Below are 72,089 nucleotides of genomic sequence, written 5' to 3'. Positions count from 1 at the left end.
CATCTCGCAAAAATCATGCAACGAGCCATGTCAACGAAAGCTCCGGTGACACTAGATTCGTGAGTATATATAACCTGGAGCCTAGGAACACTGGAAATCGAGGAGATCACCTCGATTTACGGGATCATTTAAACCATAATCGGGGACGTGATAATCCTCTGAATCCAGATCTGAGAGATCATCTCAACGGGCGCAAACATCCTATGCCGAGGCGGGGAACTGGAGTTGTAATCAACGATAACCAGTTCCCCCCATTTCAGGCCAGACCTCCCATAGATCTAGTCCAAGAAAGGATCAAACAGTTGGAAAGAGCATTCAGGCTCTTGCAGAATGAACGAAGCCGAGAACGGGATGAAGAGTTCAATGAGGAACTCGAACCCTTTGCCCCACATATCTCTAACACCCTGTTTCCTCAAGGATTTAGAATTCCTCATGTCCCGCCATTCGATGGAAATTCAGATCCATACAACCACTTAAGCACGTTCAACACAATTATGCAAGCCAGTAATGTGGGCTACGAGCTCAGGTGTATGCTGTTCCCAACTTCTCTCACGGGACCAGCAAAAAATTGGTTTGAATAATAATAAAATACATTTGATTTCTTCTTGCGATCAACTATCGAGAGAGTTCAAGAAACAATTCAAAGCCATGGTCGTCATCAGGCCCGAGGCTTCTGCCTTGACCAATGTCCGACAGCAGCCAAATGAGTCACTAAAAGGTTATCTCACAAGGTTTAACTTGGAAGTCGCTCGGGCTCGAGATGTCGACGACAATGGCCATTTAATGGCCGTTCGAGCCGGAGTAATGCCTGAGAGTCCTCTCTGGGAAGACTTACAAAGAAAACCTGTAAGGTCCTTAACCAAGTTCAATCGAAGAGACCAGAGGTTTGTTAATGTAGAGGAGGTGAGGTCAGCATTGAATATGTCCTCTCAGCCCGCAACTACAACAACAAACACTAACTCTGCCTCAACCTTGGCGGATCCTACGATTTCCAAACCCCCCAGGGACAACCCTTCCAAGAGAAAGAAAAATGAAGGGAATAACCCCGAGGCGGATGGGGGAAAGAAGAAGAAATGGGACAGATACTTCTCCGTATACAAGGTGTATACCGAGCTTAATGAGTTTCGAGAGAAAATCTACCTGGCTAATGAAAACCAGGTCCCATTCAGACGACTTGATCCCATGAGGAACCAAAAAGTGAAAAGAGACTCTAGCAAGTATTGTAGATTCCACAGAGATATCAGGCATACAACCGATGAGTGTAGACAGCTAAAGGATGAGATCGAAGGGATGATCTCGAGGGGGTATTTCGAACAATACGTAAGGAACCGAAACCCCATTTAAGCTTCCACCAGCCAGAGGGTGGCAGCTACACCACCTGCCCAGAACAGTAACTCCCGAGCTCGAGAGGATGAACGACCCCCTCCGATTGATGAAGAAGATGTTGTAACCATCTCGGGGGGCCCCATATTACAGGATCGGGCAGGAACGCCCAGAAAAGATATGTGAATGAGTTAAAAAACTGGTGACAGATCTCCCTATGAACCCGAACCTAGGGCTCCAAAACAACAAAGGGTTGAAAATCAACCCATAAATTTCACTGAAGACGACGCCTCTCACATACAGTTCCTTCATAATGACCCTTTGGTCATCACCCTTCAGCTCGCGAACAAGAGGGTGCACGGAGTCCAAGTTGACAACGGAAGCTCAGTGAATATCCTCTATAAGGCTACTTTAGAAAAGATGGGACTCGCGCTTCGCGACCTAAAATCATGTGCAACTATGTTGTACGAATTTTCAGGAGAAGTGATTGCCTGCATGGGATCCATCAAACTCCCTGTAACCTTGGGAGACTACCCAGTCTCTATAACCAAGATGATGGAGTTCGTCGTTGTGGATCTCCCATCAGCCTATAACGTACTGCTCGGGAGACCCGCCCTAGTAGGGCTGGGGGCAGTTTCGTCCGTTAGGCATCTAGCCATCAAGTTCCCGAATTCTAATGGCATCGAGACTCTAAAAGGGGACTAGCTCGCAGGGAGGGAATGCTACAACATTTCTATTAGAGGGAAAAAGCAAACAAGTGCACAAACACTTGTTGTGATTCAGAATAAGGATGGGACAATCTTCGAAATATACAAAGAAATCGACCCTAGAGTAGAGGAGAGGGCTGACCTTGAGCCATTGGAAGAGCTTGAAGAGGTTAAGCTCGAAGAAGCTGACCCTCCAAAGACTGTGAAGGTGGGAAGAAGCCTTCCTGAAAAAGTAAAATAACAATTAATTTGCTTCCTAAGGAGAAACCAGGATGTTTTCGCTTGGTCACATTCGGACATGGTAGGGATAAGCCCGAATGTAATGAGCCACGTGCTCAATATCGACAAAATCTTCCCCCCGAAGCAACAAAAATGAAGACTCCTCGACGATGATAGAAAGAAAGCCTTGAAGGAAGATGTTGACAGGTTAAAGGAAAATCGGTCCATACGAGATGCCTTCTATCCTGATTGGATCGCCAATCCGGTATTGGTCCCAAAACCTAATGGAACGTGGCAAACTTGCATCGATTACTCTAATCTTAACAAGGCATGCCCAAAAGATTGCTTTCCCCTACCTCAGATTGATCAGCTCGTAGATGCCACAGCTGGGCACGGACTCATGTCATTCATGGACGCTTATTCTGGATATAACTAGATTTCCACACGTGCACCCGACCAAGAACATACAAGCTTTGTAATTGATAAAGGGTTATACTGTTACAATGTTATGCCCTTCGGGCTAAAAAATGCTGGAGCGACGTACCAAAGGCTTGTGAATAGGATGTTCTCTGAGTAGATAGGCAATAACATTGAAGTGTATGTTGATGATATGTTAGGCAAATCTAAACATAACGATAACCATGTGGACGACCTCGAAGAATGCTTTGCTGTACTACGGAAATACAACATGAAACTCAACCCCCAAAAATGCTCTTTTGGAGTATCGTCGGGGAAATTTCTAGGCTTCATAGTGAACGCGCGAGGAATAGAGGTTAATCCTGACAAGATCTAGGCGTTAATTGACATGCCCTCACCTCGAAAGCATAAAGATGTCCAGAGCTTAACTGGACGGATGTCGGCGTTAAGTAGGTTTGTTTCTAAATCTACAGACCGATGTCTTCCATTTTTAAACCTTTTGATAGGAGGCAAGAAATTCGAATGGACAGAGGAATGCGAGCTCGCATTCCAGGACCTAAAGAAACACCTAGCGGAACCTCCGATCTTGTCAAAACCTATCACAGGAGAAGTCTTATACTTGTATCTCGCTACGACCGAGCACACCATTAGTGTTGTGCTCGTCCGAGAAGACCAGAAGGTACAAAAACCAGTGTACTATGTCAACAAGAGGTTACTAGGGGCAGAATCGAGATACCCAATAATGGAAAAACTGGCTCTTAGCTTGATCCACTCATCTCGAAAGCTCCGACTTTACTTCCAAGCACACCCCATCCATGTGCTGACTAACCAACCACTACGGCAAGTCTTGTCCAAACCAGAGGCCTCAGGCAGATTGTTAAAATGGGTTGTTGAGCTCGGGCAATTCGAGATCACGTATCATCCAAGAATGACCATAAAAGGGCAAGCCCTGGTAGACTTCATTGTGGAATGTACGGGAATGTCAGATGACGAAGTTGTAACCCTAGTCCGCGAGCTGTAGAAACTTTACGTCGATGTATCTTCCAATGAAAATGGATCGGGGGCAGGGATTATATTGATCACTCCAACTGGAAGTCGATTTCACTCTGCCTTGAGGTTCAGCTTTGAAGCATCTAACAATGAGGCTGAGTACGAAGCTCTATTGGCAGGACTCCGAATAGCCAAAGAGCTCAAGGCCAAAGCAATACTTTGCTACAGTGATTCGCAGCTGGTGGTTAACCAAATCCTAGGGGAATATCAGGTTCGTGGCACAAAGATGGCCACATATTTGGAAAAAGAAAAAGCAGCGTTCGAGCATTTCGAGTTCTATACGATAAATCAGGTTCCCCGAGAGCAAAACTCAAATACGGACGCCTTAGCCAGACTCGCCACATCCAACGAGTTCGACGCCCTAAATGTAGTGCCTATTGAGCACCTGTCGACTCCCAGTATTAGTGAGCCTGAACAGGAAGATGTATGCATGATAGGCTCTGAACCAACCTGGATGACCCCAATAGTTGATTACCTCGAAACCGGCATTCCCCTAGCAGAACGGAACAAGGCTCAGAAACTGTTGTATCAGATTCCCAGATACACTATTGTGGAAGGAAGGTTATATCGGAGAGGGTATTCTATGCCATTACTCCGATGTGTGACTCCACCTGAGGCCAAGAAAATCCTAGAAGAAATTCATGAAGGATTTTGTGGAGACCACACTAGGGGGCATAGCCTATCAAAGAAAATTATAAGACAAGGATACTTTTGGCCCACTATTAAAGTAGACGCATTCGAGTATGTCAAGAAATGTGATAAATGCCAATGATTCGCTATAATTCCGCGAGCTCCTCCATCCGAGCTAAGTATGATGACCTCCCCATGGCCATTTGCGGTGTGGGGAATCAATCTTAGTTGCCAACCGGAAAAGGTGGAGTTAAGTATGCGATGGTCGCGGCCGATTATTTTACAAAATGGACCGAGGCCGAACCTCTAGCAACGATTACCTCGAAAAAAGTCTGTGACTTTGTGGTAAAAAAACACCATCTGCCGATACGGAATGCCAAGGAAAATAGTATCTGATAACAGTACTCAATTCGACAGTGAATTATTCACCCACTTTTGTGAAAAAAAATGGTATAATAAAATGCTTCTCCTCCGTTGCCCATCCCCAAGCAAATGGCCAAGTCGAAGCAGTAAATAAGACTCTCAAGAGTTCTATGAAAAAGAAGTTGGAAGAAGCTAAGGGAAAATGGCCTGAGGAGTTGCCCCAAGTTTTGTGGGCATATCGAACTACAGCTCACACTTCAACAGGACATACCCCTTTTTCTCTGGCATATGGATGCGAGGCCATGTTACCAATCGAGGTCGAAATACCCACTATTCGAAGGCATGCTTATGATCAAGCCTCGGACCAATCCCAGCTCGAAGTAAGTCTGGACCTGATCAAAGAAAGGCGAGATGAAGCTCAACTGAAAAATGCAGCATATCAACAATGAGCTACCCGGTATTTCAATAAAAAGGTTCGGGACAGGAAGTTTGGATTGGGAGACTTAGTGTTAAGACGTGTGTTCCTAGCTACGAGGGACCGGACTGCTGGCGTACTTGGGCCTAATTGGGAAGGACCTTACCAAATCGAGTCAGTTATCCGACCTAGCGTCTATAAATTGGCGAGATTAAACGGAGAATTGGTACCACGAGCTTGGAATGGCGAACATCTACGATTTTGATTAAAAGTCATTTTTGTTTCAATATGTTGTATTTTTTGCAAACTCTCTTAATTTAATAACCTATGATCTCACTCATAGGATATTAAGGGGGCATCAATGGTATATATACCATAAGTTTGAAAAAATAAATAACTCCAATATAGCATACACAAAAACTAACAAATGTCTAGTCCGTTAACCCGGCATAGAAGTTAAAAGTGTATTCTCGAAATAAGTGTCTGGATATAACCAGATGCGCGAGCTAAGATAATTTGGACAAAACCAGATTATTAAAAAAATAAGTGTCTGGATATAACCAGATACGCGAGCTAAGATAATTTGGACGAAACCAGATTATTAAAAAATAAGTGTCTGGATATAACCAGATGCACGAGCTAAGATAATTTGGACGTAACCAGATTATTAAAACATAAGTGTCTGGATATAACCAGACGCGCGAGCTAAGATAATTTGGACGAAACCAGATTATTAAAAATAAAGTGTCTAGATATAACCAGATGCGCGAGCTAAGATAATTTGGACGAAACCATATTATGAAAAATAAAGTGTCTAGATTCGATTAGATACGCGAACTAGTGTGATCTGGATATAACTAGATCAAAAATATATGTGTATGGGTTACGAACCAAACACGACCTAAATAGGTTTGGAACAAACCGGCTAAAATTGATCGACGCGAGTGGGAAAAAGATAAACCTACTACAAGCTAAGTCGAAACCGAGGCTGGAGTATTTTGCAACAAAAGTCTCGACCTCATAACCTCAAGGAACTGTCCGAGGAAGAGGAAAAGTGACTATAAAAAGCAAGATACAACTAAACTACTTAGCTTGCATATCACTTAAGTACTTCCAAGTGCGTGGTAAAAGTAAGATCCGACCTAGACAAATAACGAGATTGGATATGGATATATCAAGCAAACTATGCACGAAGCCATCGAAACTCGAGCTTAAATCCAACATATGTTTGTATGAATAAACTAACATAAAGGGAAAAATATAATATAAATTGCTTAAAATATTTTGATCTATGAAATGTAAAGCAAAAATATTAAAGTAAAATCGAACATGGTATTAAAAATATCAAATGTAAATAGCTCTTTTACGAGCTGTAAATTGTTTTCACCCCAAGGGCATGAAAAAGAAAGACCCTAAACTATTACAAAAATTCTTTAATGGGACGCAGCCCATGATCGAGATCTAGGAAGCAGAAGCATCCCCCTTGACAGCACTTGGCCCCTCCTTAGCCTTCTCAGCCTCCTCTGGTGCAACTTCCTCAGCCTCTAGCCGAGCTTGCCATTTGACCAGAAGCTCATCCTTAAAGATGCCCAAGAAACTCGTATCGAAATCAGCGTTGTTGGCCCAAATCCTGTACATGGCCATGTCAATGGCCCGATCCTTCCTCTGCTTAAATTCTTCGATGAGGCGAGCCTTTTCACCCTCCATTATATCGAAGGTGGCCTTTTTCTCCTCCTTGAGCTTGGCATTCAGATTTTCAAGCTCTTCAGCTCTAGAGCTCTTCTCTTTGAGCTCGGCGTTCAACCTCTCAAGCCCCTCGACCCTGGAGTTTTTCTTTTTGAGCTCAGCCTCTAGCTTCGATTTTACAGCCTTGAACTTGTTAGCAAGCTTGAGCTGGAGATCCTTCGACTCCTGAGCATAGGACATGCTCGCATGGACCTCGTTGTTCAGCTTGTAATTTAGTTGAGCAACTGCAGCGAGAGCCTAACACATAAACAAATCAAGTTAGAACACACTCTAAGTAAAATTACAATAAATAACGAAGTAAGAGAAATTACCGAGGAGATGAGCTCGGTACTCTTGTCGTAAAGGACATTGGAGTCTCGAGCGTTGACCAGGAATTGCCATTGAGGAGCCCCAAGATTGCTGAAGATTTGGCCCACTCGAGATAGGAAATCCGAGCCTAGAGTGGCCCCATGAGTCCCAACATTGGTGTCGATAACATACTCATCGGAATGAGTTGAAATTAACAGCAGGCGTTCTCGAGTGGAAACCAACTTCTTCGGAGCTGGGGAAATCGTTGGAAGGATCTGGAGAGCAAGAGGCAGAGGAGCAGCTACTGCAGGAATGTCGACCTGGGGATTGGAGGTCGCGACTGGGCTCGGAACAAGAGGAGCTAGAGGAGGAGGAGTCACATCGGTCCTTTTAGGGACTTTGGCGGGCCGACCGATTTTTTGTGAGGCCCTCGGGCGTTTGCTCTGCTTGGCTCCCAAACAGCTATTGAGCATATTCTCGAGGTCAGAATCCATAGTGCCTGCACAATCAAAGCACATTAGAAAATGAGCTTAAAAATGCTAAAGTAGGCGTAAGGCAGACAGTTAAAGAAAATAAAGACAAGTGACAAGAAAACTAACTGGAACTCTCCCCTGAGCTCGTGCTCGGCGACCAGGTAATTCCCCTATCTTCAGAGGAGGCTGGGGTAGTCCCTTCCCTATACGTGTAAGTCAACCTCGAAAGTTCCCTATAGTCATTTTTCCCATATTGAACGGCTACCCCATCCCAAACTTCATTCAGGCTATACATGGTTTGGTATTTCCCCAGCCAGCTATCAAACCTATGGACCCTATCATCTACCCAAGACCATACATAAAAGTTATCCCTATAATCTGGGAATAAGATCAGGGTGTCGAGTCTATGTTTAAGAAGGGAAGGAGACCACAAGGCCGGGCTGAGAATGGCCTTACCTCTGTCACTCGAGCTCGAGGCCTTGTCGTTGGCGTCATTCCTCGAACACGGACTCCTGCGACGGCGAGCTGGAGATCGTGCTTTTGAGCTTCACCTCGGAGGAAGCTTATCAGTGGGGAGTGGCACATGCTCCCACTGGGTGTACTTTCGGTAGGCGGTATCGTCTGTTGTGGTCCTGTTCCAGAAGACCACAGGCTTGAAGCTTATCTTCATGAAGAAGATAAGACAGGGAGTGCCTACCGTATGGATGCGGGAGCAAGGTTTCTTTGTGCACCTTCATTGCGTCCGTAGGAGTAGGGCGATGATAGTTGGCTGAAGATTCGAATAGATTATGATTAGTTCGAGCCTAAATGAAAGACGAGCATGAAAGGAAAGGGGATCGTATTCTTACGGATTCATCTTAATGAATAAAATTTTGAAGGAGTCAGGTCGTCTGTCCAAAAGAACGCCAACTAGAAGTTAGGAGGATGGTTAGGCATGTCCTCGAAGATCTTCCTCACCTTGGGATAGCTCGATTGATAGTAGAAACCATCTCCTCCCCGAACTCAGGAGGGATTGCTTTTCAGACGAAAGAGATACAGGATCTCTCTTGGCGAAGGTCCTTCCCACTTCAGTTTGTGGTATAGCAACCTTAGGGCTAACAAGACCCTGTATGAGTTGGTCTAGAGCTGCAAGGACGCGAGCCCAACAAAATCCAGAAAGTCCTTAAAAAGGGACTTCAAGGGCAATAAGGCCCCTGCCTTCATATGCTCGTGGCTCCAAGCCGCGAGCTTTAGCTTATTGTCGGGACGACCGTCTCCCAGGGCGTAGCAGCTTCGTTTGTTTGAGGCAAGAGCTCGACACCTTAGAGAGCCTGACAATCCTAGGTCGTGATGAGCGAGGATGTTGGTGATTTGTCCTAACGAAGAAATCGAGCTTCAATAATGCTCGGCCTCGAAGAATTCCCCCCTCGAGGTCGGAATGGTAGTCGGCTGTGAGGTGGATGGACGACTTGATGATTCTTCCATCAGTGAGAATTTGAGATCACTCGGCTTGAAGGCAACCATTACTTTGAGCTTGGGATCGAGAGGGATCGGTCTAAGCTCGGGATCCGGATCTGGATAGATCGCAAACCGAAGTTTTTTCCTTTTCCTCTCTTCAACCTCATCAATTTGACGCTAGAAGTGAGCTCGGATATCTTCTTGCTCACACCGCACTTTATGCTCGTGAATTAGCCGCTGATTTCGAGTAAATGGTGATTCAGGGCTTGGAGTTGTTGGAGAATAGGGAGTTGCGAGCACTAACCCCCACCGTTTCTCAAAATTCTACGACATCTAGCAAGAAAGAAAGGGGTGAGGGCCAGGCATACAAGAGATAAAAGATCAAATTCAAGATAGTTCGAGCTCGAATGCTCGAAACCATGGAATAAGCTCGATCGAAAGAACGGGATCGAACTCGGAAGAAACCTGAGCTGTTGAAAGAGTCAGGTTTCGAGCGTGTATTTAACGCGAAGGGGGGAAAGTGGATTTATTTTAAAGAATCCCAGATTTTTAGGGAAAAAGTTGGCGGTTACTCAAAATGATGACAATTTTGGAAAACGTGCAATTTAAAAACCCTAATTCCATACCCCAATTCTTGGTTTACACGATACGATACCCGTAATTTAAATAACAACAGTAGAGAAAGCCATATTTGCATCCTCTACATAAAGTCTGGGTTTGAAGCAAATAATATCATAAGTACCTAAAATCTACATAGTACCAGCTAAGAACATCCTAGTGCAAAACTGATAAATGTACCTACAGTGCCACAACAATACAAATGTGCACGAAGAAAAAAATATGTATAAGCATATGATATCAAGAACAGAGGCTTACACACTGAAGCTTACAAATACAATGAAATCGACGACCGGAGGAGCGGTTACAAGGATGAGCTCACGGAATCGAACAAGCTAGGATTGTTTTGCTTTCTCAGTTTAGAGAACATGCAAAGACAAGACAATACGAAGGCTCTGTTTTTTTTTTCTTTTTCTCTTTGAAAGCTTGAAGACGGAGGTGAAGAAGGAGAAGATGAGAGGCTATTTATATGTAAATCCCAAAAGGAGACCAAAGGTCTGGCTAATTTGAGCCATTGATCAAATTTCGTATCTAATCTGACGGTCAGGTCAAATGAAGTGATGGCGGCAGACGAATAGACGTGGGTATGGTACCAGAGCACTTAATTACTCTGATTAATCAATCCCTGGCTGACACATATCCACACTCGAGTACATTTAATGGTACAGTTTCTGAAAAGGGCAATTCAAAAGTTTCCTTCTCATAGGATTCGAACTGATACTTTTGAGGGGGCAAAATGTTACACCCAAATTTCGAACATGAGAAGTTATGACCCTGAAATCTAGGCTTGTTAGGTGTAAGCTCAAAATGTGCACGGTCGTCATATGATCCTTCAGTCAGACCGCTTTGTTGTAATGTAGAGTCCAAGAACTTTACTTAGCTAATTGTTAGTAGTATTATAGTATGTTTAGTGTTATCTTTGTTACTATGGATTTTTGGTTCAGACCGGGAATTATTTGGACACTCGTAGTAGTACTTATAGATTTTCTAAGTTTAACCTATAGTTTAAGAATATTAAGTATAACCTAAGGTTTGATTAATGTGACTGATATTAAGGATTATATTATTATATTATAAGGTTTAGACATCAACCAATAGGATTTTAAGCACATGTTATGAATGGTAATTAAGGATTAAGTATTTTTGAGGATTAAATTAAATAAGGGTAAAATTTGAATGTTATAGGGTCAGTCAGCAGCCTTGAGTACGTTGAGGGCTTAGTCAAGGCTGTTTAATCCATTCAAACTTAGCTAAAAATGTGTAAATTCGTGTTTAAATATTCAGCGTATGCCGATATATCGCAGCTATAGGGGGCGATATGTCGCAGCACGTAGATACGGAAAACACGAATCGATGCACGGTCGCCTCGGGAACAAAGGTCCAGGCGATATATCGCCTATAGGGGGCGATATATCGCCTCCACCAGCATGAATTCAAATACTTTTGAATTCTTTTCCCTTCAGCCATTCAAACTCCTTCAACAGTCCAGCATCTTTTGAACGAGTCTTCAGCCTCTGCTGAACGATTATTCAAATGATTTTCACTTAAAAAGCCATTATTTTTATTCAAGTAAAATCAAGATATTTTCATTCCCAAACTCTATAAATAGGACCTAGTACCCAGCCATTATTCACCATTTGCTCTAAGTTCAGAGGCTGCTAGTGTTAAGTGAGTGTGAGAGTGTAAACACTTGGTTTGGGGAAAAACTATAAGCTTAAACATCATAAGCTTATCAAACACTTTGGGAAGTGAGTGCTATAGTATTTCGGTGGATGTTAGATTGATCTTGCAATCTTTGAGGTAAACCCAAAACTCTAGTTCTTTTCTGTATTTTTATGTTATTTCCTTTCTCAAAACCTTCTACTCAGTCCCCTAACCTTATTCTTATTTTGGTTAGGGAATCCAAGCTTTTAAGCATATAAGTCGCTAAGTATGTTTTCTATGGTTTAGTCTTTCCATCTCTTCCATTTCATCTCCTTTCTTTAGACTTACTCTTTCTTATGGTTTTAGGAGTGTTCCAACAATCCCAACTCAGTCCATAATCTCGGTAACTTTGGTAAGGAAAATAGGCTAGAATCAATATGTTATGTGCTTATGTTATCTATATGTTTATGTTATTAATGTGTTATGTTTTGTTATTGATGTGTATGTTGTAGGCTTGGGCTTATGCCCTATTTGACTAACAAGACCCCAAAAAGATTGTGGGCATAAGCCTATTTAGCTGGTAGGACCCCACTAATCTCATGGGCATAAGCTTGTTTAGTCTATGGGACCCCAAGTAATAATGGCCATTATAATAAGTGAATTATGTGATTATGATATGTCTTTATGTTTTCTTATGAAATTATGTATATGACTATGTGTTAGATTTTTCCTTGCTGGGCATTAGGCTCATTCCTTTTTGTTTTATGTGCAGGAAAATAAGCTTTAGAGGCGGTAAGATTCGTGACGCTTGGAGGATGTGTATCGATGATGAATGGAGTCAAGGGGCCGAGCGTTATTCGATTCGAGGATGTAGTCTCACTTCTTATGTTTTTAATGGTTTTACATGTATTTTCCGCATTATTATGTAATGTCTTTTATTTTAAATCATCTTTTGTTTTTAAAGACAATGGGATCCCATAATCCTCCTTAGTATTTTGTTTATTTGTAAATACTCTTATTTTGCAAGTTACTCAATAAATTATGGTATTTTCGTAAAAATGTGTATAACTGACAACTTTAGTGTTTATGTTTCAGTTAAGAATGAACGGAGCCTTAACCTACCAAGATATCCGAGCCATTAAGGCCTTAAAAAGAATAAGGGAGCCAAGAAACACCATAGGAGACCTAGAAAGGATCACTCGAAGGTTGCTTTTGTTTCACCAAGCGATAGGTGGCCTTCAAGAGGCTAAACAAATAATGTTAAGATCAACGGAACAATATGTATTAGTAATTAGGTTGTTTAAGGATTTTCATTCTGTAATAGCAGCCTTAGAAGAAATATGGGAAGAAATGCGTGAGGAGGATGAATTGCCTTTAGCCATGAGATACTATTTCCTCTTAGTTAGGTTTACCGCGAAATTTGAATTTCAGTTCACAAATGAGCAAAAGAATAGGATTCTCACCAACCTTCCTAGCGGGCATTTTGATGCTCATGATAATGATGACTATGAGGCAATAGATGATGATATGTTAGATGACGGATCAGATGTAGAAGATCCCGATTTTTAGATTAGTAGTTTTTATTTGTTTTATTTACTTCTGATTGTAATAAGTGAAATTGTTTTCCAAATGAATAAACATGCTATTTGAATATCATGTGTGAATTTGATTCTATTTTCGCAATCATAATAAATACTAAATAAAATGAATAATGACTAAGTTCGGTGAGGGTGGATACAAATCAATGAACCTGGTTTCCTTATTGAGAGTTAGGGGGCCTTAGTAGTGGGAACAATTTTACTGATCCCAGCCCTCCCTCAATATGGTTAACTTTGGAACAAAGATAAGTTTCGAGCCTGAGAATTAAGTCATATAGGATGATTAGAAACACACTTAGAAAATAAAGATGACTTGTTTTTCTAAGTTTAGAAACCCACTCTAATAATAAATAAAGACCTATATAATCTTTCATAAGAAGTCATAATAAATAGGTCCGAGATATGTTTGTTTTAGAATAAGTTTTTGCCTTAGAGCCTATTAGGAAAAAGTTCTAACATGTTTCTTTTAACTGTTAGAACTCTGCTACGATGTCTCTCCGAAGAACTGCTCGCACCAACGGGAACGCTTCCAACGATGTTCCAGCGACCAATACGGTCCCTACCGTTTGCCGAAGGGGAGTGCGTGCTACCGCTCGCCGCAACGCGCCGGCACAGCCAGCTGACAACACTGCAGAGATTGCCAGACTGCGACAACAAGTCGAGGAACTTCTGCAGCAACAACGCCAGCAGGCTCAATCTCAGCCTCAGCCTCCGCCACAGCCGCAGCCACAGCCAATGGCCCCAGCACCCCAACAAGTCGGTCCATATGGGGGATGGCCTATGACGAATTACGCTCCATACCCTGTACAGCACATGGAGCCAGTGTACGAGAGGTTTCGCAAGCAGCACGCTCCGAACTTCGAAGGGACTATGGACCCCTTTGAAGCAGAAGAATGGCTAAGGAATGTGGAGCCGATCCTAGCCCACATGAACCTCAATAATGCTGACCGCATATCCTGCGTCTCATCTTTACTCAAGAAAGATGCCAGGATATGGTGGGATTTGGTCCAGCAATCCCACGATGCTGCCACCATGACGTGGACCCGATTTGTGGAGCTCTTCCACAAGAAGTACTACAATTCAGCGGTACTTGCTACGAGAGTTGAGGAGTTCACCAATCTGAAGCAAGGAAATTTAACAGTGGAGGAATATGCTCGTCAGTTTGACCGCTTAGCCAAGTTCGCGGCAGAGTTAGTTCCGACCGATTATCTGAGGGTGAACAAATTCGTGAGAGGACTCCGGCCAAAGATCGAGATGGGGGTGAAGCTAGCGAACCCGGGAAACACTTCATATGCTGACGTTCTTGAGACGGCAATTGAAGTAGAGAGGTTGCAGGCCAACGTAAGCAAAGAAGAAGCTAGCAAGCCTGAACCCAAACAACAGAGCCAACCTCAGGCCAGTCGGAACAGCAGTCAGTCTATCAATAGCGGCAATAGTCAGTCCAACAACAATGGTAACGGACAGAAGAGAAGGCATCCTGACAACAAGCAAGCTGACAACAATAAAACGGCACGACCAAATAATGGGGGAAATAAGTCGAGCTACGTGGAATACCCGTTATGTGCCAAATGTCAAAAGAAGCACCCTGGAGAATGCCGTGCCAACACCAAGGAGTGTTTCAATTGTGGTCAAGAGGGGCATCGCAAGAAAGATTGTCCTCAGCAAAAGCCGGAAGGAAAGAAGGACGAAAAGATGGTTCCTGCTCGGGTTTTTGCTTTAACCCAAGGAGAGGCGGATGCTAGCAACAAGGTGGTCACAGGTCAGGTTTCCATCCTCAATAAATTTTGTAATGTATTATTTGATTCGGGGGCCACCCATTCATATATTTCGTTAGGAATGATAGATAAACTAGACAAACCTAGTGAAAGATTTAGAACTAGGTTTGCAACCAAGTTGCCTTCGGGCAAAGTAGTTCTATCATCACGAATTGTACGAGGCGTACCAATCAAGATTGAGGACAAGGAACTAGAAGGAGACCTGATAGAGCTAGTGATCAAAGACTTCGACGTCATACTAGGCATGGATTGGCTAGCACGGCATGGCGCAACGATCGACTGCAGACGCAAGAAGGTGATGTTCGAGACTCCTGACGGCCAGAAACTGTGCTTCATGGGACAAGCTTCAGGACTACGCACACCGCTAGTGTCATCTCTCAAAGCTCAGAGAATGATGGAGAAAGGATGCCAAGCGTTCTTAGCCAGCATCACGAACGTGGAGAAGGAGACATCACTCAAAGTTGGAGATGTTCGGGTTATACAAGAATTTCCAGAAGTTTTCCCCGATGACTTGCCAGGATTGCCGCCAACTAGAGAAATAGACTTCACGATAGAATTAATACCCGGCACCGAGCCTATCTCTAAGGCACCATACCGGATGGCACCTACGGAACTCAAGGAGTTAAAGACGCAGCTACAAGAACTCCTAGACTTGGGTTTCATTAGGCCAAGCCATTCACCATGGGGAGCTCCGGTACTATTCGTGAAGAAGAAGGACGGAAGTATGCGCATGTGCATAGACTACCGTGAGCTGAATAAAGTCACAATTAAGAACAAATACCCGCTACCTCGGATTGATGATTTGTTTGATCAACTCCGAGGCGCGACTGTATTCTCTAAGATCGATTTGCGGTCCGGATATCATCAGCTCAAGGTAAAGGGAGAAGATATCCCTAAGACAGCCTTTAGGACTCGTTATGGACATTACGAGTTCTTGGTTATGTCTTTTGGTCTTACTAACGCGCCAGCCGCGTTTATGGACCTAATGAATAGGGTCTTCAAAGACTACTTGGATAAATTCGTCGTTGTGTTCATCGACGACATTTTAATTTACTCCAAGGATGAAGTGGAGCACGAGGAACACTTGAGGATGATTTTGACGCGATTGAAGGAGCACCAACTCTACGCGAAATTCAAGAAATGCGAGTTTTGGCTCTCACAAGTGGCGTTCCTCGGGCACATCATATCAAAAGACGGAGTTGCAGTGGATCCATCGAAGGTAGAGGCCGTGAAGGATTGGCCTAGACCAAAGAACGCGTCGGAGGTAAGAAGCTTCCTAGGGCTAGCAGGTTACTATAGAAAGTTTGGAGAGGGCTTTTCTAAGATAGCCACTCCACTCACCAACCTGACCCGGAAGCAACAAAAGTTTAACTGGAATGATAAGTGTGAGGAAAGCTTCCAGTTGCTTAAGGATAAGCTTTGCTCAACACCAGTACTTAGTGTCCCAACACCCAACGACAAGTTCGTTGTCTACTGTGATGCATCAAAGTTAGGATTGGGATGCGTACGGATGCAAAATGACAAGGTGATAGCCTACGCCTCACGTCAGTTAAAGGAGTATGAACAACGCTATCCAACTCACGATATGGAGTTGGCAGCGGTGGTCTTTGCGTTAAAAATCTGGCGCCACTATCTTTATGGAGAACGGTGCGAGATTTACACGGACCACAAAAGTTTAAAATACTTCTTTACGCAGAAGGAGCTCAACATGAGGCAGCGCAGGTGGTTGGAATTAGTAAAGGATTACGACTGCGAAATCCTATACCACCCGGGGAAGGCAAACGTAGTCGCCGATGCACTTAGCCGAAAAAGTTATGGGAACTTAGCAGCCTTATCCAGAATAGAAAAGCCGCTACAGCGGGAGCTGATCAGTGCCGGAATCGAAATGGTTGTAGGCAAGCTGGCTAACTTGTCTATCCAATCAAATCTGCTAGAAGACATACGGAATGGTCAGAGACATGATGACTCGCTAGCAACACACATGGATGCAGTCAGAGACGGCAAGACTACAGATTTCTCAATATCCAGTCAAGGTTTATTGAGGTATAAGGATCGGGTATGCGTGCCAGACGATCAAAGTATTAAGAAGACAATCCTAGAAGAAGCGCACAACACCTCGTACTCAGTTCATTCAGGGTCTACCAAGATGACTCATGACATCAAGGCAGTCTATTGGTGGCCAGGGATGAAGAAGGACATAGCGGAGTATGTATCTAAGTGTCTGGTATGCCAGCAAGTGAAGGCGGAGCATCAGCGGCCTGCAGGATTATTGCAACCGCTTAGCATACCGGAATGGAAGTGGGATGATATAGCCATGGACTTCGTGACGGGTCTGCCAAAGACGAATAAGCAGCATGATTCTGCTTGGATAGTCATAGATAGACTAACCAAGTCGGCTCATTTTCTGCCTGTTAAGACTTCTTATACGGCAGACCAATATGCAGACGTCTACATCCAAGAGATTGTACGATTGCATGGAATCCCCAAGACGATAGTATCAGATAGAGGATCAGTGTTTACGTCAAGATTTTGGAGAAGCTTACAGCAAGCCATGGGTACTAAGTTAAGTCTTAGTACAGCTTTCCATCCTCAGATAGATGGGCAGTCCGAGCGTACGATTCAGATTTTAGAAGATATGCTACGCGCTTGTGTACTCGACTTCGGAGGATCATGGAACAAGTACTTACCGCTGATCGAGTTCTCATACAACAACAGCTACCAGTCGACGATCGAGATGGCACCTTATGAATTGCTATATGGAAGAAGGTGCCGATCACCGTTGCACTGGGACGAGGTAGGAGAAAGGCAGCTTCTAGGGCCCGAAGCTGTTAGGCAAGCTCAAGAAGCAGTAACGCTTATTAGACAGCGTATGCTTGCTGCTCAAAGCCGCCAGAAAAGCTATGCGGATACCAAGCGACGCGATGTGGAGTTCCAAGTTGGAGATCAAGTCTTCCTGAAGATATCTCCTATGAAGGGTGTCAAGCGGTTCGGGAAGAAAGGCAAGCTCAGTCCCCGATTCATAGGTCCTTTTGAGATATTGGACAAAGTGGGACCAGTTGCATATAGACTAGCCCTACCGCCAGCACTAGACGATAGTCACAACATCTTCCACATTTCGATGCTACGCAAATATGTGTCAGACCCATCTCACGTCCTCAAGTACGATACCATAGCGCTCCAGAAAGACTTAAGTTATGAGGAACGACCGATTAGCATCCTAGATAGAGGGATGAAGCAGCTGCGGTCCAAGAGCTTTCCTATAGTTAAAGTCCTATGGAGCAATAGTTCTGAACGCGAGGCAACGTGGGAGTTGGAAGAGGACATGCAGAGCCGGTATCCGGAGTTATTTGGTAAGTAAATTTCGAGGACGAAATTCTTTTTAGTAGGGGAGAATTGTAGACTCCAAGAACTTTACTTAGCTAATTGTTAGTAGTATTATAGTATGTTTAGTGTTATCTTTGTTACTATGGATTTTTGGTTCAGACCGGGAATTATTTGGACACTCGTAGTAGTACTTATAGATTTTCTAAGTTTAACCTATAGTTTAAGAATATTAAGTATAACCTAAGGTTTGATTAATGTGACTGATATTAAGGATTATATTATTATATTATAAGGTTTAGACATCAACCAATAGGATTTTAAGCACATGTTATGAATGGTAATTAAGGATTAAGTATTTTTGAGGATTAAATTAAATAAGGGTAAAATTTGAATGTTATAGGGTCAGTCAGCAGCCTTGAGTACGTTGAGGGCTTAGTCAAGGCTGTTTAATCCATTCAAACTTAGCTAAAAATGTGTAAATTCGTGTTTAAATATTCAGCGTATGCCGATATATCGCAGCTATAGGGGGCGATATGTCGCAGCACGTAGATACGGAAAACACGAATCGATGCACGGTCGCCTCGGGAACAAAGGTCCAGGCGATATATCGCCTATAGGGGGCGATATATCGCCTCCACCAGCATGAATTCAAATACTTTTGAATTCTTTTCCCTTCAGCCATTCAAACTCCTTCAACAGTCCAGCATCTTTTGAACGAGTCTTCAGCCTCTGCTGAACGATTATTCAAATGATTTTCACTTAAAAAGCCATTATTTTTATTCAAGTAAAATCAAGATATTTTCATTCCCAAACTCTATAAATAGGACCTAGTACCCAGCCATTATTCACCATTTGCTCTAAGTTCAGAGGCTGCTAGTGTTAAGTGAGTGTGAGAGTGTAAACACTTGGTTTGGGGAAAAACTATAAGCTTAAACATCATAAGCTTATCAAACACTTTGGGAAGTGAGTGCTATAGTATTTCGGTGGATGTTAGATTGATCTTGCAATCTTTGAGGTAAACCCAAAACTCTAGTTCTTTTCTGTATTTTTATGTTATTTCCTTTCTCAAAACCTTCTACTCAGTCCCCTAACCTTATTCTTATTTTGGTTAGGGAATCCAAGCTTTTAAGCATATAAGTCGCTAAGTATGTTTTCTATGGTTTAGTCTTTCCATCTCTTCCATTTCATCTCCTTTCTTTAGACTTACTCTTTCTTATGGTTTTAGGAGTGTTCCAACAATCCCAACTCAGTCCATAATCTCGGTAACTTTGGTAAGGAAAATAGGCTAGAATCAATATGTTATGTGCTTATGTTATCTATATGTTTATGTTATTAATGTGTTATGTTTTGTTATTGATGTGTATGTTGTAGGCTTGGGCTTATGCCCTATTTGACTAACAAGACCCCAAAAAGATTGTGGGCATAAGCCTATTTAGCTGGTAGGACCCCACTAATCTCATGGGCATAAGCTTGTTTAGTCTATGGGACCCCAAGTAATAATGGCCATTATAATAAGTGAATTATGTGATTATGATATGTCTTTATGTTTTCTTATGAAATTATGTATATGACTATGTGTTAGATTTTTCCTTGCTGGGCATTAGGCTCATTCCTTTTTGTTTTATGTGCAGGAAAATAAGCTTTAGAGGCGGTAAGATTCGTGACGCTTGGAGGATGTGTATCGATGATGAATGGAGTCAAGGGGCCGAGCGTTATTCGATTCGAGGATGTAGTCTCACTTCTTATGTTTTTAATGGTTTTACATGTATTTTCCGCATTATTATGTAATGTCTTTTATTTTAAATCATCTTTTGTTTTTAAAGACAATGGGATCCCATAATCCTCCTTAGTATTTTGTTTATTTGTAAATACTCTTATTTTGCAAGTTACTCAATAAATTATGGTATTTTCGTAAAAATGTAAGTTTTATGTATAGTTTCGATAATGGTCCAATTAGTCTAGATTAGTGGGTCGTTACATGTAAATACCTCAGAGCTCGAGTGTGTGTAGCCTCGAATATGTTTCGAGCTCGTAATAGCCATGGTTTGACACATATATTTCCCTGATGCATCTCTTGACTTCAGACGAGATGGTTCGAGCTCGAGAAGTGTAAGCTCGAATGTTATGACTTCATCATTAGTTACTTGTTCTGAGCGTAGGTGAAGTTAGGTGATGAGCTCGTGATTGACGGATAGTCTCGGAGATGTAATGAGCTCCGTATCTGAGCTAATCGGTAACATATGCATGTATTTATTGTTGTAAAATCCCAATGTTTAAGGGATATTATTTAATTTGTTATCCAATCCCATATTTTATGAGATGTTTCTGTGTACGTAGGAAATAATGCATTAAATAGCATTATTTCATTTGATTCACTGAATATTTTCCCGAAATGTGTGGGAACGAATTTTGAAACCTTCTCTATTATAGAGAAGGAAACTCCTTTTGTAAAGGACTGAAATTCTGAGATCTTGAGAAGAAATTCTGGGCAACTATTCTCTAAAAAGTTTCTAGAAAACTCCCAAGTGCTAATAATATAGACTCGTGGACTAGGCAGATTTAACTGCTGAACCACGTAAAAACCTCCTGTTTTCATCTTCTTTTATTTCCTCTGATATATTCTAGTTTAACTTCTCTCCTTTTCAAGTTGACGAAAAACGACGTCAACAAAGCCAATTGGGTATTTAGGAGAAAATACCACACTGACAGCACTATCCAAACCTTTAAAGTTAGATTAGTAGCTAAAGGGTTTAGGCAAAAAGAGGATATCGATTATTTCAATACCTATGAGCCTGCTGTAAGAAAAACTTCTATAAGAATTTTGTTCGTTTTGGCTTCTATACACAACTTTTATGTTCATCAAATGGATGTCAAAATGATATTCCATAATGGTGACCTCAATGAGGAGGTCTATATGGAACAACCCGGAGGGTTTGTCCTACCAAGATATGAACATAAAGTATGTAGACTTGTAAAATCCTTATATGGATTGAAACAATCTCCTAAGCAATGGCATGAGAAATTCGATCAAGCCATCATGTCTAATGGGTTTAGGCATAACAATGGAGACAAGTGTTTGTATTCCAAAACTTGTAAGGGATATGTGATCATTGTTTGCTTATATGTGGATGACATGCTTATTCTAAGTAATAGCATGAAAGGGATAGAATAAACGAAGAGGTTTCTATCATTAACCTTCAAGATGAAAGATCTTGGAGACGTTGACACCATACTTGGTATCAAAGTGAAGAAACAAAGTGGGGGTTTTGCGTTAGGGAAAGCCCCACTATGTTGAGAAAGTATTGAACAAATTTAACCATCTCAAGGTTAAAGATGCCAATACTCCATTCAATCATAGTGTAAAACTAGAGAAGAATGAAGGAAGAGTGGTGGCTCAATTGGAGTACGCTAGTGCTATAGGGAGTCTTATGTACGCCGCCCAATGTACTAGACCTGATATAGCATTTGCGGTAAGTGAAAATCTAGCAGATCCTTTCACTAAGCCACTAATGAGAGATTTAGTGGCTACATCATCTCGAGGGATGGGACTTAAACTCCCTAAAGAGATTCACGATAGATGGTAACCTATCTTAACACTAGTTACTTAACCAGAGTAACTAGTGTTAGGTTCAATAGGTAACAACAAGTCAGTCAAGTGAATATTAGTTGTACTCAAAACAAGTCCCATCTGAGATGTTGAGTACTTGTGAGTTACCAAGTTGAGGGTTAAAACTAAGAGGTTTTATAATAGAATTCAATCTTGTGAAGACAAGTATTTTTGGTAACAAAATACTGTAAGAGTCTTACCTATATGGACCTAGGGGTGGTGCTGCCTCTTATGAGAATTGAGAGTATTCTCAAGAACGTCCATGAATGGAAAGTGCACATGGCCATTAACGCTGCAAAGCAAGACATAGAGGTCTCAAGTGAACATGGCAAATGTGTGTGTGTTATCAAAGATTTGTTATTATGAAAAGATGGTTCAATGCCTAGTGCAACCAAATTTTCAACAAATTTTGGGATAATTACACTATAGTAAAGTTCAAGTTGAAAAACACTTTATTTTATGCACCAATGCAATGACTCCTATAAGAGAGAGTTATTATTTAATCAAGTGGGGGATATGTTATATTTTAAAATATAATGTTGATTGATTAAATAAGTGTTACAATAGATAACTATTTAGTCTAGTGGGGGAATGTTATATTATTTTATAATATAATGTTTTAGATTAAATAAATATTACAAAGAGTGTCACATATTGTAAACATATAATAGAGAGTTACAATATTTAGATATATGTGAATATTCAAATATGTAACATATTTGGTCTTACAAATTTGTAACTTCCAAATATTGCTCATTATTATGTAGATTTGTTGTTACACAATATTGAGATGAATTTCTTAAAGTCATATATGAAATGACTATTAGAGATATTATTTTAGCCCCAATAATGTGTTTTGGAGGTTACAAAATCATTTGGGAGTGGATTGGAACTGTTTGAAAATATAGCACATTTTTGTGTGCTGAATTTGATCAGTGGCCGTCACCAGGAATGTTGGTGGTCGCGGCCTGGGGAATAGAGACTAGTGGCCGAGACCACTGATACTCCTGGCCGCAGCCACAGAGGCTTGACTAACAAATTTTTTTTAGTTTTTTCAACCTTTTTTGAACGGCTCCAAAAACACAAATAACTCTCAAATCTCATTTTTAATTCCATAAACATCCAATTAATCATTGGTAACAGCCATGATGGTTGGTGTAATTTTAAATTCAAAGGATGTCTTTACTCTATAAATAGGAGCCTATTGCTCACTTGTAAGACACAACTTTTCTATCAATTAGAGCACTTAGCTAGAAAACACCTAGAGGCTTGATAATTCCATAAAAAAAATTCCAAATATGTGAGAGATCCCTTAGTGCTTGATTTAGGGGGAAATAAGCTTTTGGAAAAAGGTTTCAAACCTTGTTCAAGTTAGTGATCCCCAACACTCTTTACTTAAGTAGTGTGAGTGAGAGTTGTTTGTTCTTTGATTCTTGTTATTTATCTTCATATTCTTCTTCTCTATTTACTTGTATTTCTTGTTTAGAGTTGTAATCTTTTCTTCTCTTTTGTTACAAACATTTTTACTTTATTTGTATCTTTTGTTTAGAGTTGTATTTCTCCATTCTCTTCTTCTAATTCTTCTCTTATTTATTTGTATTTTTCAGTCATAGAGTTGTAACAATAGTTAATCAATCTTGTTTATTTGTATTATTTTGTCTAGAGTTGTAGCTATTGTTACCATTTCCATTGATACAACTTATATCCATATAACAAATTTACTTCATCTGATAGAAAGTTGTTGACCCTCGAATTGGTCAACGACACGGAGTCAGATAAAACGATAGAAAATAAGATGAAAATGAGATGAAATCAAGACAAAAAGATAAATAACACAAAAGATTTATAGTGGTTCAGCCCCAATAAAATGGTAATAACCTATGTCCACGTAGTGTTCTTATTGATGTAGAATTCCAAGAATAGTGATCAATGAACTAGGGTTCACGAGTTTCACAAGCTCTCAGATAAATACAATTGTGGTGGATAACAACACTCTTTTTCTCTCTTAGAATTCTGAAGCTCAAAAGTTCAAAAAGCCAAAAGTCCCCTCCCTTGAGCCCTTTGATTCTTATTGTTAGAGAATATATATTAATACTCAATGGAAATATGGAAAAACCAAATACAACTCTATGCAAAAATACAATGGACAAGATAATATTGATTAAATAAACATTACAACTCAATTGCTCAAAATACAAGTAAATTGAAATAAGATGTAGAGGAAGAAGATTACAAGCTCAATACTATAATAATACAAATAAATAAGAAGAACAAGAGGAACAAAAGAATGAAAACACAAACAAACTCTCACACAACCAAAGTGTAGAGTAATGGGGATCACCAACTTGAACAAGGTTCAAGACCTTTGTCCAAAAGCTTATTTCCCCCTATTCTCTAAGCACTAAGGGATCACTCTAGGAAATAGCTCTCTGGAATTATCAAGCCTTATGGTGTATGTTCCAGCCAAGTGCTTTGTGGATGGAAAATGGTGTGTCATACAAGTGAGCATTAGGCTCCTATTTATAGAGTTTGAGATACCCTTTGGATTTCAAATTCCACCAACCCCCATGGTTGTTACCAATGTTTAATTTGATTAATATGGAATTAAAGTTGAGATTTGGGAGTTATTTGGGTTTTTAGAACCGTTCAACACATTTGGAAAAAGCTGAAAATTTGGCCTGAAATGCACCTGTGGCCGCGGCCACTGCCAGGGACATCAGTGGCCGCAGCCACTGCTCTCTGTCCCCTAGGCCGCGGCCACAGCCCATTTTCAGCACTTGAAAATGTGTTGTTTTTCCAAACAGTTCCAAACCCTCCCAAATGATTTTGTAATTCCCAAAACACATTATTGGGGTTAAAATCATATCTCCAATAGCCATATTTCATAATGGCTTTATGAAATCCAATCTCAAATGTGTAACATATAATATACACATTATTGGGTAATATTTGGGAGTTACAAATTTGTAACTGATTTTGTAACTCCAAAATATGTCACATTTGAGCACACACATGTGTCCAATTTTGTGACTCTCAATAATATGTTACAAGGTGTGACAAATCACATTTTGTCACATTATTTAATCTAATATTATATTATATGAAATAATATAACACTTATTTATAGGCTCAAGGAGTTTTTCATGAGCCAATGGGCCTTAATTACATTTAATACGGACGTATCTAGATAATAACAGAAATTATAATTAATACGTAATTATAAGAGTGCATATCTGAAGGAAATACATGAATATATGCGACCAGGCTGGTCGCTCATAATTGTGGTGCCTGATGAGCTAATGATCTTCTGACCGAGGGTCGAGAATATTATACTCTCTTAAAACTGCCATGTGCATCCCACGTGTAGGCCAATCCTGCCACATCATCAGGTAGTCCGTTTTTTTGTAAACAAAAGTGTTTTTAACTTGTTTATTCAAATATTTGAAAAAATTTATATTATGAAGCATCTGATGAGAGTGTTCTAAAAGAAATACTAAAAAAAACCATGCCACCATAAATAAGTTATAACACAAAGTAGAAACCGTAATTCATGTAATTTTCTCAAAATAAAGAAGAGTTTAGGAACATGTTTTGAATTTCGAATTTAGTAATGATAATGTTTATTTGTTCGGCCATCCTGGCAGCAGTACTCCCCCAAGGTCGCCCCCTGGTCCTCGGCGGTGATGCCTGGACTTCAATCGCTCACCTTTCCATCTCCTCATTTAGCTTTGTATCTTCGGCTAGCTGTTCATGCAACCTACGATTTTCTAGTTCAACCGCTGGCATGTATCTTTAAGGATTATAGTAAAACTCCTCAATAGGTCTAGAACTCTTAGCAGGTCGTCCTCTAGGGGACGATAAGGCACTCTCCTCATCGGGGATCTGGTCCACAATGGGTTATTTACCAGGCTTTTGAGGATGGTCCTCAGTTCGTGGAGTACGCTCCTCAGGGATTTGGGGTAAAGGTCACCCACTAGTTACAGGAATGTTCAAGGTGGCCATCGTCGTTATGCAGGAGGTTTTATACTAAACAGTATGAAGAATTTCTTAATGATCTCAATGAAAGCACCAAACTGTTGACGTCATTTTTGTCAACTTAATTATGGAGAGCAATAGACAATAAATTGGGAAGAAAAGAAAAGAAAGAGTTTTTTGCGTGGTTCAGCAGTTGAAATCTGCCTACATCCAAGAGTAACTTTATTTTGAACTATGTGTCAAAGCTTCAAGCGAAAGCAATTTTGCAGAGTTTTTTCTTGTATTAAATTGTGCGTGAAAAATAAATGACTAGGATCCAGAGTATTTATAAGTCTGGTTACCAGAATATCTTCCCATAAACTTAGGGAAGTTACAACAAATATTCAAACTTAATTAAAATGAATACTTGAATTATAATACAAATAAAATGCATTATTTTAAATAAAGATCACCCTAAAATAGGAACTAAACACACGGTCAAACTTAATCCCTAAGAAATAGGAATTTTCTAACAGCCTTCCGTGTTGTTGTTTAATCGTGTCTTCGAGCCTGACCTCTATCTCAAGACACCTTTAAAACTATACTCTACTATGAGTTCACTAATCCAGTCATCAACACCTCAGTACTAGATGAGTCTGTCGAGCTTATTTCTTGGGGAAGACGATTGCCTTCGAGCTTTCGACTTATGCTCGCACACTGATGACATGGCTATGACATTCCATGATAATTTGCACAAGCATAATGTGTAAATTCATTTATTTCGAGCCTACGCTTTTACGAGCCTATATTTCAAGGTTGTTTACTTAATCTCAAAATTTGGGTGTAACAAACAGATACTTACCTGGTCGAAGAATATAAGTTTTCCCAGTGTTGGTCGCCCTAGGATAAACTTGGGAGGCAAATGTTTAACCAAGTTTTAGACTTGATGATGTGACATTTAAGAAAGAGACACGTGGCATTACACCGCATTAAATTCAGAGAGCTGGTCAAAAGGAGTAGATGCTCAAGAGGACTACATAAAAATATAAAAACTTACTCAACAAAGTTCAAGTAACCTGCTCGATGAGGAGGACACTTTTACCCAAAGATGCGGATTTCACGAGATACCAACAAATATCCCAAGATATTTATGTAACCGATATTTAAATTGTATTATTCTCGTGTTATTTGAATTTGTAACTGAATGTTCTGATCTCACATCTACACATGTAGCGGCTAGATTCGTTTGTAAGGGCACATAGTCCACTAGACTCTCTATAAATAGGGAGTTCATTCAATCATTAACCATAAGGGAAAATTACAGCAGAAAAGACTAGAGATTTCTTTTGTACGCACTTTGCATACAAAACCCTTCGAATTGTATTATTTTCTCAACTTAAGAAACTTAGTTGAACCTTGTTTCTTCTTGATCTTGAGCGTAAGACTTCATTGATAAATCCAAGTGCAAGTGGATGTAGGTTATTACCAACTCTTGAGGTCGAACCACTATAAAATTCTTTGTATCGTTTACTTGATTTCAATTCATTTAATTCTTATTTCGTCATATAAATTAACTTAGTGTCATTGACCAAAATGCTGGTCAACACTTTCCATAGTGTTTTAAGATTTTTCTAAAATACAATTTAAAATTAAGCACTTCAAATATATATATACATAAACATTAAAAATAATAATAATAATTTTCTTCAACTTTTCTTTCTCTCCTCTTTATATTCTTCATAAAGATATTGAGGATGTATATTTTTATTTATTTACTCTTATAATTTTCTTCTTCTTTTTTCACTTAAAGATTTTTTTTATACTAGATACAAGCAACGTACAATTTACGTTTGCTTAGTTTTATTTATAGAATTTATTAATTATTTTTATTAAATTTGTAATATTGTTATATAAATTTCAAATAAATAAATATTATTATATTTAAAAGAATAACATAATCATATTAAATAAAAAATTAAATCAAAACATTGTTTATGATTTTTTAAAATATATATAATATGATAACCTTTTTAAACATAAATGATAATTTTTTTAATAAAAAATTTAGATTATGTATTATATATATTATTATAATGATATTTTATAATATTTAAATTTATATTAAGATAAGTATTAAATATCTAGTCCTATATTAAATATTATTATAATAATAATATTTTATAATATTTGAATTTATATTAATATAATTAGTAAAAAAAATAGAATTACATATTATTATCATAATAATATTTTATAACATTTAAATTTTTATTAATACAATTATTAAATATCTAGTCTTGTATTATATATTATTATAATAATGATATTTTACAATATTTGTATTTTAATTATATTAATATAATTAATAAATATCTATTTTTAATTTGTTTTAAGAGTATATTCTGTTAAATATTTAGAATATTCCGTTAAAGTTAACAAAACAAAACGTTAAAACCAATAATTTCTGTTATCTACATATTTTTTTATATAGAAGAGATATATATTATTATTTATATGGGTTTTATTTTAAAAAATAGAACAAAATTAGTGAAGGATTTTCATAATTTTCAAACAAATTATTTTATTTAATAATAGATGGGATGTCAATATAATGCCTCTTAATTATAATAGATTATATATATATTGCTATTTTTTATTCTTTATAGTAAAAGAAATAATTTCATTATAACTGTATAATGCATTGTTCATTTCTTCCTTATTTTAATTTTTGGATTTCCATTTTATAATATTTCACTTTTTTTATAGGGAAATTACCATATATACCGTTTTTTTAAGTATTTTTTTATTTTTACGGTAAATTTTTTTGCTTTTCATTTTTATACTTTTTTTTTTCTATTTTTAGGTAAAAGTTTATTATTATATTTCATTTATACGGTTTTCTCATTAAACCGTTTTTCCTTCTGCTTTTCTTTTTGTTGTTCGATTAGTTTTCTCCATTAAACCGGTTTTCACCTGAAACTTACTTCTAAATAAGATAATACAGCTTCAAACGAGTGAACTTACTTCTAAATGCCTTTCAGTTTGATCCCTTACTAATCAGTTATCTTGAAGTTGCTGTAGGGGATGACTGCACACAACCATTACTAATGAACTCTGAAGCTAACCAAGAAGATGATGATGATGATGATGTCCAAGATTGTGACGATGCTGATGAAGATTCTGACAACAAAATACAGAAGCCAGTTGATTCAATTGTATCAGTATATAGATTACTGACTTGTATGCTTATGCTTTAAGTTTGTATTAACTTGTATGTTTATGCTTTTCGTTTCCAGTTATTTGCTCTAAATTTCAACATATAGATCACCTCTCTCACTTGAGTCATTCTATTTGAAACCAGGTTCAACTATTTATATACTTTATGCTTAACTATGCAATGGAGATTTTACTTGACATTATTTAGTATGCTCCCAGTAAACATTATTGTTGGTAACTATATCAGCAAACATGTTTGAAGCAAGGTACACATTCAATTTTGAAAATGGACATTAATTTCCTTATCGAAACTGAGATGTCTAAACCATTTTCTTCAAATTTGAAAATTCATTCTGGACTTGGTTTCTTCATATGCATGGTTGTATTGGGCTATGCCTATGCAGGTACAATCATGCAAGTGATCTTATGGACTATCAGCCTCAATCAATTCCATTATTCTATATGATAAAACTAGTCACTTTTTCCTTGTTCTCTTTCTCCATTATAATTCATCTATTTATTTTGCAGGCAAGTTTTACTGGTATCTGAAATTATAGTATGTCTAGGCATACTCTTAAGCTTTTAAATCGTACTTCATGAAGATAACTTTCTAAGCATATCAACTTTGTTTTAATTAATCTCTTATATCACTTTTATGTCACACATTTTTCCACCTTATAAAGCAAGGGAATTACAAGCCAATGCATACCAGTAAACAGCTTTACTCATTAAGTTTATTTTAATTCATCATATTTATAGTCAATAAAGGTTCCGAGGCAGAGTCATTAAAAGCCTCTTTTGCTTCTAAACTAAAGTTTTATCTACATTTTTTTATTCTTTTTTGTAGCTGAGGTGAGAGCCTAATAATACTGATATAGACACATGGTGACATGTTTATAAACTGAGGAAAGAATTGAAGGGCGGATCAAATTATGTGAATGGCTAAATATATCAGAGATAAATGGAGTGTATGACATTGCATAATATTCAGACCACGTTTCAGATTATGCATTAACAGGAGCAATTTACAAGGCTCATTAGACTCTTGTATATTATGATTTGTACTACTAATGACTCAGAAGGCTGACTCTCATAAATTGTTATTGTACTTCAATTGAGCTACCATCATAGAAAATAAACCTTTTTAGCTCAATTTTATGAGTATGAGTTATCTATATGAATTACGAATGCAACCACATGCAACTTAAACCAATATAAAGCTAGTCCAAGTGCAACCCAATGCAACTCCTAATGTGAGTTATCCTTATAAATTACGAATGCAACCACATGCAACCGAGAGCAACACATGGCTAGACCAAGTGCAACCAACTGCAACCAACTGCAACTCACAGCAACTCCTAATATGAGTTATCCACATGAATTACGAATGCAACCACATGCAACCTAAACCAACATAAGGCTAGTCCAAGTGCAATCCAATGCAACTCCTAATGTGAGTTATCCTTATGAATTACGAATGCAACCACATGCAACCGAGAGCAGCACATGGATAGTCCAACTGCAACCCACTGCAACTAACTGCAACTCCTAATATGAGTTATCCAAATGAATTACGAATGCAACCACATGCAACCTAAAGCAATGCATGGCTAGTCCAAGTGCAACCCACTGCAACTCATTGCAACTCCTACTGGGAGTTATCCATATGAATTACAAATGCAACCACATGCAACCTAAAACAACACATAGAAAGCTTGAGTTACCTCTATGCAACCGAATGCAACTAAATGCAATTCTTAATGCAACCTAAAGTAACCCACATGCAATTACAAATGGAATCTTACATACAAGCCCAATGCAACCATCTGCAACCTTATATACACGCTCATTGAAACTAATGCAAGCGTAACATACCCCAATGCATCCCAATGCATATTCAAATGTAACTCCATGCAATATTGTACTTGTTGCAACAAAAGTTGCACATGTTTCAAAATTGGTTGAAACATACATTGAAGAGGTTTCATACATTGCTCTAATTTTGCATCTTAAATGCAACCTCAAATGCAAGCCTATTTGAACCTAATGCAGCCAAGTGCAACCTAAAGCAACCTCATGCAACCTAAAGCAACACATGGCTAGTCCAAGCGCAACCCAATGCAACTTCTAATGTGAGTTATCCATATGAATTACGAATGCAACCACATGCAACCTAAAGCAACACATGGCTAGTCCAAGTGCAACCCAATGCAACTCCTAATGTGAGTTATCCATATGAATTACGAATGCAACCACATGCAACTTAAAGCAACACATGGCTAGTCCAAATGCAACCCAATGCAACTCCTAATGTGAGTTATCCATATGAATTACGAATGCAACCACATGCAACCTAAAGCAACACATGGCTAGTCCAAGTGCAACCCACTGCAAATCCTAATGGGAGTTATCCATATGAATTACGAATGCAACCACATGCAACCTAAAACAACACATGGCTAGTCCAAGTGCAACCCACTGCAACTCCTAATGTGAGTTATCAACACATGGCTAGTTCAAGTGCAACCCAATGCAACTCCTAATGTGAGTTATCCATATGAATTACGAATGCAACCTAAAGCAACACATAGAAAGCCTAAGTTACCTCTATGCAACCGAATGCAACTAAATGCAATTCTTAATGCAACCTAAAAACCCACATGCAATTTCAAATGGAATCTTACATACACGCCCAATGCAACCATCTGCAACCTTATATACATGCTCATTGAAACTAAGGCAAGCGTAACCTACCCCAATGCAACCCAATGCATATTCAAATGTAACCCAATGCAAAATAAATTATTAAAATTTAACCAAGTGCAACCTCAAATGCAAGCCCAATGCAACTTAAAGCAACTCGCTACAATCTCAAATGCAATCTAATGCAACTCAAAATACCTTATGCAACCTCAAATGCAAATTACAACTTGCTATGCAACCTAAAACAACTTATAAAAATTAATTTATATATTTCAGCATGTTAAGCAACTATTTATAAATCTCATTATGTAAATTAATCATTCTTATACAACCTTATGCAATCCATTTTAATCGATAGCATCTTAAAAAATCATGCAAATTTTATCATGTTAAGCAGCTATAGCAACCTCATATTGTAAATTAATCATCATTATGAAATCCAATGCAACCGAAAGTAACTTAAAAAAATTCATATACAATTTTCAATGACTTAAGCAATCTAATTTGAAACTAAAGCAACATAAAAAAATCTTCATTTGCAACTAAAGCAACTTCAAAATATCATATGCAATTTACAACATATTGGTACATTATGATGTATATCAAATTTTTTTGGCTTTCAAATGAAGAAAGGTCACAAGAAAGCATTGAACATATGTGATTCCATCATGGTAAAAAAAATAGTATTTCATTAATTGTCTTAAAAATTTGAATATACATATATTTTTATATATGTATATATATATAAAGTTATTAAAGTGAAAGGTCTAATCTATTGATCAATACTTTGATGGGTGATTAATCTAGACGAATGATAGAGAAAAATATGAAAAAAGACATGACTCATTATCAAAGTTGAAAAACATGTAAATTTAGGTTGAGAAAACCAAATAAAGCCTCCAAAAAACTAAAGAATAAAGTTAAGACCGTATTCTAGAAATAAAAACTTAAGAATTATATATAAATGAAACATTTTTTAAAAAACCGTATAAATGAATAAAGAATTTTCTATATCCGTATAGATGAAAAAACCTTCCCCTTTTTTATATTGATTTATGACTAAAAGAGTCATAAGCAATTCCTAAAAATTATCCTAAGCAAATATCTTTATTCAGTTTAGCTAGTTTCCTATTATTTTCTTGTTGGGTATGAAATGACAAATTTGTTAATCAAAGATGATATTTAATTTTCTTTCATTTTTAATAGTTTAAAAAACTGTCGAACATATATTAAAAAACTTGATAATTTTTTTTAAGAAATACTTTACTATTATGCTTTCATAGAGCCATGCATAATATTTTTTCCATCAAATATTATTTCACAAAAATATGTTACACCAATATTTACTTTTACCTAAATTTATAATGTTAAATATTTGTTCGATAATTAATGGTTTGGCCAATGTCATTATCTAAGATTAATAATAATATAATATTTTAAAAAAAAATATAACCAAACGTAATTATTAAAAAACTTTCCATATTTGTTTATTATTTCTCCTTAGCTCTTCATGACGATGATCCATTAAATTAGTAGGTAAATAGATGGTTAGATATGAAATTGTGGTAACATTAAGAAGTTGGATATTTATGTAATTATGTATGTAAACACTAAATTTACCATTAAGCCACTATTTTGATGTCATGTTCAAAAAAAGATATTTTCATTTTTTTTTTAAGTCTTGTTTTATTACGCTAGTGTATTTTTGTCATTTGCTTTAAATTGGTTTTTGCCAAAGTACACTTGTCCCTTTCAAATATATTCCAATATTATGTCACCATTTTCTTTATATCTTTTAAAAAAAAGCAAGCCTGGGGAAGCCTGGGGAGTCAGTATTTCTTTGTGGGGGTTCTCATGTCCTTGCATTAATTATTTATTCAAAAAGATAAAAAGAAAATAGGAAAGGTAAATTTATAAACAATATCTATATGTAGAAGGATGTAAATTATATTATAATCTTAAATCACTTATACATGTTTTTGTCTTTTGTAATGCTCCTTAACTATTGATGTTCATTCTCTATGGATATACGTTCCTAAAATGAGTGAGAATTCGCTGCCTAAATAAAAAATTAAATTTATAAACAATATCTATATGTAGAAGGATGTAAATTATGTTATAATCTTAGATCACTTATACATGTTTTTGTCTTTTGTAATGTTCCTTAACTATTGATGTTCATTCTCTATGGATATATGTTCCTAAAATGAGTGAGAATTCTCTGCCTAAATAAAAAATAAATAGCATTTTTTATCTTTTATGTAGGTTAGCTCAAAGATGGGGTGACATTTCTTGGTCTGTCTTCATTCTTATTTATAATTATTTTTTATTTTTTATTTTATGTATACATATTTTAATAAATATTTTATTGTGTTTTGTTCTTTTTCTTCATATATTACATTTATTTATTTATACTAATTAATTTTGTAGTTTTTTTTGTTAATATGTATATATCTATTTTTGTTTTTGCTTTAGATAATTTTTTTCTTACAAAAATGAGTCTGCAACCATAATAGGGATTTCATGCCCTTGCTCCTATCGATGATTTAACAAGGTGAGAATGTGGGCAGGAGAGACATTTCTCGCTCTGTTTCCATCCTTACTCTTAAACTTTACATCATAATTTCTCTTTTCTCTTGATTGGAGAACAATCTAAGCGTGATTGCATGTGGACAAAGCTTTCACAAGATACTATTTTTTTTCTTGTAGATCGACAACTGAGATTTCCAAAGGTCTTGATGGCATTGGTCTTATCAATCTATCAACAACAATTTCTCTTGGGAGAGTTTGGGCTCCTTAGTTATTTTGGCCTTTAGATTTTGAATTCAACACTAGTGGTTGCTAGCAGCTTCAAATCCATGTTGTTGGGTTGATGGTGGGATTCAAATGGGGCCTCCAATGGTGGTGCTCTTGCGATTTTCACCTTTTGGTTTAGTGGGCAGATGTGGAGTTTGATGTGTGTGGTGGTTAGATGGTTGTGTTCGGCTCCCCTCATTGGTTTTGTCTAAGGATCGTTTCTAGTCAAATTAGGAAGGTATGAGTGGTGCTTCTAGGTTCATCTGTTGTTTGTGGATGCTTTAGCTTTTGTACTTGCTATGATGTTGTCTTTGTTTATGTGTGTTTTGTTGTTGTATTAGTTTCAGGTTTAATTTGTGTATAATAATGGTGCATGTCATAGTTGTTCATTGTTAGATTTTTGGCTTTTACCTTAGTTTTGATTATGATTTGTATCATTGGATTGGATTTGTATTTGGGTGTTTTCACTTCTTCAAGGGCTTGGTTAGCCTAACTCGATAATCTCTTTTAATAGTTCTTTGAACTTTTTTTACTTATAAAAAATATTGTGCATAAACATTAATTATCCATAAATGAAATACCTATTTTCCAAATAAATAAATAAATAAGTGCTTTGTCTTATTAGTTTTTGACACTTATTCACCTTGAGCAATTAGAAGATATAAGTGTATGGGAGTAAGTTTTCCTTGATGACGTGGCATTGCATTAAGGAGAGAAAATGAGAAGACTGAAAATTATCTCAGTTTCAGAATATGGAAACAGAGTTGATGAGCTTTGAGCTCAATATGATTGGATAGATTGATGAGCTCTAATCTCAATGTGAGTGAATAGATTGATGAGCTCTAAGCTCAATATGATTGATTAAGATTGATGAGCTCTAAGCTCAATGTGATTGAATAGATTGATGAGCTCTGAGCTCAAAGTAGATAAACCACGTAAGAAGCTTGAGATTGATGCTGAATGAAAGGATCGGTGAGCATTTGGGCTCATGGCATGAAGAAGAGAAAAAGGCGGGAAGAAAGTTAATGAAGCCGGACATGTGGACAAATCACGATAAGCTTCTCTAACTTTATTCTTTGTTATTTTTCTATAAATAGTAGAAGAGGGACCAAATTTGGGACCTTTAACTTTAGTTCAATTAAAGTTTGGATAGATTGAAGATTGAGTGAGAGAGCATTGTGCTGACTTAAGCATTAGAGTGTCTTTTGCAGGTACACCCCTTTTGTCTCTCTCCTCATTCTAATGAAGAACACATTCATGTACTATTGGCCATGTATTGACGCCGTTTTTCGTCAACTTAGATATGAAGAGTGTTGACCCACGATTTGGCCAACGACACGGAGTCAAATGTACGACAGAATATAAAATGACAATTAAGAATATAATCCAATGGAAAAGAAGAAAACACCAAGGATTTATAGTGGTTCGGCCCCAAAGAATGGTAATGACCTACGTCCACTTAGTGCTATTATTGATATTGAATCTCAAAGTTGTGATCAAAGAACTAGGGTTCTTGAGTTTCACAAACCTTAGAAGAAATACAATGAAACGATGGATAATTACACTATAGCTCTCTTTCTCTCTCACTACAAGAAAAAACAGTATTCATAACACTTAAAAACTGTTAACCGGGAGTATTAATAACGCTTCTGAAAATGCTAACATAGCCCCTGTTATTAAAAGCCCTGTCTTTTCTATAACAATATTCGAATGTTATGTTCGATGTTATCTTAAACTATTCAATAACACATTTTTAGTTGCTATAATATTCAAATAATAACATTTAGTTAGAGTATTTGATTATAAATTTGGAATTTAATCTTATACTTTATGCATAACACTTTTCTACTGTTACATTTGATTATTTTGATAGCATTTTTAGTTTGTTATATTATATAAATAATAACAATTTGTTATGCTTATAATATGTTTCTAAATCATAACATATTAAAAGTCTAGTAATAAAATTTTGTTACTTTAGTGTGGATAATATATTTTAAATTTTATTTTGATAAGTATACTTATAAGGTTTTTTTTTAATTAAAAGATTTTCATTATTGTATTTTGATAAAAAAAAAATCAAAATTAATCATAAAATGTAATTATCAATAGATTGATAAACCACAAGTATTACATTAAACAATAACTAATTCAAACCATAAATATGTCTACTTCATGAGATCTTAGTTCTAACTTAAATTTGAAAGCATAACATAATAAAGTTTTATAATCTTGAACATTTTTTACTTTCAAAATGAAAAATAGAAACATTACAAGATACACAAAAGTAAATCATGCATGAAACTCTCTTGCTCCATCCTTCAATTCATTGCTGCTGAAGTTGTTTGTTGCCATCTGAAACTCTCTAAATTGAAATCTCCTCAGGTTTCCAAGGCAAACCTCCTCATGATGTTGCTCTGAAATTTTTTAAAGCCTACAACTGTTAATCTCTTCTTAATGTCAAACAATTTAACTCTGCAATGAAACATATATGAAAAGCAAAAAGCAATGAAACCCAACACAACTTAAGTAAGTAATGTTAGATTAAACAAAAATATGTACAGTATAAACCAAAACAAAGCAACGTTGCAAGATATGAAACATATATGAAATAGTCATGTTCATTAGTGTAAAACTAAACCCAAATTTTCTTCTGAACTAGTCAGTAATGAGGTCAAAATTAGTAAAGGTGAAAATCGCTTAAGGAGTTCAAATGGCTAAATCGCTTAAGGAGTTCAAATGGCTAAGAGCTTAAGGAGCTATTCTAATTCTTAACAGTCCTTACATTTTCATGGCAATAGTGATTTTTCCACAAAACAAACATTTAAGTTCAGAAATGAAAGAGAGAAAATCAGAGCAGAAGAGAATACAACACTTACTTATAATGATCTAAAAATAAGAGTAAGACTAACATATTCATAGTAAACCATAACAGATCAATCAGCTACCACTTAACTAACTGTCAACCAACTTTGCAGCAGCGACCATAACACAGCATCTGTTTGTGTCCTCAACATACTCCTTGTTAACATCATCATCTTCTGTCTCATCTGTGAAAAGATTTTGCATGCAACCAAGAGTTCTTAAAGTGCAAAACCAATTGGCATAATGTAGCAAAGTATGTTTTCTGAGTTAAACCAATGTCCAAAAAACAGATGTTCTGAAGTTTTACTTTCCTCTTTCAGAAGAAAGAAGCCAATTCTAAGTACAACGGAGGAAGTAAAATATAGAGTAGCCAAATAACGTACCTGAAATATCAAGTTGTTGCCCACAAAGTTTCCAAAACTTTTGGAGAATTGCCTCATCTGGACAATATCCTAACCTTTCCAGCTTTGTTGAGGAAAAATTAGTCTTTCTGAACATAAACCACGATTCTGTCAGTATGGTACAAACCTTGGGCACAGACAATGCATAATTAGACAAAATTTGAACAATAGTCATCATAATAGATTTAAAATGAAGCTTCAGTTCAGATGTCATAATATCAAGGGAAAAATACTTACCCTGCTGGCTAGAAGGTTACCATAATTAACTTCTTCCTCCGAATGAGGGCTGTTAAGAAAATACTCTAGGTTGTTAAACAAAGTAGTTCGTTTAGATAGCAAAGAAGACAACGATGCCTCTGATACCACCTCACTACTTATGATCGATTTTAGACACCAGGCCAAATGAATATACATGTTAAGAAGCAGAAAACAGACAACCTGAATGATAATGAGCACCAAGATAATTAGTAACTTACAAATAAAAAGTTGGAACAATACAGTTTGTAATTCTAACACAAGCTACAACTTACTCACCTCATCATCCAAGTTTCTAAATTTTTGTAGAGTCCTCACTATATCTTCATATAAGCTCTCAACTGGCACATCCCTTGACAGCTGAAGTTCATACAACCTTTTCAAATTTACAAGAAGGGAATACTCATCGCCACCATCCTGCAATTCTAAGACCATGTCATTTTCATATCATTGAGTGATTTTCAGTTTCTTCTTATGGGGTTAGGAAAGCAAAGTGCATACCGCAACTTCTTTTATTGCGGCTTTAACCTTAGCAACAATCTCATCTTCAACTTCCCTCAACTTAGAACGAGCAAAATCTTGTAGCTCCCCTTGACTCTCCGTAGAACAAAAGTTAATAGCCTTCACACAAGATCTTAATGCTTCCTTCTCACCATGTTTGAAAAATTCATCTTTCATGAGCTGAAGGACATTTTTAAAATTCTGGGGGGAGGAACAAAACCATAAAAGCACCCAGCTTTTGATAAGATAATCTAAAATCAATTAAAAGTTAGTAAGAAAAAGAAAAACCAATGCCCACCTGTTCTTGCCTCTTCAGAGAATAAAGCTCAAGATTCATATGCACAATAATTTCAACTAGCGATGGTATTTTCGATTTGTCAGCCATGAACTTGCGTAAAAGCAATGGGTAGTTCTTCATCATAGCAACAGTAACATCCCTTCTGTTGTGTTCAAATATTTCCTGAATAAAGACTTACCATTATGAGAAGTTAGTCCTGTAAACCCAAACACATGGCTACAAAATTTGAAGAAAGCATGTGAAATATTACATCTAAAAGTCCTTCCTAAATCATACACTTTCTAACTAGCAAAAAAATTCACATTTAGATAAACAAACTAAAATAAACTTTCCTCATCAAATTTGTAAAAGCAGAATTGACATTTAGAGAATCATTATCATAAAACATGAACTTGTGGATAAAAACTTTTGAATGGAACTTCTTCAGTATAAAAGGCTCCAAATGAAAATTTCAAAAAACCATTATAAATGATAATTGATATGAACTAACTTTTTGAGAATTAAAATTTAACAAAATAAAAACCAATTTATAACTCACTTTCTGAGCTTTATTGTAATACAGCTTGCGGGTATCAGTTGCAGGTACTATTCTCTCACCAACAGCCTTTTTGACAGATGCACTAAGAAGTCGTACTAAGTTGGTTCCATCCTCATCAGTAAGCTCAACTAAAGGATTTTCATCCAAAAGCATAGATATAATACACTTCCAGTCCTGCAAGCACAAACTACATCCTATGAAAAAATAACAAATTACAAAGAAAGTCAAGAATTAGCTCTTTTTCTTCCTTTTTTAATTTGATTCTATAGTTGATCCAGCTATAAAAAGTTGAAACCAATTAATTATATAATTACATCTTCTCACCACTAAGAGGTTCACTACACTTGTAACACAAACATGTATTTACAATTTGTACCATGCTTTACTTTTAGGTCATCTTTTTTATTTTTACTCAAGTCTATCTCAACTACAACTCAGGTTAAAATTCAATTTATAAGAAATTGCCTCTATATTTTGAGGATAACAAAATCTATTAGTTGAAGCACTCAGCCTGAGGCTGCTAGTAGTGGTCAGGTGTGACAACTTCCTCCCTCCTGAATTCTAACCTCTTACTATAGGTCGGCCTAGAAGCTAATACCTTCATGGCCTTCATGTACTCCCCAAACATCATCAATCACGTAATTGCTTAGAATTTGATCAGTGGAGAATTCTCTCAGTATCTGCAACATTCTGCCCAGATGGACCTCAGAAGAGTTGCTTCCTTCACCTGGAAAGAATATGTTTTGAACAAAAGTACTGTATACATGAGAAGACAGATAAATTGAGTCAAACGAATATGATCTAGGTAATGATGAAATGTTTCGCACCAGATTAGGAGCTATTAAACTTTTGGGCAATCAAGTGATCATACACTAATGCTCCGATGGCATGCCTGATTTCTGGCGGCTCCTCAATAAGCAAGTCGTATAATGGACCCAAATCATCATCAGGTAGAAGTTGATGTCTGCACCATACATTAATCTCAAGGAGAATCATTAATCTATTACTTGACTAATAAGTTTGCAAGGATTTAATCATAAATTACCTTAAGAGTTGTTTTACAAGGCCTATTGCACATACAGCTACAGTATTGTCAATGTCATCAGCAAGCTCAATCATCCGATTGGAAAATCTTTCAGTGAATAGACCAAGAGTCGACACATTATCATCCTCATCATACAGCTTTTGCAATGAAAGGACAGAAGCTTTTCTGACACCAGCATTCTTAAGATAATGTAAAAAAAAAAGTGATAAGCTAGGTTTGTCAAGCAGCAGATAAGCATGAATAGAAAATTCGTTCACAATTAATTAGAAATTTAAAACTCACTTTGTCATTTAGTGTCCAACCAAGATACTTGTATAAATCCTGCAAGAACGGAGAGGGGTAGGACAAAATCCATACACCCAAAGACTCTATGCAAGACATTCGAATATTTGGATCCATGTCTCGATAACGGTGCATAAATAACCTTCAAAAGAGCAGCATGATTTAGTTTAAAATTCCTGGGGAAAAAAAAATAGAAGTATAGCACTATTTTTTAAATATATCAGAGACTTTACCAAAGTATTTAATTTTTAAATTCCTTAAGCTTAATTTGGAAAATCTTACCCGGTGAAGATTTTGCGCATCATCTCCTGTAGCATTGTTATCTTGTCATGAGTCACTGAAAACCTTGTGCTTAGTGACTCAACACGAGGTCCCTCGGCTCTTTTCTTTTTTTCAGCATCTAACTGCCTACGAGTTGTTTCACGTTGAGCACTGAGGACATCAGCAACAGCTATGAAGGATGTGACGAGTTGAAGTCCCATATTAGAAGCAACTTGACGATAGACTCTTGGAGGAGTGCTGCATAGTGTGGAAATGAGCCAAGTTCAAAGAGAGTAAGCTACATGAAGGGTTTGGCTTCAAATTTAAACTACAATTATTTGAGTACTAACCATGACAAAGCTCTTATATAGTCCATGCACTTGTCAAACAGAACCTGATCAAAGAGAGGGCCATGTTGACTCTCACGTACCAATCTGTCCCAGAATAACTGAAGATTATCTTTGAAATTCTTAAACTCCTTCTTTTTTGAGCTTTGGTAATCTTCAACTTCCCCCTAAGGTTCCCAAGAGTCAAGCAAAACTTTGGGTACAAAATTCAATGAAATATTTATGGTTCCAAAATATTTAAATTATGCGAGGACATATTTAAAAAGAAAATTGGGGAAAAAAGGAGTAATAATAACAAAGCATTGCAGGATACTCGTCTAGCAAGCTCGACCAGTGCAACAACAACATCATCGACATCAATCTCATCTAGAAGTTAGCCTTTTATAGTATATATGGCACCACATGCCTGTAGAATTATAAGTATCATCAATCAAAAACTCAGGTAAACAGTAAAGAAGTGCTAATCTAGTAAGTTTTTATTTTCTTATACAAGCAGGTGACATTCCAACTAAAGAATGAAAGGCAAACCTACTTAAAGTTATTTAACTTTTCAGTATAAGACCTATATTTGTCCCTGAACAATTAAAAAGAAAATATATTACTCTCATTTTAAAATTTATTCAAGTAATTTCTAGGAACTTCCAGATTACCTTAAAGAGCATTGTCAAGAGTTCAACCATTGCAGATTTTGAATCCGTTTCATATTGCTCGACCCACAGCTTGACTGTTTGGCTAATATGCTTTCCATTGCCTTTGATAACCTCTGCCCAAAAATAAATAAAGTAATATAACTATATTTGTCAAATCTACACATCATATCCCACAAAGCGTGGTTTCTGTATATACAAATTATTCAAATACGTTTTTGAGCAAAAGTTTATTCTGCCAACATAGTTACCCTCAAAGATCAAACTTTTCTTAACTCTCCACATCCAGCAGTACCATTTATAACAGCAATTAACATTCTAGTGATAGTTCTCGACTTTCTAAGAAAAGTAGTATGGAATTCGCACTTACTAACATTCCAATTGAAACTGAAGTCGCAAATTTCCCAAAAATGTTGTTTGTATTCGCTAATATGCGACTGGAAAGATTTTCCAGAACAATCAATTAATTACGAAAAGGAAAAGAAAAAAAATCACATAGTTGCTCGCACTTTCACAATAAGTGCATTGAAGTGCTAGTAACAAGAAATCACGCTGAACTAGTAATTGACAGGCAGGGAGCACACAATAGTTCAAAGATTCATGCTCATTCAAAAATTGAATCATCATAATGGACTGTAAATGAGTATCAAAACTCAAACAAATTCTCAAAGACAGCGCAATCTTCTCCAAGATTATCTAGCAAAAGAGAAATAAATTAATTAGAAGTCTTATTCTTAATAATACATAAATCCAACGAGTGAGTGGAATGAAACAAAAATAGAAAAAATAAGAAACTAAACAGGAGTGTTTATTAGTTTCAGAATCCCCAAATCAACAAAACCCATATGATTAATGGAGCTATAACACTACTTAAGGGCTTCAGTATCCCCAAATAAAAAATTTTAGTATCTCACAAATAAAAAACAAAACTAAAAAATAGAGCACATTAAAGCAAATAAGGTCTGAAATTTCCCATAGAAGAAAGATTTGTAGCTGAAATTTGAGGCAAAAAAACAGAGGTAATGGGTGAAAGCTAGTAAATCCACTCAAAATAAGAGCATAACCGTCGAAAGCAGGGAGAGAGAGAAATACCGTCGAACCCACGCACCATTGAGCCCCGTTTCTGACGCTGTCCAGCCTCTTGCGCCAGCCACCTACATGAGAAATGGTAAAACTTGAAGACAGATCCAAGAGGTTAGATGTGAAGGAGATAGAGAAGTGAGACTAAGAATAGAGAAGTGAAGGAGATAGAGTTGACTGAGAATAGAGTTGAGAAGTGAGAGAGGGAATGAGAGACTGAGAATAGAGTTAGGGATTGAGAAGTGAGAGAGACGGGATGAGAAAGGTTGGGTTAGATAATAAAACCAAAAAAACACGCGTGTATTTTAATTGGCGCCTATTATTTCAGTTGCCGCCTGTTTCTTATTATTTACCCATAGCATTAATAACGTTTTTTAAATTTTTTCATATTTGACCGTAATATTTGGTCAAAAATGTTGTAGTGTCTCCATCTTAGCAAAGAAATTCAGGGATCAAAAGTCCTTTCCTTGAGCTATTTCATGTATATTTATAGGCTCAAGGAGGGTTACATGGGCCAACGGGCCATATCTCTCCTTAATAACCGCGTATCAAGGTCATAATGAGGAAATATTCAATGTAATTATTATAAGATTACAATTTTAGAAGTAAATAAAACAAACTATGCGACCAGACTGGTCATTTCTTATAATTAAGCCTAACGAAGTGATGTGCTTCTGGTCGATAGCTGAACAACACTTCTGCCACGTGTCAACCACGTGTGAGAAATCCCTGCCACATCATCAGCAGCCATTTTTAGGGTAAACATTTGCCCCCCAAGTTTATTTATTGCGACCAGCAATAAGTAAACTTAGGAAACTGACCATTCGAATACCCCACGAAATCTGTCAGAGCCGCCCATGCTTTCTCGAAAAAAGGTGATCAATCATGTCCAATCAAGTCTTTTCAGTTTCCCAATAACTTGTCTGACGGCCATTACACTTCCCCATACTTTGAAAAAGGTAATTCATGATTACTTCTTCTACTAGGTTGCAGCCGCTATAAGTAATACCCCAAATCCACATTTTTACTTTTTACTTTTCACTTGCTATCTCCTCTCCAAGAACTTCAAACAAATTCGCCTTTAGAGCCCAGAAATTCCCAGGAACTCACATTCGGGCGCTCGGAAACTTTCGTGTTCAGACTCCGTTCTTCATCTAAGTAAGTTTCACGAACTTCTTAGACGTTTGAGTTGCCATGCAAAACTGTTTCATACTTATTTTTATCTCTGAAATTTTGCATGTTCTTGGCTGAAATTGTTATGGGGATTGAGTGTATACCAATAGATGTTTGATAGGGTAGTGAAGTAACATTTCGTAGGAGTTAGGAGCCAGTTTGGTAGTTGAGATTGTAGATTTAAGGTGTAAAATCGAAGTAAAAATTTGATTTTTAGGCTAGCTGAAAAACTGGGTTTTTCTCGCCCCTTCGGAGTCGAAAAAGCTTTTTCCCAAAAAACTTTTTACTTCCATTTTTCAATCTATTTTTCAAACTGCTCGTATAGAACTTAGTGTTTTTGCTAGAATGTTGTTGGCCGTATAAAAGCTTAACTTTTATACGCGAGCAACGTTATTCTAACTCTCAACACATATTTTTAGGCTTTACGTTCTCACCTCCCCCTTTCTCTGTTCGCAGCTTTTCATGCAAGATCTGTGGGGAGGTGAAAGGCCTATCAATGACGAATTGCTTGCCCAATTACTTGAAGATGAGGAGCATCCATCGCTGCTGATACCAGAAATTCCTTTTTCTCGAACCCCACCCAATAGACCTCAGTCAAACCTTCCAGCCATGGGTAGAGTAAAATCCACAGCCCAGAAAAAGAAACCTTCAAACCCTTCAAATCAGCCTGCTCCTCAGGCTGGAGTTCCCTCGACCAGTGGTCGGGAAAGAAATATCCCTGACCCTAACATTCAAACTCGCGCTCGGCCTCGAAACGTCGTTCAACTAGATGTTGAATGGTACGTCACCCCTGTCAGCCGGGTAACGATCAGGATGATCGCTAATTATATTAAAAAATATGGACTTCCTGGGGTGACACTAGTCCAACCCACTCAGAACCAACGGGCGAACTTGCCTGGAGGCACTTTCAGCGCCTGGTCGAGGTACCACATCGAGGCAGGAGCGACCTTGCCTCTTCATCCTTTTTTTCCAGGGGGTGGCCAATTACTTCGGGGTCGCCCCTTTTCAAATAACTCCCAACAAATATAGAATGCTTGCTACACTCTATATCCTCTATAGCCATAAGAAATGGCTCATCCCCACACCACATGAGGTCAACTATCTGTTCGACCTAAAATCTAACCCCAACCAAGGAAACACGGGGTTTTTCCACTTCTATCACCAAGAAATAGGTCGCACTTTCCTGACTGACACCACTTATATCTCGAACATGGGGAAGTACCATCTAGAGTATTTCCTGACGACTGACATGGTCACGAACAACTTGGCCTTCACACAAGGAGGTAAAGTCTTTGTACCCACTACAAGAAAAAATGCTTTTAATAACACCAAAAATGTGTTATCAAAACATACCATAACACTTTTTGATGTGTTAAGACCGACTATGTTATCGTAGGTCAGGGTACTTTACATAACACTTTATCATTGTTATACAGATGTGTTATTATACTGTCAACGATAACACACTTTCTGCATTATTTTAATAAATAGATAAGTGTTTAATTATATTATTTATAGTCGATTATATAACACATTTCAATACTTATAAATTTGTGTTATACTACACTTTAGTATAACACATTTTTTGTGTTATACTATACTTTAGTATAACACATTTTTTGTGTTATACTACACTTTAGTATAACACATTATTTGTGTTATATAATGAAGTTTGCATAAAAAAATTCTTTACATAAAAAGTGTTATTGTAATAGATATTATAACACAATTTTCGTATTATTTTAATATTTAGATAAGTTTAAATTCTCATTATATATTCATTTATATAACACTAATTTATTCTATTATATTTTAATTTTTTTATATAATTAAAATTAGCTTTCTAATATATACTAGCATCATCAAATGATCTTGATTTTCAAATAACAAAAATTAAAAACATGCAACATTGTATTAACAATCCACAAATTAGTTTAAAACACTCAACACTGTCATCAACAACAAAATGTTCTTTAAGTATTCAAGTAGTCTTAAATATTCAACATATTGAAAAGTTACTACTTTCAGCACAAAATATTCTCCCTTGACAATGCATATATGCCTAAGCTCCTAGTATTTGCCAAATTAAAAAACAACAATTGCAATGACTGTACAGTTGCAAGGAGAGGGTCCAGTGCATATATGCCTAAGCTCCGAGTATTTGGTGATGCTGGGTATCCTGGTTCATAATTCTGCATATATAATATTGTTATTATTAGAAACTTTCATATTAGAAATTTAAAATATTCCAAGAATAATGTGTAAGTACTAAAAAAAAAGTCATGGGAAAATCAGCCCCCCAAAAAAGCATATAAAGTAATTCTTGTAAACTGAAAAACAGAGTAATTCTTGTAATACTTTTATTTCATTTCCCTCTTTTTCAATACTGATTTTTTTTTTACTTTACTAGTTATTATAATACTTTTTCAATAAAGTTATACTCTTGTGTTGTAGAAAGAGTGATTTTTTGTATATATACATTTATTAGTTTCTGTTCAAAAACTGAGAAATAAGAAGAAAATTTAACTAAAAGAATGTAATCCCATGCACACTGGATGCATATATAGGACAGGTACAATCCTATAAATATACATTAATAGCCTAATATGCCACAATCAATAGAAAGATAAAGCCTATAAAGTGGACATGCTAGTAACTTCTACTTGCATTATTGTGTCAAACATGTCAATACTTGAAAAGAAAAGAATTTATCAAAATACATTTTCTACACTTCTAAAATAAAATTACATGCAGAACAAAAGATGATGAAGACAGAAAAAGACCAGCACCAATCACAATAACCTCATCAACACTTCTTATATTGACCTGCCATGGGTACATTCTAGTCAGAGTTCCATAGAAAATTTGGAAAAAAAAAGGGTAGTTTACATGTTACCATATGGACAAGTGTAAATGAATGAAAAAGCAGAGTTCCAAGATTTTATGATTATGGTGTCTCAAAAGCAGTCCCTCATTGTCTACTCAAGTGATTGTGGTGAGAAAACGAAACCAGAACCAATAAACAAACACTTGGCAAACATACCAGCGAGCAACAGATGAATAAGCTAGCAAACACCAGGTAAAAACCAGCAGAAAAATAAGAAAGTCACACTTGGAATTATATTGGTTCAAACCACAATGTGTCACTCTACGTCTAGTTCATCAGCTCAAGCAAATCCATTATAGATGATAAAGATTACAACCAAATATAGAGTTACAGCAGACAAGGGTCAGTGTGAATAAGAGATATTTTCTCATGAAAAAGGAAAAAAGGTATGAATCAGAAACAAAATTTTAGTTTGTCCCCAGAATGTTGCGTAAGCAAACTAGAAGGATAGTTTTAGGCATAACCATATAAAATTCTTCAGTTACATAAATGCAAATAGGAGGAGAACACAATATCTGAATGCTAACATGATAAGGATCTGCAAGATAATATCTATACAAAAACTAGAAGGTTCTTCAGATCAGCAACGGATAGTTTTTCTTCAATATTCTTCAATTAGCATATTCAAGTTTGAATGCCGATTGTTTGTAATGAGCAGACAACAGAAAAATCCATAACTAAACGAGTTTAAGAAAAGAACAATGCAAAGTGAAAACTATGCTCCACACAACAGCTAAGATGAGCAGCAGTTACAAAGCATTCTTCTTATCCTTGAAAAATACATTAGCAAGGGCATTGAAATAATAGCTTAACCCAATCATTGCTTACAAAGGCCAGTAAATATTTTGAGCTGAACTTAGTGCCTAAATTTGTAAATCTCTTCAGTTTAAGCAGCAATTAAAATAACTAAGACTAGAGAGATGAACTTGTATGTGTTAAATATAATCTCCCTGAACTTTACCTTATCTTTCAGAATTTTCTTCTTCTCGTAACCCCATTTCCTGGCCAACTTCAGAGCTATTTCTACACCTTCAGCACCAGTTTTCATAGGCAGCACCATGTCATATCCAAACATTTCTATTAGACGCTCACCAAATATTGGAAATTTATCATTATGGAATGCTCGAGAGATAAGGGTGAGCCTTTCTGCCTGTTCTTGTAATGCTTTCATGATTTTTGGATGACAATGTCCCTACAGCAAGAAGTTATGAAATCAAAACCCATAAAAGCTCATATGAAAAACACAAATGGACACTGGTCATTCATATAAATTCGATTGAATTGAATATCAGTAAATTTCCTGCCTTACATCTTCTATGAATTTGCATTTCCTTGAGATAGAGAAATCGTCACAGTAATAAGCAAGTTGGCAAATGGAAAATCATTGAAAAGAAAATAAGAAAGAACATTGAAATATGAATAGATAAAAAGCTGCAGCAGTGGCTCAAATAGAAACAAATTAAGTCATCAAGTAACAAATATATACATGACAACACAATTTCCCAACATTTTCTACCTGATTAACTGCAGAATAAGCAGAGAGAAAGTCTAGATACCATTTGCCTTCAGGATCCCATATACATGATCCCTTTGCCTGAGAGAACACAACTGGTATTGGGTGATAGCTGCATTTCAACAGCTAAAAACTCTTAGACAAGTATTGTATTAGCATTTAGAAACAGCTGTTCATTAGGTTGCTCTAGCAGAAGAAATTCAATACAAGGAAAACTATACACAAGATAATGTAAGTGCAAACTTCAGAACATCAAAATGACACAAGTTGAAGAACATCAAAAGTAAAGTTTCTCTCTCTATCACTCTCTCTCAAACAAATATTTGGCACTCGTACAAATAAAAATTACAAAAAATCATATATTGGTCATCACTTCCCAAAGTGAATATCTTAAACATAAGAGAATTTACAATCTTAACTTGTGATCATAATAAGAGTCCAACTTGTGGTAAAAACATGTCACAACTTGTGGCTAATGTTTTATCGGAACTGGATTCTGATTATCTAACTATAGTTGTTCAAGTTGAAACTAGATTTAGCACTTCCTGACAGGAATTACAAGACATTTTGCTGAGTTTTGATAGCAAACTCGAGCGACTACAGGCCATAAATGCAGCAAACAAAGTTGTAGCACCACCACCAAGTCCAACAACAAACACAGCCACAAAATATCCCAGCTATGGGCGGAGGTCAGAGTTATGGTGAGCAACAAAATAGCAACAGATATGACAACAATGGAGAAACAGAGGTGGAGGAAATCGTGCTAGAGGAAGAGGAAGGTTTGGTGGTTTAAGACCCACTTGTCAGATCTGTGGAAAGTTTGGACACTCTGCTGTAGCATAATACAATAGGTTTGATGAATCCTATACTGGGAATGAAACAAATGGAGCTCAAAATCAACACAAAAGAAATCACTCGGCTTTTACGGCATCACCAAAAGTAATCGACAATGATGCATGGTTTATGGATAGTGGAGCAAGCAATCGTACAACCTTGAATGTGGGTAATTTGTCTAAAAAATCATAATATGATGGTAAGAAAATGCTAACTATAGGTGATGGAAATAAAATTCCCATATCACATTCTGGTAGTATCTCATCCTCATATTTAAGCAAAAATGCACACCTCACAAGTAGTAGAAAGATAAAGATATACTTATTTAAAGTGACATGCATAAAAGAAGAGTAAGTAAACTACTAAATCTTACAATGGCGGCTCCTCTCTTAAAGACCAACCTCTTCTCCCTTAGTCAAAATAAAAACACGTACTTTGTGAGAATGGATTTTGTTAGACATACCTTAACTTGGAAGACTGCTCCTAATGTAGTTCTACTTGTTGGGACCCACGTATGTGGTCAGTGGTACAGACTTAGCAGCATTTTATGTATCATCAGTGGTGCGTTCAGCAGCTTCAGTGGTGTGTCCAGAAGCTTCTTTTTTTAGCTTGTGGTTGTTATATGCAGCTATGCCTGCTATGGCTACATAAAAATATATTCACAATGAATATCTTTGTTACTATAACATTCTAGCGCCATTTAACTTCACTAGAGTTTCTTTCAATAAAGCATATCTATATATATATAGTCATATATTTGTCTAATGTACAGGGGCCTATTACAAACAAGATCAGACAAGGTTGGGAAGCAAGAGAGGGAAAGATAAGGGTGAAAAAAATTTGTCAAGCCACGAAGGACCTTATTCTTCATTTCTTTAAAAGAGATATAACACTTTTGGTTGTAATTTCTTTCGGAAAACTAAGCTATGGTAATTTCTTTTCTTTTTTTTTTTTGAAAAGAAACTTCTTTGTCTTATTAATAATGGGGAAGAAAAAAAATACAAAGAATAGAGATCAAGGGACTATCTCAATAAGCTGAAATATAGCTTGAAATAGAAAACAGAACATAGTAAAACCAATAATAAAAGGGTGAGCCTGTCTTATATGCTTCATACTAACCTATTAGGCTACAGTAATTATATGCTTCATATTAAATAATTATACAAGAAATGTACAAAGATATTGACCTTACGCCTGGGGCCTAGTTGATCTAGCATCTGAAATCCCTGTACATCCACCCGAACTTCATAGCCTTCCATAACATGATTACCGTACGCATCCAACATCTGGAGAGAAGAAAATATAAGACACCTTGTTAACAAAGTAAACCATTAACTAAAAATCTTTAGAGCCCACTGTTGATTAGCAAAATTGATTGGTATACATAAGCGGAGGCTCAATATTCTCAAACATTTTTCCAGTAAGAGATTAACATTTATATATAGATAGATAGATGTATCATGTATGTGTGAGTAGAGTGTATATAATCTAAAACTTTAGGAGAGAAACTATTACTACATATGCAGAGTGAGAAGTGTTTGCTAGCTCAGAGCCCACTGTTGCAGTCACCAGGTTTCAATCAATTAACTAAAAATCTAGATCAAATATAACCACTAAACCTTCTCTAATTAACAAAAGAGTCCTCACTTGTTTTAATTTTCCTCTTTGAAGCTTCCGCAAAAGAAGAAGTTGAAAAACAGCACTACTCAATGCAAGAATAAAAATCATAGTCATAAAATGCATTTAACACTATGGCAATGATTAGACCGTAATGCACAACAACAACAAAAATAAAAATTGGGTGAAAACAGTACTCTAACTTATATTATATAATAAAAGATAACTAACCTTTGTCATCTTTTTCATCATCTTCATCGTTTTGGAGTGTTGGAACCTGATCAGCAGGCTCATCACTGGTATTTGCAGCCTATAAAGTCCCATTTTAATCAGATGGGTCATTTGGGTCCCACCTTTCGTCTGCCATCAGCAAAAGTGCCTGAACATAATGCACACAACAATCATCGAAGGAGAAAGATCATGAAAAATACACAAAAGCGTGAAAATATATTAGTTGCTATCATGTTTCCAAAATGTAGTTTCAAAGAATATTAAGCAATGATAATTTTGACTGGTCCCATTCATCGTCAAACATTAGTTTCAAGAGTTTAAGCCAAAAATATATAGAGAGAGCCAGGGAGAAGGACTTATTGAGAAAAGTGTTGCCTCCACAAGCCACCATGACCCAGCTTTCACCAGTGCACCCACCAGCCGCCCTGTCTCAACAAATAAATGTATTTTAAAGAACATTTATATATTTAATGAAAAAACCATTATTTATCAAAGAAATAAAAAAAAAAATACCTACTGCCACCATTTGCTACAGCACCGCCGTTGGAGCCGAGAACCCCAAGAGCCACCTCCGTCTGCAGCAGGTTGGTCAAGAACCCCAAGATAATCTTCTGGCACACTTGCAAAGGAACACAAGAAAATGGAACAAACAAAACGAAATCTCGTTGCCCCTGCAAAGCTTCAATCAATCTCCAACAAGACAAGCTAACCAGGCCAGAAAAAGTCTATTGATAGCAACATGATAGTTACAAGAAAATATGACTAAGGTACTTTTAGATTAAACATTTTCAAATATGTTAAAAACTTTAAAAACATAAATATAAATAGGAATACAATACATCATAAACATAAAGAATAAATAAATAACTGAGATTTTATTAATGAAAGAAACCTTTTAGAAATGTGTACATACATATAACTACATAACATAATTTGGAAGCAAATGGCTTCTATCTTACTACAGCAAAGAGGCGCTTTATTGAATATGCAATTATGATCATAATGACAACCCATCACATAAAATTGTGATTTTAGATCATAAAAAAACAATAATGCTAGCTACACACCAAATTTAATCTTGGATTGGCAAAACTCTTTATCTAATGATTTGGGGACCAACAAATTAGAAGGTTGAACCAAGGATTTATTACTACTGTATGGCCAAACAAAACACCACTAAGGCTAAACTCAGTACAAGGCATTAACCTAAATCTTCCTATATATTTTATTAGCACTTAGAAGCAACCCCAAGAAAATATTATATATATTCCCATGTTACCAAGAACTCATAGCATGTGTCAGCTCTTCCCTACTCAACTTCTCATTTTGTTTTGTCTTCTTCTCACTATAGCCTCAAAACACTAGACATAAATCTTTTGTCTTATAGACAGGGCTAATTGGTTTGGTGTATACTCCACAAGATTCCAGCAACATGAGAAGTCAACAAAAAAAAAATGTATGAAAAAAGAATAGAAAACAATGTAAATGCTCACCACATCTTGCAGATTTTCCTCAAGGTCAAAACAACAATTATATATATATACATATTCAAAACAATATGATAAACATCATTCAAGATAAAAGATTGCGATTATTTAAAACTCTGTAGTAGCTGTGCTGATTGTGATTATAGAAGCCCTCTACATTTTGAGCTCCAAAATCAAATCCCTATAGAAAAGTATGATCACATATTTGAAACAACAAAAATGAAATCATAACTATCAAAGCTTTTAAGTTGAACTTTTGCAATATCTTAGGGCAATACAAGCTATATATGGCAGAATAAACCTTACACAACTCAAATGCAACACAATAACTAATTGGGCATCATAGTCACAAAAATACATAAATTTTCAACAAAATAACTCTACAATAGTCAATACAATACTTCAAAATTTAGCAGTGGTTCGACAAAGTGATATAACATATATACCAAGAATCAAATTGCAAGTTAGAGCGTTACCAAACTTATGCACATCAACTTTTTAAAATCTCCACAAAGTGAATGACTTCCAATCTGTTAGAAACCCTATAATCACATTCATAAAAGAAAACCACTTTCATTTTCAGATTTTCTTTCCCAAGTTCCAACTACAAAATAATGCCAGTAAACAAAACAAAGTAAAAAAATCAAAACAAAAGTCACAGAATCATAACTTTACTAGTTCTAGTATACATATATATACATATTTATATATATGATTCTGAATTGTAAACTGCTAATATACAGAAAAAATAAAGGTCTCTCTGACCTCCATATTATCAGAACTCCACGGACAAGAAAACATGAGATTTATATATATATAGTTAATTAACTTGTGAGAAAGAGGGAGAACGGTGAGGTGGGAAGCCAGGGACTACCATGAACCAATCAACAACAACAACAAATAAGGAAAAAAATAAAAATCCAAGAGGAAACATACCAGATCTTGCTTCCACCATGCGTTGAGGTGATGAAGACACACACAGCATCGTCGTCCTCCTCCTGGGCAGATTGTATAAGTGGCGGGCGAACTTAATCGTCCTCCTCCTGGGCAGATTGGTCGAGAAATGAAGAGAGAGAGAGAGAGGGTAAACGAAGAGAGAGAGAGAGGGGGGTAAACACAGAGAAACAAGAGAGAGAGGGGGGAATCAGGGACCGACTAGTGGGTTTTTTTCTTCTTTTTTGGTCAATTGGACCGTGTGAAAAATTTTGGGGGGCTGGGGAAAATTAGGCGCCAAATTGCAATTAAGTCCCGCCTATATACATATACACTTATATATATTATAATACTATTTTAAAAGTGTTAAATTTTTGTGTTATGGAAATGGGTTTTTGTTGTAGTGACCACTGGTCGTTTATCTTTCTTCAATTTTTTGCTGCATTTCCCTTAGAAATTTAGTGCGTTTCAAGCCCATGGTTGCGACCAGACCCTACTCCAGACATGGAGATGCGATCAGCCCTCCTGGCCAGCATGATCGACATAGAGAAAAGTGTCAAATAGCTAGTCACAGAGGCCAATCTGAGACTGGTCGGCCTTTTGGCCCCTCATCAAGATGTGAGGGAGTCAACAGCGGGGAGTGCCACTGGTGGAGAGGTTCCCGAGCAGCACCCAGACGTGTCACAACCCCCTCCGAGGAGGGCAACTGGAGTGACAATCAGGGAACCCTCCAGCGCCCCGCGGGCTGCTGCTCCCCCCGCCCCAACAGGAAAGGGAAAAAAGAAAGCCACTGAACCTCTCGAGCCCCTCGACAAATCCTCAGATGAGAACGGTACTAATCTCTCGCTCTTAGATAGTTTGCCAATTCCCTGTCACATATTTGACGGGGAGGCAATTTTAAGTACGCTCCTAATTTAGATTCAGACTTCTTCATGCCAGAGAGTGAGTGTAACACTAGTAGAGTATATAATGTAGCGACCAGTAATGATAGCTCGGGTATTTCTCTTACAATTTTCTTTGTTTCTTTTCCTGACATAACATACTCCATAGTTTATACTATCTCATTGTTCGTGTATTTTCTTTTCTTACAGACATGGACTCCGAGAATGTGTTCGATATATACAGTGCCCCTGAGGCTCCTGAAGCTCCCTCGAGCAAGAAGAAAACAAGCAAGAGGCATCCCGGGGAAAGCAGTAAAGTACCTCAGGCCAAGAAAACCCATACTGCAGGCCCTCCGGTAGACGGACCCTCAGCAAATGTAACACCACCTCCTTCTCCTCTCGAGCAGCAAACTCCCCATGCTCCTGTCGGGTCGACACCTTCTCCACCAACCCCAACCGACCAGACTCAACAGGCTGCTCCTACTTCCACGGGGGGTGACATATCGAGTCACGCCTTAAGATCGGTCAAAGATAGGGTGGCCAAAATTTTGAAGCATGAATGTTGCCGAGAGGCGATGGCTTCGACGGAGACAATGGACGTCGACCAAATCTTAACCCGCGCATTGAATGAGTTTGCTAGTGTAAGTTATTATTATTTTTTTTGTGGGGAAAGCCCTTTTTACTTTACAGTCAGTCTAACTTTCGCTCTGATCGCAGGCAATGCTGACCCTTACTGCCGGCCGGCTTCGCTCGGGTGCTGTCACCGAGCATTCCAGGACTCTAGAGCAACGGCACGCTGAAGAACTCAAAGCTGCCGAAGCGAAATATGCTGAACAGCTTGAGGCAGTGCTCGAGGAGAAGAACAAACTGGATGAGGAGTTGAGGGAGAAGCAGACTGCTCTAGACAAGGCCGTCGAGCAAAGAGACAATTTCAAGAGTCTAATCGCATCAACTATCGCGAGGCTAAAAAGCTTGAGTAGGACTTGATTGTGAGCAGACAAGAGACTACAACCTTAGAGGGCCGGATCGAGAAGCTTGAAAAAGCCAACGCCAGCAATTCTGAAAGGTATAAGAACGCCACGGTTAAGTGTTTCTATGACTCCTGGAAACACTACCAAGAGGATGATTTCAGCTACCTTCCCGAGCGTGCAAGGCATGTTGAGATGGCTCATTGCATTGCTCTATTGGAAGAAGAAGAGAGGGCAAGGGTACCTACCTCGCCCAAAATCTCCTTGGCCACTGGCGTGGATGGGACAGACAATGAAGCTACAACTGTCGTCGACCAAGGCATCCCTCAAGATCCTCCAACCTCGTAGTCTGCTATTTTTCTTTCTCTTTAATTTTTCAAGTACACGGCCTACGGGTCGTGATGTAAAGACACTTATTTTCCAGTTGAATATTTATTGTTGCACGAGCAGCTTTCACTTTTAATTGAACAATTACATCCGAACAGCGACTGCTCGCGATGTAAAAGGATACATTTTGATATTATAATATATTTTCATCTTATTATAACATCTGTTCTCATGACCAAACTTAGCATAGTACTTTGGTTTGATTTAACAAAATACAAAATTTTGAAAAATACTCTAAGTACCCTAGCATGCTTTCACTTATTTTGCTCAAGTGTTTACATACCTTTCGATATGCTTTGCTTACTAGATACCTTATGCAAGTGATTGAGGAGCTTTAGGTCCTTGGTCACTTGCCTTGACAAAAACCTATTCGAACAATATTGCTCGGAGCAAAATAATTAAAATTGTAATACAGCAAAACAACACACGTAATGAGCAAATACTTGTATAAAATACAATAATTGGCAAGAATGACTGGCTGCGCACAGTCCCTTATATTTCTCGCAATAAATGGACAAAACGTGGCTGTACAAGTGATCAAAAAGATCTTACACTTATAAGCAATTAGCCACATAAAATGACCAACCATTTTTCATAACTTGTAAAAAGTAAAATTAATACAAGCCAATCCTTTAAGAAGGATTGTTCATTGATAGTACTTGCGCAGGTGTTCTCCATTCCAATAGTGAGGAATGAGATCTCCATTTAGGCGAGCAAGTTTGTAGGTGCCTGGACGGAGGACTTCTTCAATCTGGTAAGGCCTTTCCTAATTAGGTCAAAGTACTCCAGCAGCTTGGTCGCGGGTGTTTAGGAAAACTCTTTGAAGTACTAGATCTCCGACATTGAATTTCCTTTCTCGCACTTTAGAATTGAAATATCGGGCGACTTTTTGCTGGTACGCAGCTACTCGGAGTTGGGCATGCTCACGCTTCTCATCGACCAAGTCTAGGGATTCCATCAGTAGTTGGTTATTCGAGCTTTGATCGTACGTTATTCTGCGATGCAAAGGCGGATCTAACTCAATAGGAAACATAGCCTCATACCCATAAGCTAAAGATAATGGAGTATGGCTTGTTTCTGTTCGATGGGAAGTTCTATACGACCAAAGGACTTCAAGCAATTATTCTGGCCATGCCTCCTTAGCTTCTTCCAGTCTTTTCTTCAGTGTATCCTTTACCGTTTTGTTGACTGCTTTGACTTGTCCATTTGCTTGGGGATGAGCGACTGAAGAAAAGCTCTTGATAATTCCATGCCGTTCGCAAAAATCTGTGAATAAATCACTATAAGACTGGGTTCCATTATCCAAGATGATTTTCCTTGGCAATCCATAACAACAAACAATGTTTTTGATCAAAAAAATCCAACACCTTCTTGGTTGTTATGGTTGCGAGCGGCTCAGCTTCAGCCCATTTAGTGAAGTAGTTGACGGCAACCACAGCATACTTGACGCCACCCTTTCTTGTGGGTAAAGATCCGATTAGATCTATGCCCCAAACTGCAAACGACCACAGACTTTGCATCTGTTTAAGCTCATTAGGGACTGCTCGTGGGATTTTGGAGAACCTCTGGCACTTGTCGCACCTCCGCACAAAATCCATCGAGTCTTCATTCATCGTGGGCCTCCTTTCCTCAGGATCTTTTTTGACAAGCTTTGCCCCCAGCGTGGTCTCCACAAAAGCCTTCGTGTACCTCTTTCATTAATTCTTTGGCCTTTTCTTTTGAAATACATCTGAGGAGTGGCATTGAGTATCCCCTTCGGTACAAGATTCCATCGACCAGGATATACCTAGCAACTTGCCGCTGAAGGGTCCTAGCTTTATTTCTGTCCGTTGGTAACACGCCTTGCGTCAGATACTCTATATATGGTGCCATCCATGTATCCGCCATCTGGATTACCATAGTGGTCTCCTCTGCTTGGATGCTTGGCATAGACAGCCGCTCAACCGGTACTATATTCAGAGTATTAGCATCCTTCGTACTTGCTAACTTGGCCAAAGCATCAGCATTGGAATTCTGGTCGCGAGGTACTTGCTGGAGGGTGTATTTGTCGAACTAAGCCAATAGATCTCTTGTTTTGTTTAAGTAGGCAACCATCTTTAAACCTCGTGCCTGGTATTCTCACATGACTTGATTAACCACCAGCTGAGAATCACTGTAGATGTTGAGCACCTTTATATTCATGTCCTTGGCTAAACGCAACCCAGAGAGTAATGCTTCATACTCGGCCTCGTTGTTAGAAGCAGTGAAGTCAAACCTGATTGCGCAGTGAAATTGATGCCCTTCCGGTGTTATTAATATCACTCCTGCTTCGGCGTGGCACTCATTAGAAGAACGATCTGTAAATAATTTCCACGAGGGAGTTTAGTTTTGAGACTCAGGCTCAATAGGCTTTTTCAGTCTGCTCGTTATCTGTAAGTTCAGTGAACTCTGCAATGAAGTCAGCCAGGGCTTGTCCTTTTATCGCTGCTCACGGCAAGTAAGATATATCGAACTGCCCAAGTTCGACTGTCCATTTTAACAATCTACCCACAGCCTATGGTTTTTGCAGGACTTGTCGTAGAGGCTGGTCGGTCAAACCCGCGATTGGGTGAGCCTGAAAGTAAGGCCGCAGCTTCCTGGAGACCAAAATTAAGCAATATGCTAATTTTTCAATAGGTGGGTATCGCAGCTCTGCTCCAATTAGCCTCTTGCTTACATAATAAACAGCCTTCTGCACGCCTTCTTCCTCCCTTACCAAAACGGTACTAGCAGCATATTCCGTGATCGCCAGGCTGATGAACAAAGTTTCCATATCAACCGGTTTTGATAGGACCAGTGGTTGCGCCATATGAGTTTTCAATGCTTGAAAAGCCTGCTCGCACTCCTCCGTCCATTCAAACTTTTTGTTGCCTCTAAGTAGATTAAAAAATGGAACGCACTTATCTGTTGACTTCGAAATGAATCTACTGAGAGCGACAATTCTTCCGGTTAAACTTTGAACATCCTTAATCTTCGCTGGTGATTTCATATCGATTAGGGCTTTAATTTTCTTGAGATTGGCTTCAATTCCTCTTGAGTTAACTATAAATCCCAAGAACTTCCTTGATCCTACTCCGAATGAGCATTTAAGGGGATTCAACTTCATCTGATATTTTTTCAAGACATTGAAGCACTCGTGCAAATCCTTTATATGCCCTTCTTCCTTCTTCGACTTGACTAGAATGTCGTCTACATAGACCTCCATGTTTGTGTCGATCAGTTCTTTAAACATGTGGTTGACTAACTACTGGTAAGTCGCACCAGCGTTTTTCAAACTGAAAGGCATTACTTTGTAACAGTAAAGCCATGTCTCAGTCTGAAAGCTAGTGTGATCCTCATCAGGGGGATGCATACTAATTTGATTATACCCGGAGTATGCATGCATGAATGAGAGAATCTCATGCCCTGCAGTGGCATCGACTAGCTGGTCGATTCTTGGGAGTGGGAAACAATCTTTGGGGTAGGCTTTATTAAGGTCTGTGAAATCCACGCATGTGTGCCACTTGCCATTTGGCTTGGGAACTAGCACGGGATTAGAGACCCACGATGGATAAAACACCACCCTGATGAATCCATTCTCCTTCAGCTTTTCGACTTCTTCTTTTAAGGCCTTTGATCTATCTTTGTCAAGCAGTTCTCAGGTGGCAGAAGGTCTCTTGTGGAGGCTTTTGGTTGGGCTCCTTCAAGGTGGATCTGAGCATCTTGAGATCCCCGTTGGCGTTTTGAACGCCTTGACATTTTTTCTTGTCAAAATTGATGGAAGAACGATGGCTTGATAGTCATCATTCCCACAGACGGCGCCAAACTATTGACGGTGAGAACTCATCAATGAAGTTAGGTCAGAAAAATTAAAGGTAAGTATGGAGATAGCTAGATAAGAACTTAGAATAGACTTAAGGAAAAATAAACACAGATCAATAATGGAGTAAAACATTAGTATATTGCTTAATAGCCTGAGTCTACAATGAATCTTCCAACCCCTTAGCTTGAGGGGTGGAGTCTATTTATAGCCTGGCTCTAATGGCCTCTAATACGAGGTGGTCCCAGGGGACAAGAAGGTACTTGGGTACACTGTTAGGGTAGTAGCACAGGTGGTAGTGGTGTTGGAAGAGTGGTGGTCGGCTCTAGTACATGTCAGGGGTCTGCAAAAGTACTCCTGCCTTGGTACCATATTATGCTTCCACTACTTGTCGGGTACGAACCTCATAGGCGTGCTAGGGGAGTACTTGCTATGAACCATTCTTGTACTGCCACTACTTATCTGGCGTGGACATCGTGTCCGTACTCTAACTCCTTTTGGTTTGCAGGTGCATTCCGTACATGTACGAGCTCCTCGAGCCACAGGTTTTTACCCTCGCAAGGTTCCTTATTCCCAAGGACTTCAAGTGTTGAAATTCTTATATGTTATTCCAAGATGCTTGGCAATCAAGGACCTTGTGAGATGGCCCTATGAAAATGAGCCGAGAGGTGTCTCGTGCGGCCTTCGTCATGACACCCCCAGCACCCCTTGTGATGGGTGACTTCATGACATCCTCGTCGCGATACCCTCAGGACACTCCTGGCGCGACACCCTCAGCATGGGATGCTCAAGACACCCTCGACGCCCCTTGTGATGGGTGGGCGCGTGAGGCAAGGTGTGCCTCGCTGTGTGAGGCGTTGGTGTGTAGAACCTTGGTGCGGTGTGCCTTGCTGTACGAGACGCTACGCGAGGCAGGGTCACGAGACACTGGCGCGAGGGAGGCGAGGTGTGCCTCGCTGTGTGAGGCGCTGGTGCACGGGACAGTGGTGCAGCGTGCCTTGCTGCGCGAGACGCTGGTGCGGGCAAGGCGAGGTGTGCCTTGCTATGCGAGGTGCTGGTGTGCGGGACCGTGGTGCGACATGCCTTGCTTCGTGAGATGATGGCGCGAGGCAGGGTCGCGAGACGCAGGCACGGGCGAGGCGAGGTGTGCCTCGTTGTGCGAGGGACCATGGTGCGGCGTGCCTCGCTGCATGAGTTTTTATATGTTTTAGCACATAATGCAAAAAATCGTGCCCTTGCTTTCTTTTTTCGTCGTTTTGGAGAGACAATAAGCAGACATTTTCATGAGGTGCTACGAGCAATTATTACCTATGAAGACCAGTTTTTAAGACAACCAAATGGTAAAAAGTCCCACAAGAAATACTTAACAATTCCAGATTCTATCCATACTTCAAGGTTAAGTTTTAACTATAATCTTTTTAAGGATAAGTTATATTACATTTTTTTTTTAGAATTGAAGAGATTTGAATATAGAATAATTTCAGGATTGTGTTGGGGCTATTGATGGAACTCGTATTCGAGTGAAAGTGTCTAGGGAGGAGGCATCATGTTATCGTGGAAGGAAAGAACATACTACACAAAATGTAATGGCAGCTTGTGGATTTAATATGAGATTTACTTACGTGCTACCTGGATGGGAAGGAACAACATCTGACTCGAGAATCATAAAAAATTCTTTCCAAAGGAAGGATAAGCTCATTATTCCCAAGGATAAATATTATAGATCTTTGGTATGTTAAATAGTAAATAAATATGAAGTAATAAGCTAACTAATTTTATTTTCATAGGGAAATTTTATTTGGTTGATGCGGGATACATGTTACAAAGTGGTCTTATTACACCTTACAGAGGAGTGTGTTACCATTGAAAAGAGTATTTAAAACACGCCCCTGAAAATTATCAAGAACTGTTTAATCTTCGTCATGTTGCACTACGCAATGTCATAAAAAGAACATTTGGGGTGCTTAAGAAACGATTTCCGATAATTTCTAATGGGACAGAACCTAATTATCCAGTTGAATTAGTTACAGAAATTGTATTAGCATGTTGTATATTACATAACTACTTCATGGGTGTGGATCCTAATGAAAATATATTTAATCAAGTTGATGAAGAGTTTGTGAATAGTCAACTAGAATCAAATAATGTTTGCTCAACCCAAATAGATGGTGAAGATTCAAGACAAGGGGCAATCATAAGGAACGATATAGCACAAAAGATGTGGCAAGCTTTGTAACGACCCAACTATCTATGAGACTTAGGTCATTAAACCTACTAGACATAACTACAACTTTGAAAAGAACATACATAAGAAAATTCATAACTTTATTGAAACTTTGGAAAATAATATTTGTAATACATAAATGAGCTCATTGTTTTAAAATAAAACATAACTTTTAATAAAATTATTTACAAAGCTAAATGCGGAAAAATACATAAAAACGTAATTTAAAGAGACTAAAAAAAACGTTGTCCTCAAATCGACACGCAGCCCATCCACTCCATTCACCTCCATACACACACCAAGCTTCCAAGAATCCTTTCGCCATTGCATCTATTTTCCTGCATCACACTAAAAAGAAAAGGAGTGAGCCTAAAGCCCAGCAAGGAAAAACTAACAACATAAATCATATACATAAAATTATATCATAACATATGCTAAAAACATATCATAAACATATACTATAAGCATATCATAAACATATGTCATATACTACTACAATGACCATTATACTACTTGGGGCTTGTAAACTAAACAAGCCATATGCCCAATAGATTGGTGGGGCTTGCTAGTCAAGCAAGTCATATGCCCATAAATTATTGGCGCTTGCTAGCTAGACAAGTCATATGCCCAAGGTCTAATATCATACTATACATAATGTTAACATATCATAACACAACATAACATAACATAAGCATAACATATCATATAAGCATACAAAATTCTATCCTATTTTCCTTACCAAAACTGGGATATGAGAACAAATGCGGGGCTTGGAATACTCCTAAAACCAGCAATAGAACAGTGAGTATTTCTAAAGGGAAAAGATTAAAAGATTGGAACTAAACAACCAAGAGAAAACTTACCGAAAAGACACCTTAAGTTCAAAGAACTTACAAACCTAACCACAAAACCATAACAAAAGTTAGAACCTGAATATAAACTAAAAAGACTAAGGAATTAAGCAGAATTTAACTTAAGAATAATGGTACCTTTATTGACCTTATGGATTTGCCTAACCTCAATACCGAAATACTATAATCCTTACTTCCCAAGTGTTTGATAAAGCTTAAAAATAGTAAAGCTTTTTCTTTCCCAACCCAAGTGTATCACTCTTATGTCTCACTAATACCTTGGAGTCTGATCACAGCTGCAGAGTAAGTGAAAGGGCTGGGTGCTAAGTCCTATTTATAGAGTTCTAGGAATAAAAATCTTCTTTTTTGGCTTTGAATAAAAATAATGAATTTAATTGAAAATATTTGAATATTCTTCAGTCAAAGACTTAGGACTTGGTAAAATTGTTCAGAGAGAGGTTTAAGAAGTCAAAGCTTGATTTTTAAAATTAAAAACAAAAATAATAAAAACAAATAGAATCCTAACTTCTAACTCCCTAAATCTCGTAACTCTAAATCACCTGTAGTAAATCAACATAACAGGATCTGTAGGACTCCAATTTAGACTATCTTTATACCGTTAGAAATCTAATTCAATTATCTACAACTTTCTAGAAATACTATTTTTCGAAATTCATAACATAACTGGGTCAAAAATAGGTCGGAAGTTACAGTACCCTAAAGTTACGGAAAATCTATTTAATTATCTAAATAACAATCTAATCCACAAATAAATAAAATTGTGACAAATGTCATGCTCCTAACAGATTCTGGTGAAGACTAAGTTTTATATTTCCCTTATTTTATCATTAAAATAATAATTCCTTAATAATCATGCATATGACAAGTGTCATAATCCTATTGGCTCTATCTAATCCTTAGGAATAACCATGCTCATGACAAGTGTCATAATCCTATTGGCTCTATCTAAACCTTAGGTTATAATAATTATCATATTAACAACTAGCAATATTAATCAAACCTTATGTTATAATTAATATTCTTAAACTATATGTTAAACTTATAAAATCCATAACTATTGCTAGGAGTTTCCAACTAAATCCCGGTTTGAACCAAAATCCACGAAATCTAAAATACTACAACTACTACTAACTAGTTAACTAAGTAAACATTCTGGGACTCTACAAGCTTATATCCAAGAAAAGGAAAGATGGATCCTTTATTGATATTTAAAAAGTATTTTACTAAACATTACATGTATACTATGTTGGGGTTTTATGCCCTAATTAAAACTCAAATTCTTTGTAATCTCATTTTATTATCAATAAAAGAATAGAAATCATTTTTTGACTTGGTCAATCACTTTGCTCACATGTTTTATTTTCATGATTATTTGTTTAATATAAACTTCTATTAAATCCCGAGCATATAGATAATCTTATTTATAGTGACATAATCACAGTGGAATCAAATATGATTATATGTTCAAAATAAGTTAGTCCTAAGATTAGTCAGTGCACAGGATTTACACTGACTTGCTAATCTACGATATGATCTACTTACACATTACAGTGTTATGTTCTTTCCAGAATATTAGCAAAGTAGATAAGATCGGATGTATTTGTTACATCGGACAGGACCGATATTGACAGTTGATAAGATAAGTAAACATACCGTTATTATCTATTCTAGTCATATCATATAGTTGACCATATGTCAATTCAATCTCAATTCTGAGTGGTTAGTATTCTAACTGATTGTATTATTTGAGTTCTTTGACTTGTTCGTTACCAGCTTACCCTACGGACTAGCCCATACTTACATCTTGGGAACTCGGTAGTATAATTGAGTGGGAGTGTTAATCATAGATATGAACATCTATAGCTTCTGATGAAGAAGTGAAACGATGGTTTCCTTTTAGTTTGGTTCAAGGTGTTAAATGATAGAGATCTCATTTCAGTAATTAAATTAGTTTACTGAAATATCATTTACAAGGAACTAAGTGTTTTAAGGATAAAATATAATGAGGGGTAAAACGGTATTTTAGTCCTATCTCATTGTAGACCATCTATAGAGGATTGAGTGACAATTATGGTTGTAATAATGGATAATTAATAGCGTATCTATATTTGTTATAGAGCATTCTATGAATTCAAGAGTGCAATTCCGAGTCTATAGTGGAGTCACAAGGAATTAATAAGTTAGTAAATTTATTTGTTAGATTTATGATAACTTATTGTAGCTTGATTTCATAGGCCCATTGTCCCATTGTACCTTGGATAAAATCATCTAGATAGTCGCAATTAATTGATTTAATTATCAATTAGAATTATCAAAGTTGACCAGGTCAATTTTGGATAGATTCACAAAGTTATGTAATTATGAGAAGAAAAGATAAATTAGGACAGATTTATTAATTAAGATAAATTGGTATCTAAATTAATAAATAAGTTTAAATCAAAGTTCAAATTATAAATAATTAATTTGAGAAAGGATTTAAATAATTATTTAATTAATTAAATCAATAGAAAATAATGCATGCCTTCATTTTAAGTCTAATGTGCTTATAATCAAATGAGAAATTTCACGAGCCTAAAGTCCATGATAATTTTGACCTAGGACTTTAAATTGGCTATTATTTTATTAATTTTTAATTAAATCAAATGGCCTAATTGAGTCTATAAAAAAAGTCCTTAGAGAGAAGTCATAAGTTAAGATTTCTGAGACGAGAGATAAGTTTAATCACTGGTTTTCTGATAGTTTTATATTATCTCAAAACACAAGTCCTTTTTAAAGCCTCTTTGTTATTTTCTCTTCTTCTCTCTATATCTATCTCATGTGTTGAGAATTGCCCACACTAGTCTAGGTGATTCTAAGGATACATTGGAAGACTGTGAAGAAATAGAAGATCGGTTCAGTTTCTTGATAATACTCCGCGACAGAGAGGATACAAGAGTTAGAGAAACTGAAGGAATGACTATTTCATTCCGCTGCGTATACTGTAAGTATTATTGTCTTTGTTTCTCTTTGAATTCAATTTTAGAAACATATTCTAGGTTATCTCATATTAATTTGTTTAATATTAGATCTACATGAAAATAAATAAAGATCCTGTATAAGTTTTCTAACAACTGGCATCCGAGCCTTTGGTAATCTTTATTTTCATGCATGAACATGTTTAAAATTGGATTATTTGATATGTTTGAATAATTGGATAGTTTTCATGTTTTTATGAAGCATATTGATTTTATGTGAATTTTAGCAATTTTTTAGGTTATTTTGTTGTGTTTTCTATGATATTAATTTTAGATATGCTTTATTTTGTGTAAAACATGTTAAAAATTAATTATAAAATGGTTTTGGTTTGAAAAATTGCACAAAAAAAATTTCGATTTTTTTTTTTGCACTGCCTGCCACACGCGCCCATTCGGGCGCGTGCATGCCCAGCCGCGCACCTGCCCCCTACGCACAATGAACAGTACCAGTCTCGGGTACTGTTCATCTTTTTTTTTTTTTTTTTAAATTAAAGAAAAGTAAAATTGTAGAAATTTATTATTTATAATCAAAGCCAAAAATATTAGATTTGTTTTTGTATTTAAAATTATTTTTTTAAATAAGATATTTTTGTTAGTTGAAATTTAAATAATTAGATATTTTCCACAAAGATTCAAATTCAAATTTAAAACTAGACTAACAACTTAATTTTGAATCTTTTTATATATTAAAATATTATAATTAAGATATCGGATATTTAAGATATTTTCTTTTTAATTATTGATATTTTCATTAAATCTTTATTTGAAAATATTAATATCTTTTTATTCTATAGTTTTTAATATTTAAATTATTTGAAATTTTAATATTGTTAGTTAGATATTTTTATGGATATTTGAATTTGATTAACTGTTTTGAGATATTTTATGATTGTTATAACTATTTATATTTTATTTTATTTTTTAATGGTTAAAATATTACCTAATAGTTATAACAACACAAGATATTTTGGAAAATAGTTAAGATATTGATTTTAAAATTTAAAATTGGTTAAATTTTGAATAATATCATTTTTCTCAACCAATTAATAAAATATTTTTTTTAATAAATGGGATTTAAATTAACTTTGGTTAATTGTTGATACATCCTATTTAAATTAAATTAATATTTTTTTTTTCAAATTAACCTAAAACCAAGTTGATTGTTGATAAATGAAATTTAAATTGAGTATTGTTAATTGTTGATAAATTTCATTTAAATTGCCTTATTTTTGTAAGAATTTAATTAATTTGAATTTTTTTTGATAAATTCTAGATAATTAATTATGGTATTTTTGTAAATGAAATAAATTGTAGTATTTTTGCATAAATTCATAGAATTGCTCATATAGTAACATGATTAGGCATATCCAATTATAACATGTCTGTTTGCACTATATGTGGATTTTTGCAATTGAGCTTAGATGCATATAGCGGCCCATATGTTTGTTAGATATGTGGCATTTTGCCAAATTAAATATTCATAAAATGATAGGTTTTATTTTGGCCCATTAAAAAATGTTAAGTTTAAATTCCTCTCTTGTGGGTGATTCCACTTGTGAAGACTCATTTGCTTTGCATGACTATAGTGGGCCTAATCAATTAATAACAATTAATAAAACGAATGTTTAAATTCCTGTCTTTTGGACCTTGTATGGAAGATATGGGGTCTTTGTAGTGGGAACGACATACTAGACCCAGCCCTCCTCCATACAAACCCAATTGTTAAAGCTCATTTATCTGAGTTGGACTTAATTGTATAGGTTCATTATATTAGTTAAACCTAAATATTGATTAGCAACAAATTAATTGAATTTGTTTCAATGTGACACTTTAGAATTAATAGGAAATTATAGGACTTTGGTTTTAAAAATTTAATCGTTCATTTTTTTGGAGAACCATAGTCATTAGTTTTCTAAAAATAAATAATAAAAATACTATTTTAAATTTTATAATGAGCTTATTTTAAAATGTATATTCGATCTCCACCGTTGGTTTAACATGGTCAATAGCTTAATGGGGCATCGAGGCGCTTTAATTCGTCCCCCTATGGAAGGTGTTCATTAGTTATTTTGACAAGGTTAGATTTCGAAAGATAGACAATTATAGGTCAAATTCTACTAGACTCACCCATGCAGTGACTACTAGGACTAAATCTCTGATTATTAAAACCGTGGGTCTAGCTCATAAAATAAGAGATCTTGTTTTCTTATTTTGATCGAATAGTATATTGTTAATAGTGGTGTCCATTATTAAATGAGTTTACAACTCTATTTAACTAGTGGTATTTTTAACTCTCGCCAACCGGGACAAGGATATCATAGAATAATTAAAAACCTAAAGAAAGAGAGATATGATTGTCTTTGGTATTTTTTCTCATATCTTACATATTTTTGGTATATGTTGTGCTATTTCTTGAAATTTGTGTGAATAGAAGTTTTATTGAGCAAATGTGATTGATTTCTATTTTATTGGTAATTTGTAGTTTAATTATGGATGTGTCTACTCCCATCATTTCTCAACTTTCGATGGAGAAACTCACTGGAGAAAAATTCCTTAATTGGAAGCAGAATATCAACATAGAGTTGATTGGTGACAACTCTGAGTTCATCATGATTAAGGAATCCCCAGAACGAGCATCGTCTCCGCACGTTCTTGATAGCACCGTAATTGCTTGGATAACACCGTCTCCACACGTACATGATGGCAATGTGAATTCTCATATGGCACCATGTCTGCACGTTCGTGATCAACTCAACTATGGTTTGACACAACTCATGAACGAGCTTCAGACTTTTGAGCCTATCATGGGTGGACCTAGTAAAGGAGGAGAAAATAAGACTACTGATGTTGCTGTTGGTCTAGCTAAGGCTGAAGCTAACCCGACTTCGTCTTCGAAAGCTAGAAACAAGAGGAAAGGTGGAAAAAAAAACAACCCCAAGCTTGCAAAGGCTGCAAAGAAGAGTGCACAACCATATGCACAGATGCCTAAGGGGAAGAACAAGAAAAATAAGAAAGGTAAAGATAAGTGTTTTCACTGCAAAGAGAAGGGGCATTGGAAACGAGATTGCCCAAAGTTTCTAACAGCTAAAAACAAAGGTAATGATTATAGTTCATTTATCTTGGAAACATGTGTTTTAGAGAATGATAAATCTGTTTGGATTATTGATTCTGGATCTACTAACCATGTTTGTAATTCTTTATAGCTTCTTGAATCGTGGGAGGAGGTGGACGAAGGCAGCTTAAAGCTTAGAGTTGGGAACAGAGCGTTCGTTGCGGTCCAAGCTAGAGGAAGAGCTTGTCTGAAGTTCGGAAATAAATTTTTAATTTAAAAATATGTATTTTTATTCCGAATTTTAGTAGAAATTTAATTTCAGTTTCCATGTTGCAATTAGAATGATTTGTTATGACTTTCACAAGTTCTAATATATCTATTTCTTTCAATGGATCACAATTCTGTATTGCATGTTTGGAAAACGGGCTTTATATTATGCGACCTAACGAACCCTTCGCTCTTAATAATGATTTATTCAAAGTAGCTAAACCTTGGACCAATAAACGTCAAAAGACTGATAACGATAATATGACGTATTTTTGGCACTTGAGACTAGGTCACATTGGCTATGATAGGATTCAAAGACTTACAAAGGACGGGCCTTTGAGGGAACTCACCTTAGGTGAATTACTAGTCTATGAATCTTGTCTAGAAGGCAAACTGACCAAGCGTCCATTCTCTGCAGAGGGTGATAGGGCCAAAGAACCACTTGGTCTTGTGCATTCAGATGTTTGTGGACCTTTGAATGTACAAGCCAGTGGTGGTTTTGAGTATTTCGTCACTTTCATTGACGATTACTCTAGATACTCATGTCTTTACCTAATGCATAGGAAATCAGAAACATTTTCAAAGTTTCAGGAATTCCTAGCAATGGCTCAGAACCAATTAGGTAAAACGTTAAAGATCTTGCGATCTGATAGGGGTGGAGAATATTTGGATATGCAGTTCCAAGATCATTTAACTGAACTTGGGATTTTATCACAACTTACTGCCCCAGGTATTTCGCAACAAAATGGTGTAGCGGAACACCGAAACAGAACTTTATTGGAAATGGTTAGATGCATGCTTAGTTACTCAACTCTACCAACTTCGTTCCGGGGACATGCAATTGAAACCGCGAATGACATTCTCAATGTTGTGCGGTCTAAATCAATCCCCAAAACACCTTTAGAACACTGGAATGGTCGTGAACCTAGTTTACGCCATTGTAGAATCTGGGGGTGTCCCACTCACGTCCTGAGGAAAAAAGAGGGAAAGCTAGAACCGCGAACTGAAGTTTGCATGTTTGTTAGCTATCCTAAAGGTACTCGGGGTGGACTTTTCTATAGTCATTCAGAAAAGAAAGTGTTCACTTCTACGAATGCTACTTTTCTGGAAAATGACTATGTCCAAAACTTCAAACCTCACAGCAAAGTAGTTTTAGAGGAGATGGTTAAAGAATTGACTCCAACCAATGTTCCAGCATCATCAACACAAGTTGATGATGAAATTCCCCCTCTTCATGTCCAACTGACGCAAGTCGATTTAAATGAAGAAAGTACCACTGTTCCTGAGCAAACAGTCACGGAGCCTCGTCGTAGTGGGATGGTTTCTAGGAACCCAGTTCAATATGGTTTGGATAGTGAAACCAATATGGTTATTGGTGACACTAGTGATGATGATCCGTTGTCTTTCAAACAGGTAATGGCTAGCCCTGAAAAGGAACTATGGCTCGAAGCCACGAAACAGGAAATGGAGTCCATGTACTCAAATTCCGTCCGGGATCTTGTGGAAGCATCTAGTGACTTTAGAGCCATTGGGTGCAAGTGGATCTACAAGAAGAAACGAGGTGTTGATGGAAATATCGAGACTTATAAAGCTCGATTAATGGCAAATGGTTATACCCTTAAAGAAGGCATGGACTATGAGGAAACTTTTAGTCCGATATCCATGCTCAAATCCATTCGCATCCTCCTATCCATAGCAATCGCTCTCGACTATGAGATCTGGCAAATGGACGTCAAGACAGCTTTTCTTAATGGAAAGCTGGACGAAGTCATTTATATGGATCAGCCAGAAGGATTTAAAGTAGCTGGACAAGAAGGAAAAGTTTGCAAGTTGAATAGGTCCATTTATGGACTTAAGCAAGATTCTTGTTCCTGGAATCTTAGGTTTGATGAAATAATCAAAACCTATGGCTTTGAACAAAATATTGATGAGCCCTTTGCTTACCAACTGAAGGCAAATCAATTAGTGGTATTCCTGGTTCTTTATGTAGACGATATCTTACTCATTGGAAACAATGTTAAGAAATTATCAGATGTGAAGAATTGGCTGAGCACTCAATTCCAGATGAAGGATTTGGGTGAAGCAAGTTATGTTCTAGGTATCCAGATCATAAGGGATAGAGAGAACAGACTCTTAGCTTTATCTCAAGCAGATTACATAGATAAAGTGCTTGAACGTTTCTCAATGACAAATTCCAAGAAAGGGCGTCTCTCGTCCCGTCATGGAATTCATCTTTTAAAGAAGCAGTCTCCCCAGACTCCTGAAGAGGAAGATGCAATGAGAAAAGTTCCTTACGCATCTGTAGTTGGAAGTCTGATGTATGCCATGTTGTGTACTAGACCAGATATCTGCTATGCAGTGGGAGTAGTGAGCAGGTATCAGTCAAACCCAGAACCGGAACATTGGATAACAGTTAAGCATATTCTGAAGTATTTGAGACGGACTAGGGATTATATGTTAGTCTACAAGGGTGGTGTTTTGAACCCTGTAGGCTACATCGATTCAGATTTTCAGACTGATGTCGATGACAGGAAGTCTACTTCTGGAATGGTGTTTACTCTTGGGGGTGGAGCTGTGATTTGGAGAAGCGTAAAGCAGTCTACAATCTCAGATTCCACCATGGAGGCTGAGTACATAGCCGCGTCAAAAGCAGCTAAGGAAATAGTCTGGCTAAAGAAGTTCTATTCAGATCTTGGTGTTATTCCAGAAATGGATAAACCGCTTGTGTTGTTTTGTGACAATATAGGAGCGATAGCCAACTCGAAAGAACCTCGAAGTCACAAGAGAAAGCATATAGAAAGGAAGTATCACATTATTCGAGAATATGTGGCCAGGGGAGATGTGAAGGTTATGAAGATTGCAACTGAAAACAATTTTGTGGATCCGTGTACAAAGACACTACCAGAAGCTACATTTGATAAGAATATCAAGGAAATGAGATTAGTATAATTAAGGCATTAGTTTCAATTAGTGCAAGTGGGAGTTTGTTGGGGTTTTATGCCCTAATTAAAACTCAAATTCTTTGTAATCTCATTTTATTATCAATAAAAGAATAGAAATCATTTTTTGACTTAGTCAATCACTTTGCTCACATGTTTTATTTTCATGA

General features: G+C 37.0%; 1 protein-coding gene, 1 long non-coding RNA gene and 1 pseudogene across 2 annotated transcripts; 1 reads left to right on the top strand and 2 right to left on the bottom strand.

Moving 5' to 3' along the window:
- Nucleotides 1–37,108: 37,108 nt before the first annotated feature.
- Nucleotides 37,109–42,060, bottom strand: LOC133785731 (sister-chromatid cohesion protein 3-like; annotated as a pseudogene).
- An 8,361-nt stretch (nucleotides 42,061–50,421) lies between these two features.
- LOC133784346 (uncharacterized) lies at nucleotides 50,422–51,960 on the bottom strand. Its single transcript, XR_009871294.1, has 3 exons — nucleotides 51,435–51,960; nucleotides 51,079–51,226; nucleotides 50,422–50,516 (listed from the first exon to the last, which is right to left on the bottom strand). It is a non-coding gene; the product is annotated as an uncharacterized LOC133784346 (long non-coding RNA).
- Nucleotides 51,961–54,591: 2,631 nt separating this feature from the next.
- On the top strand, nucleotides 54,592–55,366 carry LOC133785730 (uncharacterized). The gene is made up of 2 exons (XM_062224947.1): nucleotides 54,592–55,020; nucleotides 55,097–55,366. Exons 1-2 carry the CDS (start codon nucleotides 54,592–54,594, stop codon nucleotides 55,364–55,366), a joined length of 699 nt encoding a protein of 232 aa, XP_062080931.1.
- The last annotated feature ends 16,723 nt before the right edge of the window (nucleotides 55,367–72,089 follow it).

The sequence above is a fragment of the Humulus lupulus genome, chromosome 6, assembly GCF_963169125.1.
Source record: "Humulus lupulus chromosome 6, drHumLupu1.1, whole genome shotgun sequence".
Lineage (NCBI taxonomy): Eukaryota > Viridiplantae > Streptophyta > Magnoliopsida > Rosales > Cannabaceae > Humulus > Humulus lupulus.
This window is presented reverse-complemented; position numbering and strand designations above follow the sequence as displayed.

Bases quoted from the DNA above. Each gene is read 5' to 3' on its own strand.
- LOC133785730 (XM_062224947.1), top strand. From the start codon at position 54,592: ATGGACTCCGAGAATGTGTTCGATATATACAGTGCCCCTGAGGCTCCT. The intron at 55,021-55,096 runs GTAAGTTATTAT...CTCTGATCGCAG, and splicing joins CATTGAATGAGTTTGCTAGT to GCAATGCTGACCCTTACTGC.